We start from the raw sequence: 72,089 nt of genomic DNA on the forward strand, positions 1-72,089 counted from the left end.
TTCTGGGACAGCGAGGGCGTAATCCTTACCCATTGCGTTCCAAAGGGCACTACGGTAACAGGTGCATCCTACGAAAATGTTTTGAAGAACAAATTCCTTCCCGCACTGCAACAAAAACGTCCGGGAAGGGCTGCATGTGTGCTGTTTCACCAAGACAACGCACCCGCACATCGAGCTAACGTTACGCAACAATTTCTTCGTGATAACAACTTTGAAATGATTCCTCATGCTCCCTACTCACCTGACCTGTCTCCTAGTGACTTTTGGCTTTTTCCAACAGTGAAAGACACTCTCTGTGGCCGTACATTCACCAGCCGTGCTGCTATTGCCTCAGCGATTTTCCAGTGGTCAAAACAGACTCCTAAAGAAGCCTTCGCCGCTGCCATGGAATCATGGCGTCAGCGTTGTGAAAAATGTGTACGTCTGCAGGGCGATTACGTCGAGAAGTAACGCCAGTTTCATCGATTTCGGGTGAGTAGTTAATTAGAAAAAAAATCGGAGGCCTTAGAACTTAAATGCACCTCGTAATATGGGACGCTGAACGCTGGCCGTTAGTCTTTTCCAACTATTGTACTTACATCTGCATAGTCTTCCTTCCGTTCCAATATGTATGGCACAGTCAGGTGCCTTGGAAACTGAATGCTTTCATCTGCACGACCTAGCTTTTCGCCAGCCAGTCACTGCTATGTGGGCAGCCTGCAAGCGACGCCTTCCCACCTACCACTCGATATTAATACGGTGGATGGACTGCGCAAAACCAGCGATCCAGAGGGCACTGATGAGAAATGGAAAGGACTTGGTCGAATGGCATCGCAGCACCATCAACGTCTGCTATGCGATCCTCTGATATTTGGATGGCCCGCCACCAACCCCAGATAACTAGATGAAATGCCAAAGAACTTAGACGAGGATAATTGCACTGGCACGCCTCAAATTTCAAGGGATGGTGATTAGCACGTGACACCATGAGCAAGCGGAATTGGAAATTCCATTCATGTATCACATAGTGTCCTATGAAGACAGTGTCATCGGCAGCTCATCGACACTCTGGTCATGCCACATGACCTGTGGGTCACCAATCATATCGATATCCTTAACGCTTTCATCGAACGCTGCCGACGCACTGACAGTGAAGAGGATGCCGACGCCAGAGTGGATGACTCCGCCTTGCAGTACGTCATGCACACTCTCACCCATGCAGGGGCTGATACCTCAACACTGGTGGTCACACGAAATAAAGTCGACGGCACAATCAATATGGCTGCAGTCAACAGATCGCCCGGCACCGGCAGTTTAACGATTTCGTTCACCGAGTCTTCTGAGGCGTCTTGGCATCGAGGTGGACGACTATGTTCCAGGAGTTGATGACATCTGTCCAGGCAGTCCCGCCAGCTTCTGTTGAGAGCATCATCGCCCTGATCCACAAACAATCCCGCGGTTCGACGGCCCAATCTATCGACCGTTCACTCTGCTCAATGAAGACTATAAGAATTTCGCCCAATTCCTGGCAATGCAGCACCGAATGATACTCCCTCACATTCTTTTCCTGGAGCAAACGATACCTGGGGGACAGATCAGCATACAGACTGCCACAGGTGAATGCCGCAACTTTTTTGCGACGGCGACAACTTGCAGACTATGCGCATTGGTCGTCGCTACAGGTTACAACAGCGCCCTCGACGAAATGAACCACTGTTTTCCTGTTTTTGGCGGCAGCCTGCATGGGTATCCCACCTCCCTTCATCGACATCCTCCAGCGCCTTTACAGTGGTGCCAGCTCCCGAGTCCAAGTCAATCCACGTTTGGCAGGGCCCGTTCACATCTGTCACTGAATTCAGCATGGGTACTCCTCCCTACCCTCCTATACGCTGGTGCCCCAGAACCACTCTTCATGGGCCTGTCGACTTCTCTGGGCTCATCCTTCGCCAGCACATATTTCGTGCCACGCACAACGACGTCCGTCAGAACCTCCTGCACCACCAGGACACCCTTCAACGCAATGAGTTCCTTAATAGTTATGTGGCATAAAAATGGGTCGACGTCGCACAAGGGGTCCCTGTACCTACGGCATTTGGGCGCAGCCTCCAAGCGGCCCTTGGCTATTATTTTATGGCTGGATCCATGTTTAATATCCTTCATGAGATTCGTACACTACCCCCGTGGGATGGTGCCCTCGGACTCGTCAACAGCTTGATGCGAAGTCTGGTCTTGGATATGAGTGCTATGAGGAAACGTTGGACTGGATGGGGCATGTCCCTAACACGCAGTTTGCTTGTTAGCGCCACCAGTCTCACATTTCGGCTTTCTTCGTCTAATACAGTTAGGCACAAACCGGCCTCCCAGAAACGGGTCCATCCAGGACCAAGGATTTTTACACACCACTAGTGCACCACTTTCCCCGTAACATACTGGAAACCAAAAATCTTTCCGTATGGTGGCCAATAGTGTGGAGTACCATCCACTAGCCTTCCGTTCCTACTGACATGCGGGCTATCTGGTATGACAATCAACAGGAAATTTGCCACGAAACAGCAAGTGGACAACATTGGTTTGTCAGATTCCCCTTTCTCCTTTGCCAGCAACTAGACACTGATGGCCACCATCTGACCTGCGCCTGTTTGAACGACGTCTGGGCGATTCGCGGAGCAAATGACAGCCGCTGCTTACGACTGCCATCTGATGCAACTGAACCGCAGATATTTCTACATCTGCAGGACACATGTGTTTCCGCCGTGAAATATCGTGCCATTACGTAGGTAAAGGGCAGTTACCTTTCTGGTGAGGAGTCAAAATCCCTCCTCGACCTTTGAAACTATTTACAAACAGGCCATGCAGCGTTCGAATGCACATCATGTTACCAACTTTGATTTGCCAGCCATCTTCGAGAGGCCTTTGTTAAACCCCAACTTAGTTGGGAAGTAGCGGGAGGTGAGGGCACTTACCCACATCCGCCTGTGTCTGAGATTCAGCCCCCGATGATCGATTCCAATCCGACCTGCGTGGATTGGAGAGCCCGCCGTTAGTTCGCGTTCCTTTTTTTCTGTTTATTTCCAGTCTTCTTTTCTTTTTTTGCTGCATAGCTGACATATCCACCCATAATTTCGTAATAATAGTAAAAATAATAACAAATTAAGAAAAATAAAAAATAAAAAATTTAAAAAAAATATTGCACTTCAGTTGGTTCTCATGCCTTCCACTTTCGTATGTACGGTGGCGTTTTGATCCCTGCTCACTCTCCCCCCACCCTACGAGCCACAGTCTATCCATTTCATTAAAAAATAATAAAATAAATCGGATAAGGCATTAGCCTACCAAAATTCTGGTGGGAGTTCGAATACTGCTCGTGACTTTTTTTTCATTCGCTATTCTTTCTGTGTATCTGATAATAATATGATAATGGGAACACTTTCGCTTCCTCTGTTTGAAGTGAAACTTCGGGAGGTATGATTACAAATCAGATACGTATACACACTGGTGTAAAAAAATGGCAACACCACAAAGGAGTTACATAATCCAAAGTTCGTAAGCCTGGTGTCTATTGAAATATCGCGCCAGTCGCATTACTGTGGCGCCAGGAGTGCGTCTATGAGGATGGTAACCAGGTTTGCTTTAAATACACGCTATAACGGTGAGTGTTAGTTTCCTTCGAGATTGGACTAGTCAAGAACGCCTTTAAGGCACCAAAGACGCCTTTACAACACCCAGCTGAGTTTGAACGAGGTCGTGTAATAGGGCTACGAGAAGTTGAATGTTCCTTCTGTGATATTTCAGAAATACTTTGTATGAATGTAGCCACTGTAGCCGCGCGGGATTGGCCGAGCGGTCTGGGGCACCGCAGTCCTGGACTGTGCGGCTGGTCCCGGCGGAGGTTCGAGTCCTCCCTCGGGCATGGGTGTGTGTGTTTGTCCTTAGGATAATTTAGGTTAAGTAGTGTGTAAGCTTAGGGACTGGTGACCTTAGCAGTTAAGTCCCGTAAGATTTCACAAAAATTTGAACATTTTGTAGCCACTGTACATGACTGCTGGCAGCGGTGGTGACAATACACAGTCACAAGAAGACCGGGTCCCGGACGGCCACGTGGCAGTTTCGAGATGAAAGACCATCGTGTTCAGAGTATGGCTGTGGCACATCGTGCTGCATCTGCAGCAGCAATTATAGCAGCAATTGGCACCACAGTGACGCAACGAACTGTTACAAATAGGTTACTTCAAGAACAGCTCCAAGACAGGTGCACCAAAGCGTGTTTTCCACTGGCCCAAAACCACCGCCATTTGCGAGAGCTCATTGGAGGGCAGGGTGGAAGTACTTTACTGTTTTTTTATGGCAGCTGGTTCTTCCTCGGCGTCAGTGATAGCCGTGTGTTGGACAGAAGGGGGCCAATTGATGGCCTGGTACCAACCTGTTTGTGAGCTAGACACACCGGACCTACACCTGAGGTTGCGCTCTAGGGTGTGATTGCGTATGACAGCAGGATCACCCTCGTGGTTATCCCACGCACCTTCACTGCAAATTCCTACGTTACTCTGGCGATTCGACCTGTTGTGCTGCCATTCGTCAACAGCATTCTAGGGATTTTTTTTAACAGGAATACGTTAGCCCACATATCGATGTTGTAATCCACCGCGCTCTACAGAGTGTCGATTTGTTGCCATGGCCTGCACGATCACTATATCTATCCCCAGTCAACCATATATGGGATATCATCAATTGATAACTCCAGCGTCGTCCACAAATAGCATCAATCGTCGCTGTATTGACCAACCAAGTGCAACAGGCTTTTGTGGCGGCTCCCAAACCCAAGTTTCTCGGAGGTACTTTTGGGGCAGCCACCACAAACTGTATAAAGCGTGGTTAGTGACCAGGATGTAGCTATGTCTGTTGGCCGAAAAATAATTGATGGCAAGAATTGCGCCATCTAGAATGAAGAGCTAACTTATCTTTATTTCTGACGAAACGTGCACCAGCAATACAAGTCCGAGTAATATCCAACAGTAATCCGTGTAATGAGGCTAGTCGAATACAATAGCAAACATCACACTGCAATGGCTCCGCTATAAACTCCACGAAAGGCTAGCAGTAGACAATCGACAATAGACTGTCCAGCGCTCCTCCTTATATGCAAAAGGCAGAGGGCGCTGCGGACCCGAGCTCAGCCCATAGAGTAAATATCTCTGGAGTGAGCATTCACATGCGCAGAACAGATTTTGTGTTGTCAACACACATTGCCGGCCTGGTCACGTGTTCTCGGGACGTCGTGTGTTTGTCCGTACAGCGCCCTGTATATTTCGAATGTCACTACATCCCTAGTACAGACGGATTCTTTTCGTACGTGTCGTGGATTATTTATATATGTTGCGCAGACACTTTAACAGTATCCATTTGATACCGGGGATAAACCAGCTACGTAACTTTTAAGGGCAAGTGATACTACATTCTGCTTCTTTGCGATAGGTGTCACAGTTCAGATGCACTCGATTTTTTGGCAGTTTTCGGTATGATACGGCACTTTATAATATTACAGAGCCTGGCGTACATTTTTGCACTGATAGTCCTGCAAAACGATTTGACAGTACGCTAGTACTTTTGCAAGTCTCCGAAAAACACCGAATTTGCCACACGTTAGCGATTATATCCCTGCTAATTCGTCCTCTTTTTCCTGCTATTTCTGCGTACTTATTTTCTCGTTTTTGCGACCTAAAGCACAATTTTTCTTACTGGTGACACTTTGAAGTATTTATTTAACGCATTTTACGTACTTGCTCCCAGTTTATTAAATAAATAGTAGACGGAGTAATCTGTATACATAATCGACAAGTCACTGATAAATGCATGGAGGATAGTATTTGCTGAAACAACTAACCATTTCCGTTCCTGTTCCACTAGCAAATTTACGAGAGGAAGCGATTCTTTGTAAGCTTTTGTACGAGCAGTAGTATCTATTATATAGTCATAAAATCGTAGAAAAATAAGTCTACAGAACGAAGCCTTAATTACAATGCGTCTCGAAATTTTCAACATATACAGTGCCTCTTACTAATATGATCACTATAATTAGAGCTAAATGGTATGTACCCATGAAAAGTTACTATCCCTCCTTTCACATATTTTTCTTTGCATCCGTAGCAACAACAGTAATTCACAATCGCTATTACACTATCAACAAACCGTGAAACACAACAAAAACTCTTGATATTATAAACTTCAAACGCTGCGGAAAGCACACACGCACAGCGAAATCCCGAGAAGACGTGACAATCCTGGTTTAATGTTGACAACATGCGCAGAAAGCAATGCTCACTCCAGAGATATTTACTCTATCGCTCAGCCATGGTGCGACCTCTTCCGTCGGCGGTAACGCTCTGAGACGCCGACGGCCGCGACAGGAACTGTGGCCAGCGATGTCACGGTCAGGGTGCACGTGCGCCAGTTGGTTGGTTGGTTGGTTGGGTCCGTGGATACAACACAGGCATGAAACTCCAGCCCACAATCCGACATCCGGCACCTACACAGCACAATGCATGTATGTTTGCATGCTTGTAGTCAACATTCTGGCGGTTATACCGGTTATTATTGTACCAGCATTTCACATTTTCAAAGGCTTATCTCGCGCTTACATTAAGCTGTGATGATGCAATGTTAATCACGTAATATGTTACCTAGACGAAAATATTCCCGAAATTTCATTACTTTACGTTAACTACTTTTTGGGTGTTGATATTTTTTCAGTGAGTGTATCATGTATTGTAGTTAATTTCATATAAAATAAATATAAAAATGAAAATGTCTGTAGAGCACTTGCTCGCAAAAAGGATACGTCCCGAGTTAGAGTCTCTGTACAACACACAGTTTCAATCTCCCTCAAAGTTTCGTATCAGCGCACATTGCGCTGCAGAGTGAAAATTTCTTTCCCGATAGAGTCCATGATTGTTGTAAACTGTTGTTTGGGAAGACTATCGTTGGTGTTTTCTATGCTGAGACAAAATTCATACGGAAATCCTTGATCCACAGGCGTGTACCCACCATTTGTAACGTATCATGTTGATTGCCAGTATTCACAACAGAAAAGTGGATTACTTGTTTTACCAACAACGGTGCAGTATTGTAGCTATCATCTCTATCTTCCCTAATGATGAAGTAGCCCTGGAGTGGAAACGGTCCGTTAGATTTTAACCGTGTTTCGGTTATGCCATTGCTGTACACGTTAGTTTCGAGCAGAGAAGTTCGAAGGCTGTTTGTGTTTGCCTTGAGCGCTCTTCCGTATCTTTTGTTATTTTATAGGCTACCCTGAGGTGCAAGGAGGGTGGATTCGTATCCGTATCGAATCGTTTTTAGTACTGGAATGGACCCTTAGTAGCCTGTTGGTGCGACATATCATTCATGACAGCCACGATTAGACTTTAAATGTTGTTAACGAGATAGATCCCAACATTACTCTCTTGTCTGAATATGGGGAGTGAGGTGGGTGGCGGTTGGACTCTGTGACAACTGACACAACAAATACTGTGCAGCTTGGGCCATCCCACAGGCCTCTCTCCTCAATGGGCATCCACAGTAAGCACATCTTGTGTTACTTTTGCAGTTTTTGCTGTGAAGTTCAGATCTCCAGCAATTATAGCACAATTATAGCTCTTCATACAGACTGACGAGCCATCGGCCACTGTATGTAATCCTGCAGAGAGGGAGACGGGCAGAGTGAAGCAGTGCTGGGTCTGGTTTTGATGCCTATCTGCATACCGGAGAGGGAAGCCGCAGGCGGCGGCCACCGGGCTTACGCAAGCGGCGCCGCCCGCCGATCGCATTCCTGGGCGCGCCGCGGCTCCAGATGACCCTCTCCAGCGCGTGGGCTCGGCCCGTCCTCGCCGGCAGGCTGGAGAGCGGGGCGCAGTCTTCGACGGCCGCCTCCATTAAGTCAACAGCAGGCCGAAGCGAGCAGCGGCGCGCCTGTCCTCTTCTTGTCGCGGAGGAGCGCCAGCTTTCATCGTCTGAGCGGTCAAGGCGAAGAGTGCGATTTCACTGTGCGGCATACATGGAAGGAAATGGAAAGTGTTACACCATGAATACCTTGAGTGGACGCTACCAAACTGGTACACAAATATTTTCATGTCTTGTTGCACAAGAAATACAAAAGAAGTTTTACATCACCTCGGTTCCGAGAGTTCCGGAACTTGGGATAGATATCAACATAAACGTCATTTCCGCCCTTTTTATTGCTCTTGGAAACCACACATTGCACGTTGTACCACCATACAGCGAGACGTGCAGAGGTGGTGGTCCAGACTGCTGAACACACCGATACCTCTAATACCCATCAGCACGTCCTCTAGCATTGATGCATGCCTGTATTCGTCGTGGCATACTGTCCACAAGTTCATCTAGGCACTGTCGGTCCAGATTGTCCTACTCCTCAAAGGCAATTCGCCGTAGATCCCTCGGAATGGTTGGTGCGTCACGTCGTCCCTTTTCAATCTATCCCAGGCCTCTCTGGAGAACATGCTGGCCACTCTAGTCGAGCGATGTCGTTATCCTGATGGAAGTGTTTCACAATATGTGTATGATGGGGGAACAAATTGTCCTCCATGAAGACGAATGCCTCGCCAATATGCTGCCGATATGGTTGCCGTATCGATCGGAGGATGGGATTCAGGTATCGTACAGCCGTTTCGGCGCCTTCCATGACCGCCAGCGGAGTTCGTCGGCCCCACATAATGGCACCCCAAATCAGCAGGGAACCTCCACCTTGCTACAATCGCTGGGCAGTGTATCTAAGGCGTTCAGCCTGACCGGGTTGCCTCCAAACACGTCTCCGACGATTGCCCGGTTCAAGGCACATGTGACACTCATCAGTGAAGAGAACGTGAACGGTCCGTTCGCCGTGTTGTTGGGCCCATCTGTACCGCGCTGCATGGTGTCGTTATTGCAAAGATCGACTGCGAATGGAGGTGGTGAGTGAATTTGCGCATCATGCAGGCTATTGAGCACGACGTCCTGTGGTTGCGCGGAAAGCATCATTCAACATGGTGTCGTTGCTGTCAGGATTCTCCGAGCCATAATCCATAGGTAGCGGTCATCCACTGCAGTAGTAGCCCTTGGCCTGTCTGTGTGTGTATCCTCCATGTCTGAACAACATCGCTTTGGTTCACTCCGAAACGCCTGAATGCGTCCCTTGTTGAGAGCCCTTCCTGGCACAAAGTAAAAACGCGGATGCGATCGAACCGTGGTATTGACCATCTAGTAGGCATGGTTGAACTACAGGCAACACGAGCCGTGTTTACCTCCTTCCTGGTGGAAAGACTGGAATTGATAGGCTGTCGCCCCCCCTCCCCCCCCCCCCCCCCCCCTGTCTAATAGGTGCTGCTGGTGCATGATTGTTTACATCTTTGGCCGGGTTTAGTGACATCTCTGAACAGTCAAAGGGACTGTGTTTGTGATACAATATCCACAGTCAAAGTCTATCTTCAGGAGTTCTGCTAATCGGGGTGATGCAAAACTTTTTTTGTGTATAACGATGCAGGTAAAGAATTAGAATGGTAAGAAGCTGACAAAGCTATTATATAGGCTCCAGTGGTGGGATAGAAGCTGCTGGTATCAAACTAATTTTCTATAGGCCTTTGCGAAACTATGGAGTAAGATACACACAGTATTTAGGAGATGAAGACTCTAGTGCTTTCAAGAATGTAGTTGAAAGTCAGCCTTATGGAAAAAACTGTAGTACTGGAAAAACTGGAGCGCTTAGGCCATATTGAGAAGAGGATGGGTGGACGACTCAGAATTGTTGCAGACAATAAAGCTACTGGAGGTTGGGAAGCCACTGGGAGGCGAAAAAAGACTAACAAAGAAGAGAACTGACAACCTGAAAATCTATTATGGTCTGAAACTGTAAATAACCTCACGGATTTGGACAGTATGAGGAAGGCAGTATGGGCCATTTGGTTTCATTACCTGTCGACAGTCACTACACCTCAACATGGCCTACGTTCTAATGAATGGTGAAAATTTCTGAAAGGCAAGGAAAGTGGGGAAACTTACAGCCATAAAAATAACCTTCCTAATGAGGTTTCAGTGGTCATTAAACGAAATTTTCGAGCTCTGGCTTCACCAGAACTGCTATAGAAATGGCTGTATGTCAAAATGCTGAACCAAAAAGAAATGCTCTTATTTGGAAGAGATGTCCAAAGGCTGCGTTTGTTTTCAATTTGGTAGATTTCTGCTTTGGTAGCTTCAGCGGTGTTTAGTGATGAGTATGTGGCAAGACTTCACATCCTCAGCAAGCTGAGCTTTACGCCTGGAGTCTTCTCTGAGCAGATACTGCGGATCATTGATGAGCAACGAATCGCGAATGCCGAGACTTCAGTACAGAATATAGAAAAAATTGCTAGGCAAGGGAGCAGAGGAGCTAAAAGAGCTCCATAGGATGATGAGGGAGGACGGGAATACGTATATAGGCGATTTCAGCTAAGATAAAAATCTTAAAACATTTCATCCAAAATTTAAAACGATTTTCCTGCAATTTAAGGTTTCCTCCTTTCAGGAACTCATATATCAGAAACTATTGGAATGGTTTTGATGAAATTTTGCACACCTATTCTCTTACATGGAAGCAAGTAGAGTTGTCAGTGCTAAGAGACAAGCAGCACTGCGTGAAATAACGGCAAAATAAATCTGGGACGTACGACGAACGTATTCGCTAGGACAGAGCGGCGAAATTAATGGCCTGCGGCTGCAGACGACCGACGCGAGTGCCTTTACTACCGCTCGGCATCGCCTGCAGCGACTCTACTGGGCTCCTGAATACATCTACTACTAGAGGAAAACCGTGGACTGGTCAGATGAGTCCCAGTTTCAGTTGGTAAGAACTGATGGTAGGGTTTGAATGAGGTGCACACTCCACGAAGCCATGGACCCAAGTTGTCAACACGGCGCTGTGCATGCTGGAGGTGCTCTGTATTGATGTGGGCTGTGTGTACACGGAAAGGGTCGAACTGAACCGGTCATTGACTGGAAATGGTTATATTTGGCTAGTGGGTGACTATTTGTAGCTATCATGGACTTCATTTTGTCAAACAATGATGGAATTTTTATGGATAACAATGTGCCATGAGATCTGGCCACAGTTGTTCTCGCTTGGTTTGAAGAACACTCTGGGCAATTTGAGCGACTGATTTGGCGCACAGATTGACCGACATGAATCCTATTGAACATTTATGGGACATGACTGAGACATCAGGTCGTCCACAAAATTATACAGCGGCAACACTTTCGAAGTTACGGACGTCTGTAGGGATACCATGGCTCAGAATCTCTGCAGGGGACTTCCAAAAACTTGTCTACATCACGTCGAGTTGCTGGACTACGCCGGGCAAACGAGGTCCGTGACAGTATTAGGATGTGTCCCATGACTATGGCCACCTCAGTATGTTTTGGCATACCTCCACGATAAGTAACAGGAAACTGTTAGAATGTCTACGTACGCACAGCGAGATTTTTTTCTATTATCCGCTCATGTCCATTACTTCTTGTTGTCGTGGTTATCATAGTTTTTATGAAGGGATGATAGTCTTCCTTGCAAAACTGGAGGAATCTTTTTAAATACGAGTATGTGTATGTACATCAGTTAATGAAAGGTTGTAAATTTTAACTTGACATGTCCAAATTTTATAACACTCTAAACACTGTTCTTCTCAGACTACATAAAAAGTCATGAGGTCAAAGTTATTACTTGTGCAAGCACATCTCTGAGATAGTTCACTTCCTACCTCCAACCCACATGACTTTAAAGATATTATTATACAGTTATTCCAGAGATTTCAAAGTTATCGGTTTAACTTATAATTCATTTTTAATTTACCGTTTCTAATGGTTTCAATAATCAATAATTATTGTAAAACGTTATTTTCAGATATAAATAATTTTAAAAAGAAACAAAAAGATATGCACCACAATTCTGAGTAAAAATGACTTGACTGCAAAGACAGCTTGGTTATTCATTTTACAGTGATACAAATGTGACTATTATGTAAATAATATCCACATTATAAATACAAATATAAAAATGTCGCTGTAAGAACAGTTTTGTTGGAACGTGCTGTTTACTAATTCAGTGTATCGCGTTCTTCAGTGCTGACTGAGTTCGTATCATTGACCAAAAAAATGGTTCAAATGACTCTGAGCACTATGGGCCTTAACTGCTGTGGTCATCAGTCCCCTAGAACTTAGAACTACTTAAACCTAACTAACCTAAGGACATCACACACATCCATGCCCGAGGCAGGATTCGAACCTGCGACCGTAGTGGTCGCGCGGTTCCAGACCGTAGTGCCTAGAAACGCTCGGCCACCCCGGCCGGCTATCATTGACCATTTTCATTACAACTGGTAGTAGTCGACGTGGGTGAAGGCATGAGAGAAGAAAAAAAAAAAAGGAACGTGACAGAACGTAAGTGATGAAGAGATTTCGAAAGAGGTGTCGTGACCGAGAAAATGAAAAGGGACGGACTGAGAGAATGTGCTTTACCACTGCACAGGACAAAAAGTGGTCGCATACGTTAACTTTTTTATCGGATGAGCATCCATGGAAATTAGTTACAGCGTGAAGCTTCGAAATGTTGATAAGGCATTCTTTGTATTAGAGTTTATCCTGTTTCGCACAATAGACATAAAGTACAGGGCTTATGTGATCTCAGATCTTCCGATTCACAACAGGTATTCGAGAATTGATCAATAAACGTGGACGTCAATATCAAGGAAATTTTGGTGTTTATTGTACAGAGGAAGGTACTAGTTAAAACACCGGCTTTCACAGGTATTGCTGATATCGAGGGAAGACAGACGACCTGCCTCACAGCATCGAGCGGACAATTCATTTTACTTTTTTAGGAACTACGAAGAGGTCTTCCTAAATTCCTTGCTAGACATGTTTCTCTGAAAGAAAGTCAGTACCTCGTGGTCTTGTAGTTAGCGTTGCTGTCTCTCCATCACGTGGCCCCTGGTTTGGTTCCCGGAACGGTCGGGAATTTTCTCGTCTCGCAAGTGGGTTGCCGATACATTCACCATCATAGACGCAAAATTCAACGAAGTGGCGTCAAACAAAAAAGGCCTGCACCAAGAGGTCATTCACCAGTTGGGGTTTTCCGGCCAAAAATTATCTTAAATCCATTTTATTTCTCAAAGAAAGAATATTGCAGAGCTGGTCCAGCAGTCATCTAAGATATGATCATAAAATGTATCTTTAACTGTGAAGCATAGTGTATACTGTTCAAAGTTAGCTTCATGTTTCGTATGTCATATTCAAGATAAACGTTGTGCTTTGAACAGCGTTAATTAAACAAAAGACATGAGAGACAATTAAAAATCTCGGCTACACAGTTTCCTTTACAGGCTTGTAACCGACTACTTATTCCTATGCAAGAATTTCTCTGTAGTTCAGATGGATTTTTTGAGGAGAAAGAAGGTTAAACCATATGTGTTTTCAGTCATCCTTTTTCTTCCCAAAAGTTTTATAGCTGTGGTTGTCACTCCTTTTTATGCCAATTTTAGATACGCAAGACGGAAGTGCATATCATTTAAGCCTCGAGTATTGTTTTTTGGGAATATCTCTATTGCTCACGATCTGCAATGTACACTTAACAACAAATTTCATCAGTGAATGAATCTACTTTGGGATTGTGGTTCATATTCCCAACTGCTTAAACCGGTGCCCGGAAGATGAAAGTATGTGATCCTCACATATAATTCTAATTATTTTCATTTGCGCAATGAATGCTTTTTGCCAAGATGGGTGGAGGCGATAAGAGCTACAATAGAATATTGTCCCTTAGGACATCAGTGAATAAAAATTTCTAGAATGTTTATATCGCTGATTCCTACACACACAGAGTTATCCATTATTCTTACGGCAAAAATAGATTAACGCAAACTTCGTGACAGGTTAAGCAGCTTAATGATAGGATTTCCTACACTTACTTCTACTTTTTCTTACCAACTTCGTCCTGTTGGAGCACTATGACAACCGAGACACAAAACAACAAAAACCTATTTGCAACGTTATTTTATAATCACAATAATAGTCTAAATCAGAAGCAAATTTAAGAGACGTGAAACGACGAGAATCTAAATCCTTTATTACCCCTGTGAGATGATATATTTTATATACAGAGTTCGGTACTTTTAAGTTATTCGTGGACTTCAGAGATGCAGTTATCTGAATATCAAAATTAAATGTTTAAAGTATTTTTTACTGCTCGGGTTCGATTATTTTCTGGAAAGATATACAAAGATTCACGCCCGCAGAATGACGTGCGTTTAAAAACTTTTTAGCTGTTATCATACGGAATATTGGCTTTTGATTAATACAGCTGAGTTCAGAAATGAACCATTTAATATGTGAGAAATGACTACAAAAGGAGGAGTTTCAGTAAAAGTATTAAGTCACTCATGTATCTATGTTGCTTATTGTAGATAGCTACCCAATTCGCTACCTACTTGGTTGCTGGTCAACGGAACGACATAGATCAGCGAAGTAGAGTCCCAGCGAAATTTTCCACCTGTGTCGTCCCCTTTCTTTCTGCTGAAACTCCGCCAGTACGCAGTTGAATGCGAGAGAACTTTGTGTGTACGGCAACATTCTGCGTTATTGTAAGGGGGGATCACGAAGGGCCGAAGAAAACTTTGTTCCTAATAAAACTTTCTCAGAGAAGGGAAACATTTCAGGAAGTTTCCGAATAAGAGCATTTGGAAACGAAAACTCCGACTTGTAATTTACGAAATGACTCAAGTCTTGCTGAAGTTTTGCAGCAGTTCTTAACAGAAAAGTGAACTGCTTGTGAAAGATCTCGCGAAGTGATGTACGAGAAAGAAAAATACACTTTTTCACACGTCCACTTTCGCGCAACCATAAAACTTCAATTCAGCAGAAGACAATACTTGTTTTCACTCGCAGCAAAATTTTCCTGTTATATTCTTAACCAGTTTTAGAAACAGTAGAGGCGAGTGATGTGATAACAGTGTGACTATTCTGTACGGCTTGAATAATTTTTCTTGCGGTATGTTACTGCTACCTGAAAAGCAGTGAGACTGAAAGCAACAGCTACATTAGTAATCTTCGTAGGAGTAGTAACTAATATTTTTTGTTCTGGATTCATCTTATCGTTCTTCGAAAGTGTTTGTTGTTGGATTTTTTGAAGAAGCAACCAAGACACGTCGAGGTGCGATCGAACAAAAGAAATATTATCGTTTAACATCCCAAGGATGAGGATGCCGTTAACATAAGCTTGGAAATGGGAATGATAGGGAAATAAGTTGGCAGCATACGTTTTCCAAAAGACATATCTCTAAATATTAGCGTGAAAGCGTAATTGATGTTCAACAAATTTCTCCATTACCAGTAGATACAAGAGCGACGTTGAGCATCACGTGTAAGAACTACGGAAGTTCACTTGCCAAAAAGAGTCGGTCACTAGTGTATTGTTTCCTGTTACACACATCGCCAGCCATTTTAATTGCAATACCGTAAGGGCAACACGCAGAAACATGAAACTGGTAAGAATTGTACAACGTGCTTGTCCATGCAAATGAATAGCATTTTAGCTCAACGGCACAGGTAGGACCGACGCTACACACATTCTGTAAATAAGAAAAGATTCCACAGCATGTTTCCTAATTAGAAATCCCCCCTGAATGTTGACTGTTCGTGAGAAGGTCGTGTTGAGCTCGTATAAGAAGGAGAAACATTTACCTTCGCCTATCGGACTTGGACACAGGCAGGATGGTGTCCTGACGAGGCTGGAGTTTTCTCGTTCCGTCAGTATCGCTGTTCACCCTGGTCAGGATCCCACGAAGTGCCATGCGAACATGGAGTCAGGGGCTCAGCAAGGCCATACTCAACGCCATGCAGGACGTCAACGACCCCATGTGATTCGCTCGGCCGTACAATGTCACACAGCCCCATCACGTACAGACAGCGCTCAACTAGGATCTTAAATGTGCAACTTGTCACCTACACAATAACTGCAGCCACTCCAGTCTCAGAAAATGGGCGCGTATACAGCAAGACAAGTATCCGCAAGGACAGTGCAATAACGCCTTGAGTACCATGTAGGGAAACGCGTCGATTTTTTTTTTTTAGATGTAATAAGTCTTACAGTCGCATCGATGTTATGCCGAAGTATAGAAAAACACATCAGTATTTCCAATAAATCCCTCCTTTTTGCAACTGTTTACGATTGTGGTTTCCACAAGCCTGAAACTGAGAGGAAGCAGCGACTTTCATCAGGACCAACACATGTTGTCATGAATTACAAAGACAGCTACAACAGAAACGCAGTTGTATAAAAGTCACAATATTTCTTTTCAATGCTTTGCAAAATCAAAATTTAACTCAGTATCATACCTTTAAATCAGTTCCTTCGTTCACTCAGAACTTACGCAACCTGTGAAAATAATCTCTCAGATGGAGCAAATGTTCCTACCATTGAGTATTTAATCGCGATTTTACACAATTTTGGAAATTGCGTGTATTCTTCTCAGATTTACAAGGGATTTCTATTTATTTCGTCTTCAACAGTTCTCTGTTAAATTGGACGTTCGTCAGAAAGGCCGACTTCAGACTTACTACTCTTCGTAATAATTTATAATGGCCAGTCGATAACGAAAGTCTCTTCATTTTTGCACTGAGGAAGGTGGTTGGGCGTACATTTAAACATCGATTTTAGCGGCCACGACCTAGTACCCGTCACTGATAAAATCAAAGTTATCGTAGTAGTTAGAGAATCTATTGGAGTTCTGCCTGGTAAACGACGCTGACGACTAATTATGTCTCATCAGTCACAAGGATTGGTCGACCACTGCTTTGCATGCACCTTAGTAACAACACAAGTTGTCTACAACAGTTTTTGTCAGGCTAAGAATTCGTCCAGCGAGCGACTGAGTAGTTTTACTCATGGTTTTATATTTAGGAGCTACTGTCTTCATTAGGTTCTTAAAGCTTTCATTCTCAATAACTGAATATGGGTAGTTTCTTTAAAAGTCAGATTTAACAAACAGTTGTTTCGTTGTCTTCATATCAGATAGGGAATGAAAAAAGATATACTGAAAACAATGCTATGCTTTTGAGATGCTCATGAGGCGGGGTCGGTCGTCTGCATTCTCTGTTCCACTCAGTTGAAAGTCCACCTACCTCGGTATGCTTCTTTCCGACGTCCCTTCGCTCTGTAGTAGTAGATACGTGCTAAGCAGTGTACAGCAGCGTTGGTGAAACCGCTACATAATACCTACCACACACAGGCCGCGTAACTCGAGTTGAAAGTCTGTTCCTGAAAGTTCATTTCTAAAAAATCGGTCGTTCAGAGGATGCGGTCTATTTGCAGAAAGCATTTGAAATTAGACTGAATCTGAAACTTCCTGGCAGATTAAAACTGTGTGCCCGACCGAGACTCGAGACCTTTGCCTTTCGCGGGCAAGTGCTCTACCATCTGAGCTACCGAAGCACGACTCACGCCCGCTCCTAACAGCTTTACTTCTGCCAGTATCTCGTCTCCTACCTTCCAAACTTTACAGAAGCTCTCCTGCGAACCATGCAGAACTAGCACTCCTGAAAGAAAAGATACTGCGGAGACATGGCTTAACAACAGCCTGCGGGATGTTTCCAGAATGAAAGGCAAAGGTCCCGAGTTCGAGTCTCGGTCGGGCACACAGTTTTAATCTGCCAGGAAGTTTCATATCAGCGCACACTCCGCTGCAGAGTGAAAATCTCATTCTAGATTGAATCTGTATTTTATTCATATGGAAACACATGAAATGGCTATCAAGTCCGTATTTAATAGGGTAATACTCTATTATTCAAAGTTCACTGTCTGTACAACATAGTTTCACTCGAAAAGCAGCCAGAATTTTTGCAAGTCCGACCCGATTAATTTTCACGTTCTACCAGGTACCGACCCGCAATAATTCGAGAGTTAAACATTCGGTCATTTCAGAGGTCTTCTTCGGCAGAAGTGCTCGCCAAAGTATTCCGTACAGAGCACGGAACATGCCACGCCTAATCGTTACTATGAGCAGAAAGTCCACACGGTCATCACTTTAAAACTATTTAATTTAGAAACACCGAACTATCACTAAAATATTCGTAACTCCAGTCGCTTCAGTCACGAGGTATTCGAGCCGCAATTAACTCACTATTTCTTCATTTTTCAGAGTATTTTTACGGAGCTATCTAACAAGGTGTTATCTGTAGGCCGATTAGCAAGCGTCTATCTCGAACTGTTCTACTCATTTCCCACTCCACTACATTCGCGCGGGAACACCTTAATTCTGATTGGCTGTTGATCTAAACGACCAATCAGAATGTTCCTTCCAGATTATTCTCGTGGCAAAACTTGCCTAATCCAATCAATAATCTGTTAGTAATTAACGTCATTAAAACTTCAATTTCTAGTATATTGTTTAATCAAAATAAGCGAAGTATGAATTATTCCACAAATTGATAATTAAACTTATTCCGTCTCTAAATTTCATTCTGGCTGCTTTTATACAAAAGCCAGCTCATACCGACATACGTTATCTGAATCATGGTTGCACCATAACTTTTCCACGGTCTATTTGTACAAGGTTTTATGAAAAATGACACATTAAGTTTTAACTTATGTTCCACATACACTTTCTCAATCATTCTCACGCAGTCACACAACAAAATATAATCAGATAATAATTTTGACCTATTTTTGTGTTACGTAATGCACAGTGACTACAGTGCTACAAAAAAAACTTCTAATTGACTTTTATGCACTGGTAACTTTGTAATAGCTTCAACTGATAACGAAAGTCAATCTGTATTTATTCCTGACTTGGTTAAAAAAAGATCGCAGGTTCGAATCCTGCCTCGGGCATGGATGTGTGTGATGTCCTTAGGTTGGTTAGGTTTAAGTAGTTCTAAGTTCTAGGGGCCTGATGACCTCAGATGTTTAAGTCCCGTAGTACTCAGAGCCTTTTGAATCATTTCATCCCTAGGTTTACACACTACGTAATCTCACTTAACCTAACACACGCTAAGGACAACAGTCACACCCATTCCCGAGGGAGGACTCCAACCTCACACACGGGGAGCCGTGACCTCAGACGACGCGGCTATCCGCGCGGCATGAAACAAGAGACAGGACAGCCAGAGAAGAGCAGGATAACAGCACCACTGAACTGAATGGAGAGCTATAAATGATGAGTGACACGTAGTAAGTATATTAAATAATCATTTCTTAAATACAGTAGAAAACGAGAACAATTTGATAGAGCACTGAATGACGTAAGTCCAACCGTGCACAGGCAGGGTGACGACTCCAGGGAGCGACCAAATGGTGTAAATTGCCCTGAAGATGGCCCCATCGCGGTTTGAAACCGGTTGGCGACAAACAAGATAATGCGATTATGATTGTCATTTTGAATAATTGATGACAAAAAGTAGCACGAAATTTCTATACATTTTGAATACGTGGCCTATATTAATAAATACGTGCCCATAATAACAAATAACGTTCCAAGATGTTTTATGGACGTACTCTAACGAGACGTAACTATAATATAAGGTAAAACTTTCATAGTACTGCTACAAGGATGTAGAATAAAATGCTTTATAAATGTAATACCTATCGTTTATTGAGTCAGGAGCAGTTTGTGTTTGCTTTGATTATACAAACTACAGGGAATTATCCTTAAACCATGCGTTTCATACAGACGTGATTGTGTCTCTCAGTCACAGTGACCCTACACGGTATCAGAATAAATCCAGTTTATATCTTTACAGACACATAAACAAGATTAATTCTAGTATCATCATCAAGAAATTTAGTAATTTTAAAATATTCCATCGATATTAAACACAGGAACACCTACAGATAGACAGCTACCTTAACGAATTATGATGGCCTCTTACTGTAGCACATCAGAACGAACAGTTGAGAATGGCACGAATGCCGAAACAAGTTTGTCGTGTATCTTTGGAAAAACAAGAAATAAAATATTTGCAGCTAATCTTGTAAAAGTGTAAAGAAGGTGTCATATTATGATCACATGTAAGGTGCAGGCCCAAATAGCAAGAAGTTATTTAATATAACGTCAAGAGAAACTATGGTGAAGATTTTGCAATATCTACGTCTGGAAGTTAAAATGGTGAAAACTAATTGAAAGCATTCGTTACAACAAACAGTGTCTAACGTGCAAAATCATCACGACACAGACGTGCTTAAATGTGAAAGCAAAATTTGAACTTTTTAAGCGCATAAGAGACATTGGAGCTAAAATATGGGCAAAACAAGAAATTAATGAAAAACTAAATGATAAAGACAAACTGAACCAAGATCAACGCAAAGCTCATCTAAAATTAAGTGAAATCCCAACTCCTTTAACGTTTGACTACGTTACTAAATTCATAGACAGATATCTGACATACCAGAAGATATATACGTACAATTCACGAAAAGAAATTAGATAACTTAATGAAAGAACGATTGTGCACACGTGGACCAAAGCTGGAAATTATTTCATCATTTTAATTCAACATACGAGCAAAAATACCAATATATCGTTCACAACCGAAGTAATATATTTACTAAATAAAAGCCTAAAATATAACTTTGAATCACTATTTCAGAACGCATCTATACAACGTACAGTAACAGAGACGCAGTGAGTTATAGAAACAGCGTCTGGGAGACGGATGTCCTTTTCCTAATTAGAGGTGTAACCATTTCGAAACTACATCAAATGAGCGATTATCCGCCTCAGAAAGTTCCAATGGTCATTTGGCTCGCTTGTGCTCAAGTTCGCTAGTAAATTTCCACGTGGCACAGTCTTCATCTCTTCTTTTACCACTCCTTCATCTATTCACGTTTCCTCTTTTTCTTTCCAAAGGCCGGAAAAGCAACAGGTGTCGACATTCACCATGTTTGCACATCCGAGATTTGACATGAAATTTGCACAATATCGGGTGACTTTCTATAGTAAGTTGTACAATGTTGTTAACAGTCTATGGCCCGCTTTTGGACGTTAGTAATATATAATACCGATCAGGCAAATTATTTTTGACTAAAATTTCGGATGTCCAGAATTTGTAGGTTCTGGATGTTATGAGTAGCAACGGTGTTCCAATTTCTTACAGTTTGTGGACGTGACCAGGGAATTGCTAAGCATAAACTTCCAAATGCAAGTCTCCCGGATACGTCAGTCCGTAGTCTTTCAGGAAGAGGAATGGCCGTAAAATATTGTTTATCACGGTACATCTCTTATGCTGAATTCCTGGAAGCGCTGCATGAATGTACCACTGGAAAGTGTGAAATTCTCGTCTCTCAAACTCACCTGTAAACGCACCTGAAAATCCAGCAGGAATTTGAAGCAGTCCGTCAAGCAGGTGCGAGCTTTTCGGTGAAGGGCCGAGTGAACACGGCGCGCACTTGTAACGGAAACACTGGGGACGGACAAATTGAGCTGAAACCCGCGGCGACCTCTGACCTTCCGGCGACACGGACTCGCCGTGTGAGGGCGTGTAGCGAATCCCCCGGGGAAGTCTCACCGCCCGGCGGGCGCCGACACGCTCCGTGTTATTCCAGGCGGAACAACACGAACTGCAGACTGCAGGGCCGGCCTTTGTCGCGGCTGGGCAAGGTGTAGGCGGGCGGCGAGTGTCGGCACTGCAGAGTCGCGGAGGGGCCGCGGAAAATGCACAGCGCGATCACTAAAGCCGCCTTAAGAAAGGCACAGGGTGAAGAGAAAAACTCAAACAGGGGAAAATGTCCAGTGCACATCTGCTTAAAGATCTCTCTTTCTTTCCTGGCAACCTTCACGGATCGTTTCATTACTGCCGCCAGCGTTGCGTCTGGTGACTGGTGTGCGGACATTTGCCACGCCGGACATTTGCCACAGCGGAAATTTGCCACGATTTTACCTGCTCCGAAGGGCTGGGTCCCTTGTCTCCCCCCCCCCCCCCCCTCCTCCTCCTCCTCCTCCTCCTCCTCCTCCTCCTCCTCCTCCTCCTCCCCCTCACTCGCCGCCCGACCCGCAGTAAAGGTACTTACTGAGCCTTTCCGCTGGTGTTCTTAACATACGACCAGAATCTCTATGGATTTTTCGCCACATTTCTAGAGAGAGTTTCGTTGTGGAAACTATTAAATGCATCTCGCATTGAAATCCGCACCAAATTTGGAGCCACAGTAAAACTTCGCCAATCTTGGAGATTTTGAGCTCGTCTAAATTATACGTGCCTTTTTCGGCGCTCCTGCAGCAGCTTTCTGTCGTGTTTGTGTACCATGTGGGATCAGTTCCGTCTGATATTAATTTATTTGGTATGAATCTCTCGAGTGCAGTTGGTACTATTTCTTTGAACTTAAGCCACATATGGTCTTCACTTACATAGTTTGGAAGGATTGGAGACTGTCTCGTAAAAAGACGTCAACCGATTTTTTTATAAATATATATATTTCGCGTTTAGTTTTGGTGAATTTCTTTGTTACGGAATTGAGCCTCGCTACGGCTGTGTGTTCACTAATCCCTGTACCTGTCGTGATGCTCAGGATTATTTGTGGCTAAGAGGTCAAGTGTGTTTTCGTAACCATTTACAATTTGAACGGCCTCGTGAACTAATTGTTCAAAATAATTTTTAAAAAAGTATTTGGAACAATTATGGAAGTTGTTTTCTATCTACAGTAAGGTCTGAAAATGTATTTTTGTCAACATACTGAAGGTAGACTGAAGTCACTGCCAACTATAATTGTATGAGTAGGGTACCTATTTGCGATGAGACTCAAGTTTTCTTTGAAATGTTCAGCAACTGTTTCATCTGAGACCGGGGGTCGGTAAAAGGAGCAAGTTATTAATTTATTCTGTTTGTCGAATTAACCTCTGTCCATACTAAGTCACAGGAACTACCTGCTTCAATGTCGCTTGTGAGCTGGAACACACATTACATTATTTTTCCTTAAGTTGTGCTTCTTGTTTCTGTTGTAGTGGAGATCATTACAATTTCGCCTTTTCCCTCCAAAACATAGGATGCTTTCTCTGTGACCCTGTTAATACCAGAGCTAAACAATGTAGAACAACAACGTACGTTACTAGCATAGCATTCTGTGTTACTTCATTTCCTTATTTCTAACATTTTAAAATTGTACGTCGACTTTAGATGACATGCCAATCATAGATGTTCTTATCTCTGTTTATGAACGTACTTTGTCATGTTTTGAACATTGCACTTTATTAACTAATGTTTCGCAGGAAGGGATATCGGATTTTAGAGAGTAAATTAATATGGAGTATGTCGTTCTTCTTTTCAAACATTCACATACCAATTTCTTATCTCCTTATTGTCTTTTGGGCATGCAGTTGTAGTAGTTAAAGTAGCCACAAATGCAGCGATCAAAAAGAAATGATTAGCGTACATTCGCATTCTCTTTACAGCATTCCTTTCTTGTTGCTCCCATGGCGATGGACTGTTTCTATCGCAATCAGTAAGCGTGGAAGGAAGCTACCGTACAGACAGAGCGATCTATATTTATACTTGGCAGAACTAATTACATACTGACATAATCGTCGGAATTGCTTTCGTTTCCCAAAAGATATAAATATTTCGATTTCGAAAAAGAAGCTCTGTATTTCGCCAAGATGTCGAAGAAGAAGGCCCCTTACGTACTGGTTTTATCGAGTAAGATGTGGAGACGGCGGTTTGAAAGCGGACAGAAGACGTACGAGGAAGGGCGTCCCTTACCTGAGGGATCGCTACCTGGCGAAGGGGCAAGTGTGGCGAAGGTCCGGCGTGGCAAATGTCCGGCATTCCTGGAGACTATGAGCATACCGGCGTGCTTGACCGGAGCGTGCAACTTAACTGGCTGTTTGGTACTAGACACAGATCAATAGTGGCTGGATAAAGAGCTAGCTACTGTTCAGCATAAAAGCTTTTAGAGAGTGTGCCATATGTGCACCTTGCATGCCTGTTACAGTTTTTGTCAAGTAGCACCAGAAAAATACTGAGACGTAATACTTCAGTATAACTAGCTGAATCAGTACAGGTTGGTCGTACACTGTTTCTTTTAAGCGCAAAAAAGGGGCTAAATAATAGTGTAGCCCTGCTTGTACTAGCCCGACAACAGAATCAAATAAATAAACAAATAGATAAACAAAATTAAGGATAAATATACGAGAGCGATCCCACAGGATAAACACCTTGTCTGCTAGGAGATTTTTTAAGATTTTGACCATATGTTTATTTCATAACAAGGGCATAAATATGTGTGAATGGTGACTTCTCATAAAACTAAGAAATAGTTGAACTATAATTTAAAGTAGCAAAGTGAAATCTGCTAGGAAGTTTCATATCAGCGCACACTCCCCTGCACAGTGAAAATCTTATTCTGGAAACATCCCCCAGGCTGTGGCTAAGCCATTCTCCGCAATATCCTTTCTTTCAGGAGTGCTAGTTCTGCAAGGTTCGCAGGAGAGCTTCGGTAAAGTTTGGAAGGTAGGAGACGAGGTACTGGCAGAAGTACAGCTGTGAGGACGGGGCGTGAGTCGTGCTTGGGTAGCTCAGTTGGTAGAGCACTTGCCCGCGAAAGGCTAAGGTCCCGAGTTCGAGTCTCGGTCCGGCACACAGTTTTAATCTGCCATCAAGTTTCATATCAGCGAACACTCTGCTGCAGAGTGAAAATCTCATTCTGGAGAGTGAAATCTACTTACAAATTGCAAACAGAGAATTTACAGACATTACAGGGTGGGAAATGGTTTTTTGTATAACATGGATATTCATGTAAAAGATATCGTCAAAAGTACCATGGACCTTGCCGTTGGTGGGGAGGCTTGCTTGCCTCAGCGATACAGATAGCCGTACCGTAGGTACAACCACAACGGAGGGGTATCTGTGAGAGGCCAGACAAACGTGTGGTTCCTGGAGAGGGGCAGCAGCCTTTTCAGTAGTTGCAGGGGCAACAGTCTGGATGATTGACTGATCTGGCCTTGTAACAATAACCAAAACGGCCTTGCTGTGCTGGTACTGCGAACGGCTGAAAGCAAGGGGAAACTACAGCCGTAATTTTTCCCGAGGGCATGCAGCTTTACTCTTGGGTAAAATATTCCGGAGGTAAAATAGTCCCCCATTCGGATCTCCGGGCGGGGACTACTCAAGAGGATGTCGTTATCAGGAGAAAGAAAACTGGCGTTCTACGGATCGGAGCGTGGAATGTCAGATCCCTTAATCGGACAGGTAGGTTAGAAATTTTAAAAAGGGAAATGGATAGGTTAAAGTTAGATATAGTGGGAATTAGTGAAGTTCGGTGGCAGGAGGAACAAGACTTCTGGTCAGGTGACTACAGGGTTATAAACACAAAATCAAATAGAGGTAATGCGGGAGTAGGTTTAATAATGAATAGGAAAATAGGAATGCGGGTAAGCTACTACAAACAGCATAGTGAACGCTTTATTGTGGCCAAGATAGATACAAAGCCCACACCTACTACAGTAGTACAAGTTTATATGCCAACTAGCTCTGCAGATGATGAAGAAATTGAAGAAATGTATGATGAAATAAAAGAAATTATTCAGATAGTGAAGGGAGACGAAAATTTAATAGTCATGGGTGACTGGAATTCGAGTGTAGGAAAAGGGAGAGAAGGAAACGTAATAGGTGAATATGGATTGGGGCTAAGAAATGAAAGAGGAAGCCGCCTGGTAGAATTTTGCACAGAGCACAACATAATCATAGCTAACACTTGGTTTAAGAATCATGAAAGAAGGTTGTGTACATGGAAGAACCCTGGAGATACTAAAAGGTATCAGATAGATTATATAATGGTAAGATAGAGATTTAGGAACCAGGTTTTAAATTGTAAGACATTTCCAGGGGCAGGTGTGGACTCTGACCACAATCTATTGGTTATGACCTGTAGATTAAAACTGAAGAAATTGCAAAAAGGTGGGAATTTAAGGAGATGGGACCTGGATAAACTGACTAAACCAGAGGTTGTAGAGAGTTTGAGGGAGAGCATAAGGGAACAATTGACAGGAATGGGGGAAAGAAATACAGTAGAAAAAGAATGGGTAGCTTTGAGGGATGAAGTAGTGAAGGCAGCAGAGGATCAAGTAGGTAAAAAGACGAGGGCTAGTAGAAATCCTTGGGTAACAGAGGAAATATTGAATTTAATTGATGAAAGGAGAAAATATAAAAACGCAGTAAATGAATCAGGCAAAAAGGAATACAAACATCTCAAAAATGAGATCGACAGGAAGTGCAAAATGGCTAAGCAGGGATGGGTAGAGGACAAATGTAAGGATGTGGAGGCTTATCTCACTAGGGGTAAGATAGATACTGCCTACAGGAAAATTAAAGAGATCTTTGGAGATAAGAGAACGACTTGTATGAATATCAAGAGCTCAGATGGAAACCCAGTTCTAAGCAAAGAAGGGAAAGCAGAAAGGTGGAAGGAGTATATAGAGGGTCTATACAAGGGCGATGTACTTGAGGACAATTTTATGGAAATGGAAGAGGATGTAGATGAAGATGAAATGGGAGATACGATACTGCGTGAAGAGTTTAACAGAGCACTGAAAGACCTGAGTCGAAACAAGGCCCCCGGAGTAGACAACATTCCATTGGAACTACTGACGGCCTTGGGAGAGCCAGTCCTGACAAAACTCTACCATCTAGAGAGCAAGATGTATGAAACAGGTGAAATACCCTCAGACTTCAAGAAGAATATAATAATTCCAATCCCAAAGAAGGCAGGTGTTGACAGATGTGAAAATTACCGAACTATCAGTTTAATAAGTCACAGCTGCAAAATACTAACACGAATTCTTTACAGACGAATGGAAAAACTAGTTGAAGCCAACCTCGGGGAAGATCAGTTTGGATTCCGTAGAAACACTGGAACACGTGAGGCAATACTGACCTTACGACTTATCTTAGAAGAAAGATTAAGGAAAGGCAAACCTACGTTTTTAGCATTTGTAGACTTAGAGAAAGCTTTTGACAATGTTGACTGGAATACTCTCTTTCAAATTCTAAAGGTGGCAGGGGTAAAATACAGGGAGCGAAAGGCTATTTATAATATGTACAGAAACCAGATGGCAGTTATAAGAGTCGAGGGACATGAAAGGGAAGCAGTGGTTGGGAAGGGAGTAAGACAGGGTAATAGCCTCTCCCCGATGTTGTTCAATCTGTATATTGAGCAAGCAGTAAAGGAAACAAAAGAAAAATTCGGAGTTGGTATTAAAATCCATGGAGAAGAAATAAAAACTTTGAGGTTCGCCGATGACATTGTAATTCTGTCAGAGACAGCAAAGGACTTGGAAGAGCAGTTGAATGGAATGGGCAGTGTCTTGAAAGGAGGATATAAGATGAACATCAAGAAAAGCAAAACGAGGATAATGGAATGTAGTCAAATTAAGTCGGGTGATGCTGAGGGAATTAGATTAGGAAATGAGACACTTAAAGTAGTAAAGGAGTTTTGCTATTTGGGGAGCAAAATAACTGATGATGGTCGAAGTAGAAAGGATATAAAATGTAGACTTGCAATGGCAAGGAAAGCGTTTCTGAAGAAGAGAAATTTGTTAACATCGAGTATAGATTTAAGTGTCAGGAAGTCCTTTCCGAAAGTATTGTATGGAGTGTAGCCATGTATGGAAGTGAAACATGGACGATAAATAGTTTGGACAAGAAGAGAATAGAAGCTTTCGAAATGTGGTGCTACAGAAGAATGCTGAAGATTAGATGGGTAGATCACATAACTAATGAGGAAGTATTGAATAGGATTGGGGAGAAGAGAAGTTTGTGGCACAACTTGACTAGAAGAAGGGATCGGTTGGTAGGACATGTCCTGAGGCATCAAGGGATCACCAATTTAGTGTTGGAGGGCAGCGTGGAGGGTAAAAATCGTAGAGGGAGACCAAGAGATGAATACACTAAGCAGATTCAGAAGGATGTAGGTTGCAGTAGGTACTGGGAGATGAAGAAGCTTGCACAGGATAGAGTAGCATGGAGAGCTGCATCAAACCAGTCTCAGGACTGAAGACCACAACGGCAACAATAACATTTTCGTGAACAGAACCTTGTGTATCAAACGTGTTGCTCACATTGGTAGAAGATGCAACCTGTACTGTATCTAGTCAAATTCCTTCTGACGTGTTGTTATTTGCGGGAGGATGCTGTGGCATTTCAACTATCTGTACTGTTCTGTTACTTCGTCCTGACGTATTAGGTTGAGAATGATATCGACTGTCTGGTTCATTCATGATAATCTGTGGTTGTGGATGATTCTGCTGCTGACAAAATCTACTGTTATTAAATGTGCGTTGAAATCTGTGCTCATTGCATTGACGTCTGTCATGATAGTTACTACTATACGGCATATACGAGTTGAAATAATGGGTTTTCTATATGTACTGGTTTCCTTGTTGCTGAGTGTTACTACTCGGCGGAGCCGATGCTGTATGTGTAGGCGGCGTAACATTAAAGCTTGGCTGACCTTGGAAATTGCGTTGTTGGTTAGGTATGCTAACTGGCTGCTTTTGTTGCTGTTGTGGGGAAAAGCTTCGATTGTTGCCAAAATCTGTCTGCGGTTGCTGATAATTTTGTACATACTGATGATTAAAATTGTGTCTGTCATTAAAGTTGTGCTGGTAATTCTTGTCATTTCGGGACCGTCTATCTCCTTTGCTATTAAAATAGCGTGGCTGGCTGTAATTGCCATATACCTGTTGGCCTTGTTTATGTTGTGGAAGATTTTTATTTATGATTGAATAATCTGACTGCTGGACTTCCAAAAGCTGTAATAAATCTCTAAATGCCGAAATATTTTCTTTCTGTTGTCCAGTTATGAGCGATACACTTAACGATCATGGTAATTTCTAAATACATAGCTGGATTAGTGCTGACTCGCTGTATGGTTCGCATAAAAATTGGTTTTGCTGTACCATATGTTCTAAAAATTGAGTGACAGTAGAAAAATTTGAGTTTTCATAATTCGGTAAGCTAATTAACTGACCCTTGATAACGCGCTGTGTCGTTTTCGACCAATACGCTGACAGAAAAGCATTTTGAAATTCTTCTACTGAGTAACACTGTGTTGCGACTGGTCTCATTCGAGTTGCCGGTTCGCCTTCCAAAAAGCTGGAAATAAATTCTAGCTTGTGTGTTACAGGCCAAGTTGGTGGAAATGTAAAAGTAAATTGTTGTATCCAGTCCAAGGGGTGTATTTGTGTTCTGTCATTCTTAAATATCTTAAATTTCCTAAAGAATAAAAATTTCTTGTATTCAAAATTATCGTCTCTAGATGTTTGAGCAAGATCAGTGTTGTATAAGAATCTGTTTTTCTGTGTCTGTTCAGAATCTAAGTCACGTACTCTCCGCAATCTACCTAAGTTGTGTTGGCTGTGGGAGTGTGACAAATGTTCAGAATGTGGCGTATGCTGTGAGATGTTAGAGGCTGAAACATTTTTCATTTCTGTCACCTCATGCTGTAAAGACGACATTCTTTGATGTATGTATTATTAGATGTACTTAACTCACTGATTGTTTGCTCCATATTTTGAAATTCGGGTGTCCGATTGATGGAAACTGGTGACGTATTGTCTGATTTAGTGTCATTACTGTTTTCAACAACGTCAACTCTACTGGATAATTCATCAAATTTTTCAGTTAGTGCTTTTACCTGATTGTCATTTCTGGTGTCACAAACGTCAATTTGTTTTTGCATTTTACGTGTAGTTTTATTTAATTTCAGATCGGTAAGTTTGTCTTGTAATTCTGTGTTCAATTGTTTGAGTGTGTTAATTTCATCCGATACTGCAGCAATGTTTGTGTCATACATACACTCCTGGAAATTGAAATAAGAACACCGTGAATTCATTGTCCCAGGAAGGGGAAACTTTATTGACACATTCCTGGGGTCAGATACATCACATGATCACACTGACAGAACCACAGGCACATAGACACAGGCAACAGAGCATGCACAATGTCGGCACTAGTACAGTGTATATCCACCTTTCGCAGCAATGCAGGCTGCTATTCTCCCATGGAGACGATCGTAGGGATGCTGGATGTAGTCCTGTGGAACGGCTTGCCATGCCATTTCCACCTGGCGCCTCAGTTGGACCAGCGTTCGTGCTGGACGTGCAGACCGCGTGAGACGACGCTTCATCCAGTCCCAAACATGCTCAATGGGGGACAGATCCGGAGATCTTGCTGGCCAGGGTAGTTGACTTACACCTTCTAGAGCACGTTGGGTGGCACGGGATACATGCGGACGTGCATTGTCCTGTTGGAACAGCAAGTTCCCTTGCCGGTCTAGGAATGGTAGAACGATGGGTTCGATGACGGTTTGGATGTACCGTGCATTATTCAGTGTCCCCTCGACGATCACCAGTGGTGTACGGCCAGTGTAGGAGATCGCTCTCCACACCATGATGCCGGGTGTTGGCCCTGTGTGCCTCGGTCGTATGCAGTCCTGATTGTGGCGCTCATCTGCACGGCGCCAAACACGCATACGACCATCATTGGCACCAAGGCAGAAGCGACTCTCATCGCTGAAGACGACACGTCTCCATTCGTCCCTCCATTCACGCCTGTCGCGACACCACTGGAGGCGGGCTGCACGATGTTGGGGCGTGAGCGGAAGACGGCCTAACGGTGTGCGGGACCGTAGCCCAGCTTCATGGAGACGGTTGCGAATGGTCCTCGCCGATACCCCAGGAGCAACAGTGTCCCTAATTTGCTGGGAAGTGGCGGTGCGGTCCCCTACGGCACTGCGTAGGATCCTACGGTCTTGGCGTGCATCCGTGCGTCGCTGCGGTCCGGTCCCAGGTCGACGGGCACGTGCACCTTCCGCCGACCACTGGGGACAACATCGATGTACTGTGGAGACCTCACGCCCCACGTGTTGAGCAATTCGGCGATACGTCCACCCGGCCTCCCGCATGCCCACTATACGCCCTCGCTCAAAGTCCGTCAACTGCACATACGGTTCACGTCCACGCTGTCGCGGCATGCTACCAGTGTTAAAGACTGCGATGGAGCTCCGTATGCCACGGCAAACTGGCCGACACTGACGGCGGCGGTGCACAAATGCTGCGCAGCTAGCGCCATTCGACGGCCAACACCGCGGTTCCTGGTGTGTCCGCTGTGCCGTGCGTGTGATCATTGCTTGTACAGCCCTCTCGCAGTGTCCGGAGCAAGTATGGTGGGTCTGACACACCGGTGTCAATGTGTTCTTTTTTCCATTTCCAGGAGTGTATGTTTTTGCATTCGCGAACGACTTACGCTTATCTTCCTGTCTCCGTATAGTAATTGTTTACTTTGTTCTGTTCATGTATGATTTTGCGGTAACGCGTTTTGCAATTTTGTAGGTGGTAATTAAAACGTACATCAATTTGGGTGTTCTATTCTTCAAATTTCTCTTCAACTTTCGCATCCAAAGCGCGAGAAAGTTCTGCTGATATTGCTTTAAGCTCATCGTGTAACCGTGTTGTGTTTTCTGAACATTGTTTAGCGACGGTGTTGATTTCATCTCTAAGTAATTTTATTGTGGCTTCGTGTGTGTTACGTATTTCTTGTGCACCAGATCTGATTTCTTCACCACTATTCCTGGCACAGGCCTTAATTTTCTCACAGAATTGTTTTTTAGTTTCATTACATTGCTCGGCAACAGCTGTAATATGTTCAGTAAGCTGTTCAATAGAGGTGTCTAGTTTTTCATTAATCTGTTTGTAATTTTCATTGGTTTGTTTGATCGACCTCTCGTGTTTTTCATCCGACTGATCAAGGCGCTTTTTGAGTTGTTTATAATTGTTGTCTTGTTTTTCATTGACTGTTTGAAATTCTCGTAGGATTGTTTGAAATTTTCATTAAGCTGTAGCAATACTGCCACAACTTGATGAATATCAGAATTAGCGACTCTGTTTATTGTACTATGTGATAGAGTATCTGCATTCAGTACGTGTTCTGCAACCATTTGGTCATTGTCTGATCCATGAAAAGGTTTCCTAATTGGTTGTGCACTGTTGGTCACTAAATCTAAGGTTGAAGAATTAGAACTGTGAGGCTGAATATCTCTAGTATTATCAGTTAAACTACTCAAATCGGCGTTTTCATTCATTGCACTTCGCGATGTAGTGTTTGCAGTTTTTCGTGGCATTTTTTAAGTCAAAGGTGGGCACAAAATCAAACAAAGACAAAGCGGACACAAAATGGAGCAAGTACAATGACAACAAAGAGTAATAAATTGCCAATGATCTGTGAAAAAATTACAAATTAGCAAATGTGTTGCGCCAGATTCAAACTACACTTAACACTAGATAAGTAAGAGCAGATATATAGCTGACTAGTTCTCCGAAAATTCTCAAAAATTCGATCCTGGCAGGGTTGCAGAGTGTAACCTTCCTCTATATAAAAATTTCCTGTATAAAATTGACTGAGAATTGAATCATAAATTTTGGACGTAAGCAGCGCTACGTCATGGCCCTTTGAAATCATCCTGAATAAACTGAAAAATTTTTACCTCATAATGGTGTCGCCAGATAACGCTGTCTATATATCTGATCCTAAATGGCACAGCTTATTGCACTGCTGGCCTATCTACTACTACTGAACAACATTTGTCTGAGATTTGCATTATCAGAAAAAAAACTGGCTTTGCTTGTTGACACAGCTGCATAGCTCGTCCTCTATTATTAAACAACACATGACTATGATTTGGGAAAATTTGTAAAGTATTTAAATTCAAGTAAATGACTGGTAAAAGTTATGTTCTGAAAACCGTATTATTGAAAACATATCTGTAAACCATTACATAAAGAATTGAACATTACAAGTCTGACTTAATTAGTGCTTACAAATCACAAAAAGACTGAAACAAATTCATTAACATCTCAGACAACAAATTTAAGGACGCACATGGCGATGAAGAATAATAAAGTTTACCTTACATTACATGGCAATGAACTGCGCTGCACCAGAGGCGACTGCTGTTGCTCTTACATGGGTAGCAGCTGTACTGTAGCGGTGAGCCATTACTTCTCCATAACAGCGAACTATTGCGACTGCTCTGCAGGAACGAGTGATTATTAATGCTGCCGACACTGCTCTGACCTGCGATTCTATTGCAGCAGAGATGATTTATATCGCAGGCAGCGCGTGAGCAATACATCGAAATTACATTTGCATCAGTAGGGTAGTGGACAGTAAACCTCTTTCATAATGAACCCCTTACAAGCTGTCTCTAAACTAGTTTCTTATAAATAAAAGGCAACATAATTTTGAAATTTTTGCTCAAACTGGATAAAGATTAAGCGTTAGAACCATTGCGTCACATTTGAGAACCATAGAAACATTTTAGAAATAGTTGTTATACGTCGTTACATCACGTACAGCTTTGGTTCTTTGTGTTTGCAACTGCCGCTTGTGCCACCATTTCGAAAAGAGTCCAAGGGAGCATCTACAGCCTCATTCAAGTCGTGTGATTTTATTTCCTCTCCTTTCAGTTTGTGGTGGCGTAAGTCGGTACTCTGCCAGACGGGCAAGAAGCAGTGCTCTGCGAAGCGAAGATATTTTCCCTCTTTTATTCCGCGACCTCATATTTCATCTCTCAAGGAAGCGTTCTGTCGTGAAAGTTGATGCGAAAAAACCCGTAGGCCTCCAAACTCTAGTACCATGTGTGTGTGTGTGTGTGTGTGTGTGTGTGTGTGTGTGTGTGTGTAGCTTAGCTTCTTGAGACAGCACGAAGAATTTTCGCCGCATTTGTGGCGGGATAGAGCCAGCCAGCGAGGTATAATATAGCGCCATAAATTCCGCTTTTCCTGTTAAAATTCAAGTGGCCGGAGCTGCGACTCGTTTCTGAAAATAACTTTTCCTATTTCTTGCCGTACAACGTCTGACTCTTAAAGCACCGCGAACAATGTTGGAACAAATACTCCTGTCTCTTTTGTCGCTTCTTCTTCGTCCTTCTGCATTGTAAATCTGCACTGCAACTTCAGCTCTTCCTGGAAAGGTGTGAGGCAGTACCACAATAACTGAATTTATGTAAATTTACATTTAAATTAATTTATCTGTTGCAATTTGGATTAATATATAGCTAAAATTAAAAACCTTGGACGAAAAAACACGATTAATAGGATTCCTGTTTCCATCAACCAGTCGGCATTTGAGCTAGCATAAATAAAAGAAATAAATAAATAAAACTGCTTACTTACTAACTGGGTCTCCTACAGTAACCGCAGTCGTTCTTTGAAAATTTAAAATCCATTTCTTTCAATCAGGCTGTCATTGTTTGTGAAATGAATAGGTTATTCCAATTTCAATTGTTCTGTCATTTAGAAATTCACGAGTTCATATGCGCAAGCGTATGGCATTAAAAAATCGTACAAGATGTCACTACAAAGAAAAGATAGGGAGAGAATAGCCAAAGAATATCGACATCTCGAATGATGCAGACAACAATTAGAGACGAACACGGTAACAGCACGCATACAATCAGACACTGAATCTCTGCCAACACGAAATTCATTTATTTATGTCGAGAACGCAAATTTTAGAAACGCAAAGGATCACGTTAGAGTCAGATTATTTTAAGGTTTATTTCGTATGGATATGTGAAAATCGCACCCAGTGAAAATCGCACTCAGCCAGTAATGTGTAAAATTCGCACCCAGTTTTGCTGGAAGCTACCTGCTCAAGGGCACAGCCTACCTATGCCCCGGGAGTTATCTTTTACCGGAAACGCTCCCTGTGCGGCGCGGCCTACCTGCATTCGGGAAGTCCTCGCCCACTCAAGTTACTCACCGGTTTAGCTGTCAGTGTGAGTCTTTCAGAGTGTTCAGATCGTTCATGGATTTCTCGTTGGTTGTGTCGTTTCCCCAATGTTACACACCTGTAGCTGCTTCTGTATTCTTGGAGCAGTGGTTCGTGTAATTCATTAGACGAACCTAATCTCCAAGAACTAAATAACGCTGTTTCACGTGAGTTGACACAGCAAGGCTGAGGAAGAAGAATCGAGGCTGACAGTGAAAGGCCTACACATACAGACAAGGACTGAGACGGATATGGCCTGGACATTGACGCGTTGCAGTGGTGTTGCTGGCAACACTATTGCAGCCACACATTTCTGGAAAATAAGGCCTTCTACTCTCCTACCTGCCGAGCGGCGATTCCACCTGCCGCGTGGAGATCGGACGGAGAGGTTAGGGGACCTTCCCTCGACCTTTTCTGGGTGCGAATTTTACTGGGTGCGAATTTCAGGACACTATTTCTTACAGACACTGTAATTGTTCGAAGGGCGATTCTTTGAGGACTTCACAAAGTCCCTTGTTTGTTGTTGTTGTGGTCTTCAGTCCTGAGACTGGTTTGATGCAGCTCTCCATGCTACTCTATCCTGTGCAAGCTTCTTCATCTCCCAGTACCTACTGCAACCTACATCCTTCTGAATCTGCTTAGTGTATTCATCTGTTGGTCTCCCCCTACGATTTATACCCTCCTCGCTGCCCTCCAATACTAAATTGGTGATCCCTTGATGCCTCAGAACATGTCCTACCAACCGATCCCTTCTTCTAGTCAAGTTGTGCCACAAACTCCTCTTCTCCCCAATCCTATTCAATACTTCCTCATTAGTTATGTGATCTACCCATCTAATCTTCAGCATTCTTCTGTAGCACCACATTTCGAAAGCTTCTATTCTCTTCTTGTCCAAACTATTTACCGTCCATGTTTCACATCCATACATGGCTACACTCCATACAAATACTTTCAGAAATGACTTCCTGACACTTAAATGTACACTCGATGTTAACAAATTTCTCTTCTTCAGAAACGCTTTCCTTGCCATTGCCAGTCTACATTTTATATCCTCTCTACTTCGACCATCATCAGTTATTTTGCTCCCCAAATAGCAAAACTCCTTTACTACTTTAAGTGTCTCATTTCCTAATCTAATACCCTCAACATCACCCGATTTTAATTCGACTGCATTCCATTATCCTCGTTTTGCTTTTGTTGATGTTCATCTTATATCCTCCCTTCAAGACACCATCCATTCCGTTCAACTGCTCTTGCAAGTCCTTTGCTGTCTCTGACAGAATTACAATGTCATCGGCAAACCTCAAAGTTTTTATTTCTTCTCCATGGATTTTAATACCTACCCGAACTTTTCTTGTTATTGTTTCTTGTTTATTCAATACAAAAATATGTGGCAAATTTTCAGACGCAGTACCAAGCGGTAAGATGTACGTAGACTACTGCCATATTTTAGAACACTGGAAGTGAGCCTAGATACTGTCGCTCTTATTACGTGTTCTAAAATAACAGAGAAAACGAAGGAAACCAACATTACTCAAAATATAACGGCAGTCGTTGTAATGAAGGTGAACAAATCTGCCAGTGAGTAATAACATATAATACTCTTCGTGGTTTTTTGTCATAAAATGAACCATTAAACATGTGAACATGAGTGTTTCTAAGTTTCATTAAACTGCACCGTCACTGATTGCCAAGACCGTGCCGTTATATTGACAGCAAAAATGAGGTTATAAAATTCTAGGTCCACACAAACAAACGGTCTATGTGGTAATGCTGATTCGACAGCATCTAACACTTTCTTGGGCGACAAGAGAGAGCGCTGTGTTGGGCTGCCCGACTCACATGTCTCCTCCAGTTGACTCATACGTTGTGCGTGCAGCCGATCCTCTTCTTTCAGCCATCAGCTACGTCGCCTTCACCGTTTAATTCTTCTCCGAGGACTGTATCAGGTTAACCAATTCTCTATTCTTGAAGTAAATCATGCACTCGTAGAACCTTTTCAGTTCAACAACAATATATTTTGAACTCTCATCCCCAAAGTAACAATTATTCTGTACAAGTTCCAGCAAGCCAACTGGTTCCAAGATAAATGTCAGAATCGACAAAACACCCATACAATTACATACGTGCTGCCTCATGCAGAGCTAAGACATGAAGTAAGAGTCTCTATACAATACACGCTTAATCTGTCTCTGTAACAATCCTCATGACACCACAAACCACGGAACATTATACAAACACTCTTTGACTTTTTGGTATAAATTCCAAGGCGCTGCTGGTAGCCACTGTCGGGGCCGCTCGGCTGACGGAGCTCCTGACTTCTCGTGACAGCTGTCCTTTCTGCACACACAGACATGTGTGGCGCAGTGAAAAGGCTCTCTCATCCTCGTCATTAAAATATCGAGTGTTCAAGACGGTGGAGAGCCAAGTGTTTCTAGAACTTACCCCGAAATTTTCGAAGCACTACAAGCATAATGGACCGAAAAAAAACATTATTTAAGCAAATGTCAATGCCTACCCTTCCAATAGGCCATAGCGTACCAGCGTTATTTTAAGCAGCAACGAATCTGTATTACAAATATAAAAAATAGACATAGAATGATACAGGAAATCACGGTTAAGTGTTAGGCGTAAGTAATATTGTTAACTTTTTCGAGATCGTACATTTGTTGTTATATAGCTGGACTGTCACCAATAAAGATAGAGGCCTGGTACAGTAACATCAACAAATAAAAAATACAAACAACTAATAAGGTAAACAAAAAGAAAAATTAAAGTTCAGTACTCAGGTTTGTCAACCACTCGATCGCTTTGGAAACCTACTGTTGCAGATCACCCAGGAGTCCAGCGAAAACACGCAAGATACAGTTCTATATAGAATGTGCCACTGTAAGCATAACCTCGCTGCAGTCACACACACTGCGTATACTGCAAGTATGGTATACAATTCATTGAGCTGTTAGCATGCGTTAAGTAAAATTTGACTGCAAAGTATGCGCGTCTTGTAAGAACAAATTGTAATGACAGTCCGCACTAAACACAATAGTATATAACAAAAACTATCTGACAGGATAATGTTAATTAATCTTAGCATTGAGGCAAACTGTGATTTAGTACTTCGCTTCAAAAGTGTGAACTACGTACTTCAATAACCAAGGCGATTGTCAATTTCAGGGTGCAGCTGATGAGCCTAACTTGCAGGAACAATAGAATTCTGTCCAGTATAGCTTTGTATGTTAAAATGTGGTCAGCGTATTCCTTATTTCAAGTACCAAAATATTACCTCAGAGCAGTGTACATTGTTTCTTTTTTAAATTATCGATCTAGAAAAGCCGTTGGATTCAAGACATTAGTTTCCAATGGGGATTGTTACTAGAAACGCTGTTTCAATTAAAGTTATAAAACTCCAGCCATTTTTTTTAATTACATTTTTCTACTTTTACACTGGCTTGTTTACAGTGCAGCCATAAAGGCTTGTCACGAGACTTTATTTTGACAGCATGGATCGGTAGCTTACTCCTAATGGATACGGTACCGTAGTAACAAAATTTCTAACTGTGCGCCTAAATGATACGGGAAATATCAAACTCCTCTCTATTCGACGTAATCAAGTCAGTGAAGCATAAACTTCATGAGAATGGCCTCTTGAAATCATAAACAGTCTGTATTGAAAACTGAATTTATAATATTTTAAGTTCATAAAGAAAGGTTCGTGAGATATTTTCAAATTCTATCATTTGAAAGTCATAAAACGGTCGTTGAGTGCACCTACGTTCCTAATGGAAGGTAATCTGATGGTTCCTGAGATAACTAAAGACATCTAAAACACATTAGCACTTACGAGATTTCCTAATTTTGTAGCTTTTCTCTATTGACATTGGATCAAATTGGATGCGTAACAGAGTTAATGAACTGTCTGCCGCTGATCACCAATTAGCTGGATCTTCTGTTCCCTCGACCGTGGTGGCATCAATTTGATTCTGGTCTAGGAGGTGTTTCAATTATTGATAAATACTTATTGATATAGGGCCAAAGGGAATGATATGTACTAGCAAACTGACAGATATAGTAAATAATTCAGGTGTATTCAACATAAAGCGCATGAAATGGGAAGTAGCCTGTTAAATTGTACAAGTGACCCCTCCAATCACAATTAAATAAATAACCTGGCAGGGCAGCGTCTTGTTGCAGTTCAAGACGAAAAAATGAAATTGCGCTGAACGTAGAAAATGAAATATGAACAAATCATCCAGCCCACGGGGAATCATAACTCTCTTGGCAAATGCCTTTCCGAGATTGATATCTGAAATCCTCCTGTGTGATACAGAAAAGGGAGAGAGTGAGTCAGTAATTAAATGACTGCAAACTAAGGAGTCTCATGGATATGATGGAGTGCCTAGCAGCCATATTTGTAATTTTTCCTTTAGGAATGTCCAGTTAAAAAAAAAGGGAGAAAGCGATAATGTAGACAATTTTAGACCTATTTCTATGTGATCAGTGTTTGCTAAAGTAACTGGAAAGGCTTTGTATCTACAGAAAATTGATAATTTCATATCACACGATTTGCTATCAAATGTACATTTCGGCTTTAGAAGTCGTTTAACAACTGAAAATGCTATATTCTCTTTTGTCTGTGAGCTACTGGATGGGTTAAACAAGAAGTCCGGAAAACTAGGGGTATTTTTTTAAATTTAACTAAGGCGACTGATTGTGTTGCTCCAGGAGTTGGACCATTACGGAATATGGGGAGTAGCTCGCAATTGGTTCACCTCATACTTCAGCAACAGACAGTAAAAGGCAGTTTTGGTGTGGGTACTGCGTGGGGTACGGTCAAATGGTGGATGCGCCAGGGATCAGTGTTGGGACCACTCCTATTCCATATATATATATATATATATATATATATATATATATATATATATATATATATATATATACGGTTGTTATTAGGTTTTTTAGCATTTTTATGTTTTTATGTGAGTGAGGAGCTGGCCCACTGCACAACCCCGAACCCGGAGGACCAGGTAATTTTTACTCAACGTTTTCTTCCTTTAGCCTTTGATAAGCCAATATCATACTACAAGGCAGCAGTTGCTAGTTTTGGTCCACCCCGGGTATTTTACTTCCCCGGTACCCACCATGGTGGGCATTCCCCTATCCGCCACCTGGGGAGGCGCCCGATGGGAGACCAGCAAACTCCACACGGATATATATATATATATAGCATTACGGGTAACTCTAAACTATTTCTGTTTGCTGATGACACTAGCTTGGTAGTAAAGGATGTTGTGTGCAACATTGGCTCGGTTTCAAATAATGCAGTTCATGACGCTAAATCACACTAAGACTCAGTTTTTACAGTTTTATTTCACAGAATGTGCATATGATCAGTGAAACTGAACAGTTCAAATTTGTAGGTGTTCAAATGGATAGTTAACTGTCGTCAAGAGCACGTTCAGGATATTATTCAAAGACTTCATGCTGCCATTTTTACTATTCGAACAGTATTTGAAGTAAGTGATCGTTCGACACAAAAATTAGTCTACTATACGTATTTTCATTCGCTTATGTCGTATGGTATTATATTTTGGGGTAACTCTTCCCATTCTAAAACGATATTTTTGACTGAGAAACGGGGAGTTCGGGCAATAAGTGGTGTAGGTTTGCGAACCTCTTGTCGACCGCTGTTCACAAATCTGGGTATTTTGACATTGACCTCTCAATATACATATTCCTTAATGTCATTTCTTGTTAACAATAGCAGCTTATTCCCAAGAATAAGCAGCTTACACTCAGTTAATAATCGGCAGAAATCAAACCTGGATTTGGATTGGACTTCCTTAACTCTTGTGCAGGAAGGTGTGCAGTATACTGCTGCATCCATTTTCAACAATCTGTCACAAGAATTCAAAAATCTTAACAGAAATTCACGCGCTTTCAAATCGAAACTGAAGAGTTTCCTCTTAGGTCGCTCCTTGTATTCTGTTGAGGATTTCCTTGAAAAATTAAGCTGATTCTTGTTATGTTGTTGATTCTGCTTACTTAAACTTATGGCTTGACTTTTTTCTGGTTCATAAAGATTTTATTTTTATCTGTTATTACTTTTACGTTGTAATTTCATGTACTGACAGTTCTATGACCTTGGATATTTGCTCCTCAGTTTGGTCATTCGGAACTTGACGCGTAAATAACATAGAAAAATCATCATCCAAAACCTTCACACACCGAGTATTCCGTGACTGGACACTGCGCACCACGCAGCCACCTGTTGAGAGTGAAGAGACTTCTCCATCGCAAAATGCAGATTCTCAGTCTCCCAAATGTGCCAATTTTGCTTGTTGACCAGTCCATCCAAATGAAAGTGAGCTTCGTCGCTAAACCAAACGTGCAGTTTCAGCGTCCTAACGCAAACCGTTCAGAAGTTATGACGATTTTATTTCTTGTAGTTCAACAATAGTCACCCTGTGAGTACTAGATGTGAGCTGAGCATGAACATAGCTATCACGCGTTTCACAGATCCTTGTTACTTCCTTGCCTCATTTCCATCACAGCAAGAGGTCAGATCGTAACGTGGCATAAGTATTATCAACACTGCGGGAGATCTCCCCCCCCCCCCCCCAATACCATTCCATTTGCCATTCGAAGCTGTATTGGTATTGGATTGTGGCAGATAAATGTACTGGATTGACATGATTTCGTCGTATTCGACAGTTTTCAGATTCCTTCACTATACTGGAAGTTTTTGCCGTTTTCTGGATAAACATAATTAGCAAATACTCTCAAAACTGCTTGTTATAGGGCGTAATTTGTAAGTGTGGCATATCAGGGAAAGGATCAACTTCCCGTTGGAACTGTTACCCAAACGAAATATGATCGAAAGCAAAATTATGTATTTTGGTGTACCAAACTACAGGATGATTTCCTGTGGCCTCCAACTTTCCTCATACTGCAGGCCCTGTGGGCATGCTAAATCTGTTCCTGTAATTAACTAAGTGATGACAAATATATTCCATTTGCTTACTAACGTTCCCCTGTACATTAAAGTGCAAATAAAGTCACATTTCCGATCTTAAAGTGTTATTTTCCCTAGCGGGTCTGTCTTCTGTAGCATCCTCCTCCTTCGTAATTCATTTAAAAGGCCTCTAGAAACAGACTATTTGTTGTTTATTAAATGTTTGACAACCCCATTCTTAATACTGAATGGAAGACAACCAGCAAAAGCTAAGTTTATTGTCATGTAAGGTTAACATGATTAAATTAACACAACTGTTTATGAAAACATCACTCCTCGAAAACATAAACAAAAATACGTACTGTGAAGTATTACCTCAGGTGAACTGGTTAAGGAACACATTCTCTGTCATGGTAAGTATTGCAACCCCCTTCTTGCTATCAGTGCAACGCAATGTTTAAAAATGTTCGACAAACTCTCAGGCATTTAACCCTCAAATAAGTCAACACACGTTCGGTGATCAGTCAGTGACCCTAGGACACGGCCACCGGATACTATTGTGCAACTGGAAATACTTCCAACTTATGTATGGTACACACATTGTCGTTTACATAAATTTTTCCAGGGGTTGGGGGCAAGACTCTAGAATTACGATTGTTTTTGTATAAATGAGTTGGTCAGTTTCGAGACATGTGCTGTAAGGATTAAAGCAAATGAGTGACATAAGAAATATATCACAGAGAACTGATGGTTATCCATTCTGTATTCCAATTAACAGGGGCGGGATGGAAGAGCTAAAGAACTTTATTGGCTCCTCTTAGTGGCGGCTATGTGTATGCTGTTTTACGTCAGCACAACTTGAACTCTGAGACACTCTGAAGTCTAAAGCATTAAAAGTGTTCAAGCTTTTGGTAAGCATTGTCTTGTTCGAGTCATGTTTCTTTTATTTTGAGTTTTACAGGTTAGTGACCTCAAGCGCCATAGTTCTGCTCCATAGACACTGTCAGACGTTAAGTTGTTGGTGTTAAGCCTCGACCTCATCGGAGAGTGAGATTCGGAGAAAGCAGGAAGGAAATTCTTTCCCCCTCCTCTTGAGACGAGACTTAAGAGTGGGAATGTTATCTGGCTGCCATACAATGATTCCATTTTAGGCATGCATGCGAAGACAGCCAGCAGCTATGGCATAAATTGCACACGAAAGTAACAGGATTATGTGAAAGCATATCAGAGTTGTTTATGTTCCAACACACTCGTTGTGCTATTTATTTTGCAGTAGATATACACAACACGAGTTCGCAGCGCTAGTTAGATCACTAGAGTTAGCAGCAGTTGTAAACGTAAGACACGGCAGTCGAAGTGAAATGTACCGGGATAGGTCAGTAACAAGTAGGGAGACGAGGCTCTACTGAATAAAGCAACTTAAAAACGTTGTGCCACTCCTCGCTGGAAACATTTTTTTAAAAGAACCTAACTTCATAACTCTGGAGGGAAGTGGGGTTAGGACCTCCTCACCCATCCCACCTCTCCACATCTACGACCCTGGTAATGACCAGTGACATCCGAGCCTCCCAGATCTGGAGTTAGACTTAAATGGTGCCAACTATGCGAAGACGGGAGGCCTGGTATCCTTGCGCGCCGGGGTAGCGGTAGCTTTAAATTGAAAGTAACGGCTCGGAACCTCTACAGAATTTCACCATTTTGCAAATTTTTAGCAATGATTAGTCCGCGGACCTGAAAATTTCTCTTTCCCTAACGAGTGGAGAGCCCTGTCCGGCCAAGCCATCTGTGGTCTCAGATTGCCGGGAGAAAAGTGGTTTAATATCGTTTATTCATTAATTAATTTTATCGACTTTCGAATTAATAATTTGACAAAACCGTGACTGATATCAGTGGATTCGTAATTTTACAGGCAATCCCAATCTGGGATTGGAAATGTAAATTAAACTTAATTAGCATCACTATCTTTGTCGGGAGACTGGACAACACTGTAGCAGTGGCTTCTCCAAGCCCGTTGTATGTAAGGGGAGAATCACTAAGTTAACATCTTACGCGAGTAAACCCTTGGTTTCATTCAATAAGATTGCCTTGGAATATTAGATTTTCTTCCTCTCACACAATGGGAAATCTATAAATGACATTCGTTGTGCGGCGCGGCACGTTTCTTTTTTTACCGCCCTGCCAATGTCCAGCAATGTTCATTTGTCTAGCTAAAAGCTGTAGTAGAAAATACTAGACCACTACTGTCTATTGCAGGTCGCTACATACATAGAACTGTCCGGTAAACGGGATGTGGCTAGTACTGAAATAAAAGTCTTAACTTGGCAATGTAAATTTTCAGGTGTACTTTTACAATAAAGATCACAGTTAATACTGCCAAGTCCGTACTAAGTGGAAAAACAATGTAAAGTTCACACGCACACACCACAATCACACCTGTCGCCAGTTTATGGTATTTACACCCGTTACCGAAGTTAATAGAGTTCACCGGTTCGTTTAGTTATGAAAATGCTCGCTCAGATGTTGTGCACTCTGCTCTACACGTAATACCTGTTCCAGTCTTAGATCGCACAACACGCAACGCGGTTTTAACTAACAGTCAAAAGCAATAATTTTGATATTCCGTCCGAAATTCCACACGACTTCCACTATACTGTTCACTTAAATACGCTTTGTACTACTTCGCGAACTCGTAATTAGCATTTTTCCGCGATTTTATAGTACTTTCGTCGGAGCTGCTTTCAATGAGATGTTACTACACTCCTGGATATTGAAATAAGAACACCGTGAATTCATTGTCCCAGGAAGGGGAAACTTTATTGACACATTCCTGGGGTCAGATACATCACATGATCACACTGACAGAACCACAGGCACATAGACACAGGCAACAGAGCATGCACAATGTTGGCACTAGTACAGTGTATATCCACCTTTCGCAGCAATGCAGGCTGCTATTCTCCCATGGAGACGATCGTAGAGATGCTGGATGTAGTCCTGTGGAACGGCTTGCCATGCCATTTCCACCTGGCGCCTCAGTTGGACCAGCGTTCGTGCTGGACGTGCAGACCGCGTGAGACGACGCTTCATCCAGTCCCAAACATGCTCAATGGGGGACAGATCCGGAGATCTTGCTGGCCAGGGTAGTTGACTTACTCCTAGAGCACGTTGGGTGGCATGGGATACATGCGGACGTGCATTGTCCTGTTGGAACAGCAAGTTCCCTTGCCGGTCTAGGAATGGTAGAACGATGGGTTCGATGACGGTTTGGATGTACCGTGCACTATTCAGTGTCCCCTCGACGATCACCAGTGGTGTACGGCCAGTGCAGGAGATCGCTCCCCACACCATGATGCCGGGTGTTGGCCCTGTGTGCCTCGGTCGTATGCAGTCCTGATTGTGGCGCTCACCCGCACGGAGCCAAACACGCATACGACCATCATTGGCACCAAGGCAGAAGCGACTCTCATCGCTGAAGCCGACACGTCTCCATTCGTCCCTCCAGTCACGCCTGTCGCGACACCACTGGAGGCGGGCTGCACGATGTTGGGGCGTGAGCGGAAGACGGCCTAACGGTGTGCGGGACCGTAGCCCAGCTTCATGGAGACGGTTGCGAATGGTCCTCGCCGATACCCCAGGAGCAACAGTGTCCCTAATTTGCTGGGAAGTGGCGGTGCGGTCCCCTACGGCACTGCGTAGGATCCTACGGTCTTGGCGTGCATCCGTGCGTCGCTGCGGTCCGGTCCCAGGTCGACGGGCACGTGCACCTTCCGCCGACCACTGGCGACAACATCGATGTACTGTGGAGACCTCACGCCTCACGTGTTGAGCAATTCGGCGGTACGTCCACCCGGCCTCCCGCATGCCCACTATACGCCCTCGCTCAAAGTCCGTCAACTGCACATACGGTTCACGTCCACGCTGTCGCGGCATGCTACCAGTGTTAAAGACTGCGATGGAGCTCCGTATGCCACGGCAAACTGGCTGACACTGACGGCGGCGGTGCACAAATGCTGCGCAGCTAGCGCCATTCGACGGCCAACACCGCGGTTCCTGGTGTGTCCGCTGTGCCGTGCGTGTGATCATTGCTTGTACAGCCCTCTCGCAGTGTCCGGAGCAAGTATGGTGGGTCTGACACGCCGGTGTCAATGTGTTCTTTTTTCCATTTCCAGGAGTGTAGTTCGAACCCTCAGCCCCGACTTCTCTAGATGACACCAAAGGCTTTGTTCCCAGCATAGATTGGCGCGAGCCTGCATTTTTCTGATTGGCTGATATCACAAACAGCAAATCAGGTTGCAGTATTACCCCGCGCTACCCCGCGATTTACTTCAATAACCAATCATAGTAAAACATTTCTTTCTATGGCAATTTCTAAATAAATAAATTTAGAAATAGGGTCATATATAAAATTACTCCTTCCGAAATTACCGATTAATTTGTGTTCTACTCACGATTTATTAGTACCATAAACTGACTGCACATTTAATTATAGTTAATCCCCTGTATAGTTTAACAGGTACTTCGTGAATAAACAAAACAATTTTCATTTACTTCTGTTCTTCTTCACTCGTACAACACTCACACTGCTAATTACTACACACATAAAACAATTATAATTGTGCAAATACATTAAATATTAATCAAACATAACTTTACAACATTGTTTTGACTACGACTGCTAGCACTGTCCGTCAACTGCTGACCTCTGCCGCCTACTAGTACAACTACGTGCAGCTCTGTTGCTCAGGTCCATGTCAGCTGGTGACATCTGTCGATGACTCATGCCTATAACGGTATCGTCCTAACAAGTGACAGGAGCGATGTGAAGGCGCTACGCCTTAGTTGGTCATATCTAAAATAGTCTTTTTCTCTGAAAGGGATGAAGAATACTGCTGCCAAAATCTTTGATCGCTTACTCGTTATTAAATGTCTGACAGGTAGCAACAGAACGATTTCAAAGTCAACTGAGCAAGTTCCTTCTGAGCACCTTCAGCTTTGCCATAAAAGTATTTTTGTTCAGAAGCTTGCACCGATAAGCCAAAACATTATGATCACTGCCCACAGTGACGTTGGATGGCGTCTGGTGGCGTTTCGGGCACGTGACATGGCAACAAAAGTATGTAAGAGGAGCACACATGGACGGGGGATCACTCTAACGAAGGTATGGGCTGCAGACGGGGAAATCAACCGAGACGAGTGTCTTTGACAAAGGGGAAATTATTATTAAGCAGAGCCTGTGAACGAGTATCTCGAAAACGGCGAAGCAGGTCGAATGTTCACGTGCTGCTGCCGTGAGCACCTACGGAAAGAGGTAGAAGGACAGTGGAACTACCACTAGACACTAAGTGGTTGGACGTCCACGACTCTTCACACGACTGCTGTTCGGAGGCTTGTCTAATCGGTTAAGTAGGATAGATGGTGATCACTAACATCTCTGCAGGAAGAGCACAATGCTGATGCACGCAGATGTGTTTCGGAACATACCGTTGATCGTACATTTTTGAACATGGAGCTCCGCAGCAGACCACCCCCACGTGTTAACATGTTGGCCCAAAGAAATCGTGAATTCCGACTGCAGTGGGCGCGGGACCATCGGGATTCGACAGTCGATCAATGGAAACGTATCGGCTCTTCAGCTGAATCACGTTTTTGCTGCACCAGGTCGAAACTCCGGCATTGAGTGAACAGCGCCTCGAAACGTGCTGGACGCCACGGGCACAGGCTGGTAGGAACAGTATTATGCTATGGGAGACACTCTCCTGACCTTGCATGGGACCTTTGGCAGTAATAGGAGATACGATGACTGCTATGAGCCACCTGCATCCCTTCATGTTTGATATCTTCCCCGACAGCTATGCCATCCTTCAGCAGTATAACTGTCCGTATCTCGGAGCCAGAGCCTTGCTACAGTGGTTTAAGGAGCATTATAGCAAACTCACGTTGATGTCTTGGTGACCAATTCGCCTGATGTAAGTCTTGTGGAATCCATGTGGGTCGGTATCGAACGCCATCATTGCGTACGTAAATCAGCAGCCCAGTTATTTAAGCGAATTACGTGACCTATGTGTAAACATCTAATGCCACGTACATCCACGAACCTACCAACAAACAGTCGGATCCCTAGTCCTAGCTGTAATAGTGTTACATGCATATGGTTTTAAACAGTATATATATTTCTGTAGTCCGAATTTATCTTTAGATAGTCAGAATCCAGACGAATTTAAATACTGGCATAATAAAGTAAATAGGAAAAACGAGGTGGCGAGAAATATATTGAAGAATAGCAGGATATAATATATTAAATTGAACTGCCAATTCAGAGTCTCAGAAAATGTGGATTGTACACTGAAGAGCCAAATAAGCTGCAACATCTGCCTAATGTGTAGAGCCCACGCGAGCACGCAGAAGTGCCTCAACACGACGTGGCATGGACTCGACTAATGTCAGAAGTACTGCTGGAGCGAATTGACACCATTAATTCTACAGGGCTGTCCCTAAATCCGTAAGAGTACGAGGGAGTGGAGATCTCTTTTGAATAGCACGTTGCAAGGCATCGCATATATGCTCAATAATGTTCGTGTCTGGTGATTCTGGTGGCCAGCGGAAGTGTTTAATCTCAGAAGAGTGTTCCTGGAGCACTTATTGACATGCGGGATGTCGCATTGCCCTGCTGGAATTGCCTAAGTCCATCGGAATACACAATGGACATGAACGGATGCAGGTGATCAGACAGGATGCTTACGTACGTGTCACCTGTCGGAGTTGTATCTAGACGTATCAGGGGTCCCATATCACTCCAACTGCACACGCCCCACACCATTACAGAGCCTCCACCAGGTTGAGCAGCCCCCTGCTCACATGCAGGGTCTACGGATTCATGAGGTTGTCTCCATACCCGTACACACCCGTCCGCTGGATTCAATTTGAAACGAGACTCGTCCGACCAGGGAACACGTTCCCAGTCATCAACAGTCCCTTGTCGATGTTGACGCGTCCAGGCGAGGCGTAAAGCTTTCCCTCGCGCAGTCATCAAGGGTACACGAGTGGGCCTTCGACTCCAAAAACCCATATCGATGATGTTTCGTTGAATGGTTCGTGCGGCGACTATAACATCACGTTCAAACTCACTTAAAATCTTGATAACCTGCCATTGTAGCAGCAGTAACCGATCTAACAACTGCGCTAGACAAGTGTTGCCTAATACAGGCGTTGCCGACCGCAGCGCCGTATTCTGCCTGTTTACAAATTTCTGTATTTGAATACGCATGCCTATGCCAGTTTCTTTGGCGTGTCAGTGCGTATATAGTTAAGGCAAGGAGATCGTATGATTACAGAACGAAATCGTGTCCCATATTAATGGAATTTATTACAATTTGCAGTTGCAAAAAATTAACATGAACTTAACCATAAGATCTGATTGAGAACCAGTGGTGGCAACTGGACAGGCTGAATGGTTGATTGATTTGAATGATGCTAAAGTCATGTCAAAGACCTGAATACAATTCAATATGATCAACTAAGTCACGCATACTACATCAGAAAATGAAATGAATGCGCACTCGAACTCTCCTTGAAATAACAAGATTATAAGTATCTACTCGCTCCTGTCATGCATACACATAACGTCTGAGTCTCTCCGTCCGTTTGTCTAAACTTGTGTAACCTCACCAAACTCTGAAGGTCGATGAGGAGAAGCCATGACTGCTTTTAAGTGCTTCTGGAAGGAGCCTGCTTGCGCCAGTTCCCATGGGTTCCTCCTTGGCAACTCTCAAGGAAAAAGTCTGTAATCGGAGCTCCATGGTGGAGAAGTGAATTCTGCTCAGTCTCGAGAGTAAAGTCACCCTTTCAAAGCCACTGTGTGTGGCAACAGTGACCGCTTGGCCGACCCTATCTGCCCGCAGTGACAGAGTGTGGACTGACAGGTAGAGGTCGGTGCTAGCAGGTAATAGCTCGCCGTGAAACAGGCGCATCCGCACATGGACCCGACTGCGAACAGATCGCGGCAAACCAGCCCATCAGTGGAGGGCGGGATTTCGGCCATTTGGTATGCATGTGTATAGGGGGCCCCCAGACAGAAAAGCTTAGTAAATGTGTGCATTAAGTGATGATATTAAAGGGCATTGTATTAATTAGGCACATTTCTGTGGCAATGAACTGTATAAAGTTAAGTAAATCTTTTTATCATTATTGTAAAAAATTGAAATAAGATTTCGTACGTTAAAGTTCCTACGAATCATCTCCCAGAGCAATCAAAAAACCCACAAGTCATAACAGGAACGACAGGGGCAAAAGCTTGGCCGTCATCAGGCTAATGGCTTCCTCATATGTTTGGTAAAATACAATAGTTTCTCTAATAACAAATTTTCACATACTACGGAACAGCTCAGACTTAGCCGGCCGCGGTGGTCTCGCGGTTCTAGGCGCGCAGTCCGGAACCGCGCGACTGCTACGGTCGCAGGTTCGAATCCTGCCTCGGGCATGGATGTGTGTATTGTCCTTAGGTTAGTTAGGTTTAAGTAGTTCTAAGTTCTAGGGGACTGATGACCACAGCTGTTAAGTCCCATAGTGCTCAGAGCCATTTGAACCATTTTTTTTTTTTTTTTTTTTGAGCTCAGATTTGACGTGCTGGTTTTTTATATATTCTTAATTATAGAGCAATAGAATAAATGGGCAGTTCCAAATCTAACCATACACCGAGGTAACAAAAGTCAAGGGATACCTCGTTATATTGTGTCAGATACCCTTTTTCTTGCCGGCTGGGGTGGCCGAGCGGTTGTAGGTGCTACAGTCTGAAACCGCGCGATCGCTACGGTCGCAGGTTCGAATTCTGCCTCGGGCATGGATGTGTGTGATGTCCTTAGGTTAGCTAGGTTTAAGTAGTTCTAAGTTCTAGGGGACTGGTGACCTCAGAAGTTAAGTCCCATAGTGCTCAGAGCCATTTGAACCAACCCTTTTTCCTCGCGTAATGCAACAACTTGACTGAGCATGCACTCAACAAGTCATTGGAAGACTCCTGCAGAAACATTGAGCCCTGCAACCTCTATAGCCGTACGTAGTTGCGAATGTGTTGCTGATGCAGATACTGTGCACGAACTGGTCTCTCGATAACGTCCCATAAATGTTCGACGGGATCCGTCTCGAGTGATTTGGGTGACCAAATCATTCGTTCAAAATGTTCAGAGTGTCCGTGACATGGTGCATTGCCATCCATAAGAATTCCACCGTTGTTTGGAAACATGAAGTACATGAATGGCTGAAAATGGTCTCCTAGTAGTCTATCATAACTATTTCTAGTCAATGATCTGTACAGTTGGACCAGAGGACCCTGTTCATTGCATGTAAACACAACCCACGCCGTTATAGAGCAACCACCAGCTTGCTCGTGCCTTGTTGACAACTTGAATCCACGATATATTAATAATTTTTACTTATGGACCGTCTGACAGCAACTGAATAAAACACACACACACACAAACGCACACACAAATGCATATACGAACAGACCACAGATACTTCAATAGTTACACTCATAAGTTTGGCAATAACATTCGATCTTTGGCAAAAACATTTGACAGTCGGCAACAGAAACCAAAACATTGCTTTAAAACAAGCATTCAGTGCATAGTGTTGTGGAATGGGGAAAAAAACCACAAATTGGCGTTCATAAGAAGAAGAACAACACCAAAAATGCAACAGGAGCGTAATATGTAGGAAACTGTCCACGCAACCTGTAAGTACAGTTCAAAACATTACTACTTAATAGGAAATACCAACCACCAGAGCTGTTTATAACCTATAGGCACAATGACAAAAATGTGAATAAAATAGCTAACATATGTACATATTCCACGCCACTGATGATGCCTTGCAGAAAATAAAGGCGAAACGCGTATGGCACTAAAATTGTGTTTTATTCAGTTGCTGTCAGACGGTCCATAAGTAAAAATTATTAATATACCGTAATATTACACGCAACTGAGGAAGACAGGACTATAAAAGTTGAATCCACGACTTTATGGGGCGTCATTCGAGCCCTACCATTAGCCCTTAGCGACCGAAATCGAGACTCATCTGATCATTCCACGGTTTTCTAGTCGTCTAGGGTCCAACCGATATGGTCACGAGCTCAGGATAGGCGCCACAGGTGATATGCTGTTAGCAAAGCACTCGCGTCGGTCGCCTTCTGCTATAGCCCATTAGCACCAAATTTCGCCCCATTGTCCTAACGAATACGTTCGTATCACGTCCCACAATGATACGTGCGGTTATTTCACATTTTACTACTTGTCTGTTAGCACTGACAACTCTGAGCAAATGCCGTTGCTGTAGATCATTAGGTGAAGGCCATCGGCCACTGCGCTATCTGCGGTGAGAGGCAGTGCCTGAAATCTGGTAATTTCGGCACACCCTTGCCGTTGTGGATCTCGGAATATTGAATTCCCTATTGATTTCCGAAATGGAACGTCCCATACGTATAGCCCCAACTACTATTGCATGTCCAGGGTCTATTAATTTCCGACGGGCGCTCATAATGACGTCGGAAACCTTTTGTCGTGAATCATCTGACAAGGGAACCTCCCCATCGCACCCCCCCTCAGATTTAGTTATAAGTTGGCACAGAGATAGGCCTTGAAAAACTGAACACAGATCAATCGAGAAAACAGGAAGAAGTTGTGTGGAAATATGAAAAAAATAAGCAAAATATACAAACTGAGTAGTGCATGCGCAACGTAGGCACTATCAAGGAGAATGTCAGCTTACGAGCGCCGTGGTCCCGTGGTTAGCGTGAGCAGCTGCGGAGCGAGAGGACCTTCGTTCAAATCTTCTCTCGAGTGAAAAATTTAATTTTTTATTTTCAGATAATTATCAAAGTTCAGGCACTCACACATAATCAACTTCGCTCTCCAAAATTCCAGAACATGTTCAGATTTGCTTGGACATATGCAGGATTTGATGGTCTACGCACGGAAACATTTGAAAACGTAAGAAAACATATGTTTTGATAGAGCACAGGGAAAACTGTGCGACTGTGAAACTGTTGCATTCATTTGTTGCAGTTTATGTGACAAACTTAATGTTTTCATCACTTTTTCGGGAGTGATTATCACATCCACAAGAAAATCTAAATCGGGCAAGGTAGAAGAATCTTTTCACCCATTCGCCAAGTGTGCAAGTTAGGTGGGTCGACAACATATTCCTGTCATGTGACGCACATGCCGTCACCAGTGTCGTAAAGAATATATCAGACATGTTTTCCTGTGGAGGAATCGGTTGACCTATGACCTTGTGATCAAATGTTTTCGTTTCCTATTGGAGAGGCACGTCCTTTTGTCTACTAATCGCACGGTTTTGCGGTGCGGTCGCAAAACACTGACACTAAACTTATTACAGTGAACAGAGACGTCAATGAATGAACGGACAGATCGTAACTTCGCGAAAATAAAGAAAGTAATATTTTCACTCGAGGGAGGACTCGTACCAAGGACCTCTCGTTCCGCAGTTGCTCACTCTAACCACGGGACCACGGCGCCCCTCAGCTTAGATTGTCCTTGATGTTGCCTATCTCGCACATGGACTACTCAGTTTGTATATTTTGCCTATTTTTTCATAGTTCCACACAACTTCTTCCTGGTTTCTTGATTGATCTGTGTTTAGTTTTTCAAGGCCTATCCACTGTGTCAATTTATAACTAAATCTGAGGGGGGTGCGATGGGGAGGTTCCCTTGTGAGTACAAATGACTACTCCGCCGGTGCACTGGGCTTTTATACCTTGTGTACGTGATTCTGCTGCCGTATTGCTTTGTTCCTACCTCTCTGTATACAATCACCATTACATAGGAATTGATCAGTCTGTTCAGATATCGACAACACACTACATAAACGAAAAGTATTGCTGTTCCATTATAGTTGCTGTGACTTGAAATGGCCACTTAACGAAACTGTGCGTATGCAAATAAGTACACATTACTGCAGCTTTTGGTGGCTCCGTGATGCTATTCTTTAACTACATTTACGCTTTGTAGCTATGTTTAGAGAAAATAAATTGGGATATTTAAATGAATAGATTCACTATGAGTTATTTCTTAAAACCATCACCATACCTGACGTGCTGATTTCTAGAACGATCTACTAATACCTTTCTAAAAATGTAATTAATTTGGATGCATGTAATCACTTGTTGTATCGGAGTGTTAACATTCCTGTTGACCCGTTCATAAGACGAATTTTGCTGTAACTTGCATATTTTCAGTCCAGTTTATGTGTTTGCTTGTAGGCAATAGTGTGTCGGGCAGAGCCTAGATGAAAGTATATGTACTAAGGCTTTCCTCACACAAGCCACGTATGTTTGTAGGATTCAGCTTTCTTATTTGCGCCTACTGAACTCTGTGCTTGCAAAGCACAATTGAGGTGTGTTAAATATGACTGATTAGTGTAGGTGAATGTGATGAATGCATGCCAAGTGTAGTGTCTGCGGTGCTGTTGATGATGAAGATGAGGGGAAATACTGAAACATTATGCCAGTATGTAGCCTTCTCCTCTCAAATAGTATCAAGGGAGCCATAGAGCCTAGGGTTCCCGCCCGATGTATCGTGATAAACCTTGTCACACACCTTCACTCCATTAACCACTGCGGAGTGAACTGTGATTTGACTCAGGTAACTGTTCAAATTCTGTTGACCAGGAGCTTGAAGCTGTCAGCTTTCGTCCCCTTGCTGGCCGAACGGTACAGGTGAAAATTTCTTGTGGCACTCGGATAGCAGCTGCCTACTTACGAGTTGCCTTCGGCAGCGGAGATGGCTGAGCCTGCTAAAGAAAATACAAATGTTGGGACCGTGTGGCCTTCTTTGTGACTGTCTTTAGTTAAAGTTTTCCACTTGCTCAATAAATATGAAATCGAAAGACCAAATCTGTTACGTGACATATGGCAGTGTGGTACGGCCATCAGTCTTTCTTGTTACTTTTTTATGAGATAGCGGACGTTAATTACAGTTACAGAGAGAAATCGCAGATAACACGGTTACGTGTAAGGAAGTGTTACCCGATATTTAAATGCGTGTGACGTACGCGAGAAGGGGTCAGGCGTCGGTATCATTCAACTACGATGTTGCTCTTCCCACTTATTATGCCGCAGGTGGAAATGCAATTTTCGGGGAGAAACGCTGTGTCTTTTCTATCTTTATTCTCATGCCTCCTTATAACTGACATTCAAAACAGAGCCAGAATGTTTTTTTTGTTTTTGTTTTTCGTCTTGTCGTTTACGAAAATCATGTGGGGAGAAATTACGATTGTAATCCAATCTCTTGTATTTCCCAGAGGAGGTACCATGCTAAATTAGTTGCAAGAATCCCCTCTCTCCCTGTTACTGTGTACATCGTAGTATGGGCATTTCTTTTCTTTTCATTGTTTTCCAGTTTTCCATTTCCTGCTCTCTAAGTCACCTGGGAAATCAGGGATTTACCCACCCAATACATCTAAACACTTCTTTTCCTCTTCTTTACCACCACATCTCTATCTCTCTAAGTGTGTGTGTGTGTGTGTGTGTGTGTGTGTGTGTGTGTGTGTGTGTGCATTTATCGTCCAGTTCTATTAGTGCCCCACATACGTTAACGATATTTTGGCACAGCTGGAGATCACAGCATCTAAAACGCAGTACTCAGTCTGGCTTGCGGATCTGTAGTAGGCAACTCGCATGTTTTTATTTATTTATTTATTTCTAAGCTCTCTCTAGTACCGTGGGACTATTCCTGATGTCGTTAGAATGTCCTATCATCCTGTCCCCTCTTCTTCTCACTATTTTTCATAGTCCTTTTTTTTCCCCGATTCTACGGAGAACCTCTTCATTCTGTTTCATATTTGTCCACTTAATTGTCAATATTCTTCTACGACACCGCGTCTCAAACGCTTCGAAGTTTTCTTGCGATTTTCCTGCAGTCAATGATTCCCTACTATACAACGAAGTGTTCCAAACTTACATTCTCAGCAATTTCTTCGTCAGATTAAGGTCGATGTACGATACTAACAGGCCTCTCTTGGCCACGAATACCTTCATTGTCTGTGCCAGTCTGCTTTTTATGTGCTTCTTGCTTCGTCCGCCGCGTGTTATTTTGCTTCCAAGGTATCAACATCGTCTACTCCGTGTTCCCCAATTACAATGTCCAGTGACTCACGCGAATGCGCGGATCGATAGTACGCGGATCGATCGTATACAGCATGTTTCCGTAACAGCGTGCAGAACTTTTAAGAGCACATAGAGAGCTTCGCTGAACAATTTGAGGTAGGGAACCTGGGGTCGGAGAAACCAGCTTAAGCAGATAATAGGAATAAAATCAAGTTACTGTGTACTTTTTATTTACAATAGTTAACAGCAAATACTATCACTGACACAATGAACGTACCACTTGAGCTGTATCTTACGAATGTGCTCGGAATGACGGCCATCAACCTCAATGCAAGCATGACATCGGTGGACAAGATGCTGATGCACCCTGACACATATCCCTGGTGTGTTTCGAATCACATCACAGGCAGCTACAATTCCGGCAACTAATTCCATCTCCCTATCCACTGGTGTCTCATACACAAGTGACTTTAGATATCCACATAGGAAATAATCAAGGGGATTCACGTTAGGTGTCCTCCCAGGCCATGGAGTAGGAGCTCCCCCCTCCCCCTTAAACACTACGAGCAGGAAATACTGTGGCGATACTATTCCATCATACAGTACTGTTCGTCTCTGAATAACACTGACAAGGGAATGGTCAGACTTGTCATGCCAAAACATGTATTGCTTTTTTAGCACTGTTATTTAACTGTGCAAAAGGTCCGTATGCAAAATTGTAGCTGCTGACATGAACTGGAAGTCACCTAAAAAAAAGGTCACGAACATGGCATGGCTGTGTTTCCTGCTTGGCGCTTGCAGTGACGGCTGGCCGCACCTGGAAATGGCGCGTCGCGAGCGTTGTGCGCGTGCGCGGCAAGTGGGGCCGACTTGTCGCGGCGTTCACTAAAGAGGAATATCGCTGGCGTGCATCTCCTTTTAATTTCTGGTACGTATTTCGAAACATACCGTCCTGAAACTGGTTAGAGATGTGAAAGATGTTCTGTACGTGTTCATCTATACTCCGCAAGCCACTTCACGGTGAACATTCAATCTCCCCTCACAGGTGATGGCGAACCCCGTAAATGTTTTGCTGCTTGCCGTGGAGATATACCACAGACGCCAAATGAAGCAATGAACAGAAAACACGCGTGAAGACTATGTATTGTGCGACATGGTTGTTAAACTTCTAGGCGAGCATGTAAATGGCGCAGACATGTGGCTAGAAACAACTGAAACACTCGATATTGCAGTCTGTGAATCTACAAACGGCGAAGATACCGACGAAAGTTGCACTCATGGAGACTCTTCGAGTGATAGTGCCACGTACCGTCATCAATTATCTCCGAAAGTAACACCAGCAATTGCAATTACCTTATCAGACAAAGAAAAAGCGGTGACGTATTGGATGAACGAAAGTGGTAAGAAACGCCTACGTGTCAGTACTATTCAAAATAAGTATCGCTTTGTCCGTTCTGAATGTGAATTATATAGAAGGAAAAGGAAGTCGCTGGACGACGAAAGAGTCGGCTGGAAATCGCGACGGAGATAAATGCGCGAATTTTTGAGCTATTTACCGATGCCAGACAACAGTCATTTAGTGTAAGCGATACAACTTTGCGTGATCGGACGTTAGAGATTGCCAACGCGATAGGCGCTAAAGAATTTACAGCTTCTCAAAGTTGGAGTAGTCGCTTCAAAAGATCACATAAAATTGTGGCAAGAAAAATAACAAAATTTGTGTCGAGAAACAGATCGTAAAATGAAGTGACACAAATCGAAATGATAGAAGCTTTTCTTACGAATGCAAAGAATGAGATCGCTAGTTTTAGTGAATCGTACGTGTACAATGCAGATCAGTCAGGTTTTCAAAAAGAAATGCGTGCGAAAAGAACACTGTCATTCAAAGGGGAAAAACATATTGAGGTGATTGCGCAGTCCACGACTACACTCACTCATTCAACACTATAATGCCCATAATTAGTCTGGATGGTTCATTACTGCCTAAAATATTTGTGTGTCTTCAAGAACCAACTGGACGTTTTGGACCACGTGTCAAAAGAACAATGTTCTACGCAAACAATCTTCTGGTAGACGCATCGAAGTCTGGAAAAATGGGAAATGAAAACGTTACACTTTTCATGAGTCATGCTTTTCTTCCGTTCTGCGGGAACAAATCTCTTCTCCTTATAGATTCGTGGTCAGGTCATAAAAGGTCTGATTAATTAAAAACTGTATTTCCAGCCCACCCTGACACAGAAGTAGAGATACTTCAGATTCCACCCGGCACCACGAACGTAATTCAACCTTTAGACAGAGAATTTTTCCGTCAGTGGAAGGCATGTTACAGAAAACTATCAGAGAAAATTATTGTTCAAATGGTTCAAATGGCTCTGAGCACTAAGGGACTTAACATCTGAGGTCATCAGTCCCCTAGAACTTAGAACTACCTAAACCTAACTAACCTAAGGACATCACACACATCCATGCGCAAGGCAGGATTCGATCCTGCGACCGTAGGAGTCACGCGAAAATTATTGTGTGCAGATCACTGCAATTTCCTGTCTGTCACCGTGACAATATTCTCAAGCTGCAATCAGTAGTACATTATCAATTTTCCTCCCCACGGTTTCAGAATTTGATTAAATATGCGTGGCATTCCTCGAAATATACTGATAGTATGCCTGATTCATTCGTAACACCAGCCCAGTTTTGTCTACGGACATCTAACAACGTCTGTGATTCGCAGGGTTGTCATATGTCGTCTTTGCTTGTATGTTCTTGGTGCACAAAAAATCAATGTTTTGAACATTGTATCAATATTTCACATTTTTGTGGTAATTACAAGAAATAAAATTTGGACCTGTTCTAAACCGTATATTTATTTGTATCTATTTCATAGCTATTTGGAAAGAATGTTGTAGATACCACATCAGCCATATTTGTCAACGAATGTTTAATTATCATACGATCGCTTTCACTGGGGGAATCAGCTCTCTCGCTGCTGTGGCAAGACAGCGGCGTGTAGCTAACGCCACCTTGTCCCTAGATGGCGTTGGTATAACGTAGCGAGAGAGGTCAGGGTTGTACAAGAGGCAGTTATAAGCGCGGAAACCATGCGACAATAATGTCTTACTTCATAAAATTGTTTACAGACTTCCACATCATGTCAGCAGCTAAAATTCTGCATGCAGACTTCTTGCAATGTTAACCCACAGTGGTAAAAAAAGCAACACAGGTTTCGACATGGCAAGTCTGACCATTCGCTTGTGAGTAATGACTGAGTCTGATTTTATTCATAGCACGGTCTGTCATGGGACAATGTAAATACGATACAACAGAACCACCTTATGGACAAGTAAAGTAAAGAAGCCTTGCATCATGATTTCCTGGTAATCAGCTCTTTGTTTCCTTGCAGGAAATAAAGAATGTACATGTAAATAAACAGCACAGTACGTATGAAGTTGTACGCATGTTCGTTGCATATAAGCTGGAAACAATAGTGCTAGACAAAGCGGTAGACAAGTTTACTTCCATATCTCCATAATCTGGCTTCTCCGACCCTGGTTCCTACCTAAAATTGTGCAGTGGAGCAATCTCTATTCTTGTTACAGTTTTACACGCTCTTACGGAAACACCCTGTGCATCAGCGTATGTTTTCTTAACTGCCGAGAACGTGTTTACCTTGCATAACGACCGAGGGAGCAGGCGCAACGCCTCCTAATGCGCACCGGTGTAGCTTGCCGAGTTAGTCGTGTGCTGGAGCGGCTCGTGATGCTATCACCGGTGATGGACTAGGCGTGGAGCAGTGCCACATTACTCTATGTTGTGGCCGAGCGAGGAAATTCTTCTTGGCGCCTTTCTACTCTCGGTCCGTTTCCTGCAGTCCAGGGCTGGCTATTAACTTGCTGAAACTCTTCGAGAGGAAGCTAGCCTTAAGGCTGCTAAATCTGGCACATGACATCGAAGTTCACGAATTAGTTATCCAGAACGATCTCAGAGGGATATAATGCAGTGAGAATTATACGTTAAACTTGTTGCTGTCATAGCTTCCGGCTCACCCGAAACTTTTTCACCATTCCTGCTTGCCTTTGTTAATGTTTTACTTGTGTGTTTATCAGCATCATCTCGAACGTTAGTGTGAGTGAAGATAGTTACCGATGTTGCCAGTATACGCCTGATCTTCATCTGAGTCAGTTATAACTGTTGAGTGCCCTCTTTAATGTGTGTGCGTGTGTGTGTGTGTGTGTGTGTGTGTGTGTGTGTGTGTGTGCGTGTGTGTTTTACCTCAGCTTAGGGCCTTATATGACCAAGGTTCTTGTAACTGTTTACTGCCCTCTTTAATGTGAATGTTGAGTCGGTTGTAACTGTTGAGTGCCCTCTTTAATGTGTGTGTGTGTGTGTGTGTGTGTGTTTTACCTCAACTTAGGGCCTTATAGGACCAAGGTTCTTGTAAGTGTTTACTGCCCTCTTTAATGTGTGTGTTGAGTCGGTTGTAACTGTTGAGTGCCCTCTTTAATGTGTGTGTGTGTGTGTGTGTGTGTGTGTTTTACCTCAGCTTAGGGTCTTATATGACCAAGGATCTTGTGTTTACTGCCCTCTTTAATGTGTGTGTTCAGTCGGTTGTAACTGTTGAGTGACCTCTTTAATGTGTGTGTGTGTGTGTGTGTGTGTGTGTGTGTGTGTGTGTGTTTTACCTCAGCTTAGGGCCTTATATGACCAAGGTTCTTGTAACTGTTTACTGCCCTCTTTAATGTGTGTGTTGAATTTTTTTTTCTTTTGGGTTATTGTAATAATATAGGGGGGAGCCAAAGCAGAGCACAGTTTTAGCAGCACTTAAGCACAGCTAGCTGTTATTTATATTCTATTCTGACCTCTTAAATGTTTTCAGAATATGTCTGGAATATTAAGCTTTGAGTTATTTAATCAAGTATAATTTGCATCTTCCTTGTTTTTTTCATAACCAAAGCTTACTAGTTGTTAAAATGGTTTTCTGCCGATGTGAATGCTCTTTTTTAATTGTTTCTGTCTCTGTATGATAGTTCTGCATCGTTTGTTGTCTTCACTAATTGTTGTTACTATTCCAAGGCTCCAGTGGGCTTTTTAAGCAACGCTCGTGAACCTATTTCAAAAGTATCTGTCTTTAATTGTATTGAAGTAACAGTTATTTAATAAAGTCAGCTAGTCATTCGAAGGCCTTATTGCTTATTATTTTTACAAATGCTATGTAACAAACTAATTAGGTACAAGTAGTTCTCTTATTAAATGAAGAGATCTAAGCTAATCAGCTGATTAGCTCCAAATCGTACATGATGTCTACACTTGTTGTTTGGCTTCTTTACACAATATTTGTAGAGGCATTATGACCACAGCAGTATGCTGCATGCATCCTATTGCTAACACTCGCAAATAGTGGGATAGTTATAACCTTCTGAAGAATGGTACTAAGTGCCTGAAACCGATTGAAAATTGAATTTCCCTTATGCGGTTGGTTGCTAATTATTTCTATGTGTACAAGTACAGTTGCTTAAGATGGATAGAATACTATACCTGTTGTGTACTCTGTGGTGTGGAAACTGCGTCATAACAACTAAGATATCTCTCTCTATCTTGTCTAACGTTTATCCTGTCTTACATGGTCAGCTGTATGATATGATTTGGCAGATTTATCTTACTTTAACTTTGTGGCCAGATGCATTTCCTTTTGGCACAATCGTCAGATCTAATAAGGGAGAGAACGTCACGTATGCCATCTGTGTGTCAGATTTTAGTGTATCGCATTTTCTAAGGCGGAGTTTGGGAATTAGCCCAGCATTTGCGTAAAAGAGTGTGGAAAACCGCCAGAAAACCATACTAATGATGGCGGGTGTACTAGCCTGACGGGTGTTGATTCGCCGCGTAGGTTGGATCCTGGACTGAGCCTCTCGCTGTCTCCCAAACTGGAGCACTGCGCGTTGGTCTGTATGGGAAGATCGTTTGAGACATCCGACCAACGAAGAGGAAATATTTTCAGGTCGCCCATCCACTTTTCGTGAGATTTCAGTTCTTCAGTATATTTAAATACACGGTCCAGTCGCAGTCATTGTCGTAATGCAGAAACATAGCTATTTATCTGACGTCCAAGAGGGCATGATCATTGGCTTTCGGGCAGAGGTGGAAGTATTACCGCAACTGCTAAATTTGTAAGCTGTTCACATTCCGCCATGATTAAAGCACACCGTGCATGGCAAAATGGCATTATGCGAAACCGGAGCCGAGGCAAGAGCGGTGCGCCACGGGCCATGGATGAAACGGGTGGATGACGGTGTAAAAGCGGTGGCTCATTTTATTTTACAAGTTACTATTCCTTGCTGTAGGGGCTGTGATTTTTGACATTTTTTTTTGTCTAAACCAGCAAGGCATAACAGAGGCCACTACTTCCACATCAAGTGGATTTGGTGTTCACCTACTCACACTGAGCCGTGAACACTTCCCAGTTTATCAGTGGGGAATAGTTGAACATGATTACTACTGTTATCGGTGCCATGCGTGCAATGGTCGTGCCAGGCGCGCGATATTGAATCTTTATACTTTAGTGGCGCGAGATCTGCACGACCTTATAGCAACCGTTATAGTTCCCCATAGTTCTGTTACACTAGGGGTGAGTTCACGAACAGAAAGAGAGAAAATGTAAGATTAACGGACTCATTTATTAAACAGTTGAGAATCGAACAATAATACAACCAAATGGGGGTGGTGGGAAGAAAGTTCAGCAACCTGCCCCAACGTACGTTCATAACACGCCACGATAGCAGGAGGAAAGGAATTTTAGTAACGATCGCCGTATTATCAAATAGAATCCCATTTAGTAAAGGAAGGGGTTGCAGGCGTGCAACGACCACCACCAGGAATTAGCCAAAGACTTAGAAGATGCTACTGTGCGTGAATCGGTCGGTAGCCTCCCGTACTAAAGCACTAAAACCTGCAAGACGCGAAACTATTCACAATGACCTATGAGGTTCCCTCTGGGCCGCTGGGCGCGAATCTACAGTGCACGTCAGCGCTCATCCTTACCGAACTTCATCTCCTGGAAGCGGCACCTCCGGTCTCTGGCACGTCGCACTATAACTGCCAGCCACTGCCCCTTTGTCCACTATCCACCCGCCGAGGGCGGTTGGCGCCCGCCCGCGGAAAACGGGCGCGCACCTGAACTGGCCAATCATAGGGCCGGAATTTCACAGGGAGGCGACCTCGCGACGTTAAAATCTAGAAGAAATAGCAGTTACAAGGTTAATAAGGCAGGTTGGGGAACTGAGAACAGGAGAAACTTTGGCCACTACTGAATGTTCAAACGACACCACGTGCTACCCTGGCGATCGGAAAAAGGATGGGAAACGGGAAGCCATCATGGCTGCTAGGAAGACTGCTGCCCTCGCCCATAAATAAAAAAAAGCGCCAAGCTCCTCTCACAGGTAAGTGTGAGACAAACTGTAAACATCGTCAAATAAATCAGGCAACCCATAGAAATTATTAATATCACCTGAATTATTATTTTACCGAGTACCAGAATGCTGGGATTACACATATGAAATACGAGCACTGAATGGTGAACGAAGTACACGCCGTCCAACAGTTTCAGAAACGTGTACGGGCGAAAGGTCGTGCAACTGTTGAAAATCTGGCCGCCCAGATGAACCAACGAGCTACAACTGAAGTCTCCTCAAAGACCGTTCAGCAAACAATGCTGTGTATGAGCCTCCGCAGCACGCGCCTGTTTCATGGACTCACCCTTATTCCTGTCCATCGACGACGAAGGGTGCTATTTTCACTCCAGTAGCACACACAACTGGACCTCCAGTGGGGCAGCGACATGTGGCCTTTTCAGATGAATCACTTTTTTCTGCTCCATCGGACACGTGACAAGTCCGGAATCGTCAAGACCAAAGGAAGAAACGTATGGATCCAGGAAATATTTTGGTGGCAGTCCCTGAGTGACAAGTCCCTGTAACAATCGTCTGAAGCGTCCAGGCCAAAGGAGGGAACGATGTGGTCTAGGAAATATTTTGGTGGCAGTCCCTGAGTGACAAGTCCCTGTAACAATCGTCTGAAGCGTCCAGGCCAAAGGAGGGAACGATGTGGTCTAGGAAATATTTTGGTGGCAGTCCCTGACTGACAAGTCCCTGTAACAATCGTCTGAAGCGTCCAGGCCAAATGAGGGAACGATGTGGTCTAGGAAATATTTTGGTGGCAGTCCCTGAGTGACAAGTCCCTGTAACAATCGTCTGAAGCGTCCAGGCCAAAGGAGGGAACGATGTGGTCTAGGAAATATTTTGGTGGCAGTCCCTGAGTGACAAGTCCCTGTAACAATCGTCTGAAGCGTCCAGGCCAAAGGAGGGAACGATGTGGTCTAGGAAATATTTTGGTGGCAGTCCCTGAGTGACAAGTCCCTGTAACAATCGTCTGAAGCGTCCAGGCCAAAGGAGGGAACAATGTGGTCTAGGAAATATTTTGGTGGCAGTCCCTGAGTGACAAGTCCCTGTAACAATCGTCTGAAGCGTCCAGGCCAAAGGAGGGAACGTTATAGTCTAGGAAATGTTTCCATGGCATTCCCTGAGTGATCCTGTAATTGCGGAAGGCACAATCGATCAGCAAAAAGGACGCACTTATCCTTGGAGACTATCTCCACCTCTAGATGCAGCATATTTTTCCTCGGCCCCATGGTATGTACCAACAGGAAAATGCAACGTGAGACACAACACACAGTGCACATGCCCGGTTCTAGGAGCAACAGGATTCGTTTCGTGCACTCCCCTGGCACCAGACTCCCCAGATCTAACCCCAGTCGAGGATCTGTGGGTCCACCTCGACCAGGTGTTTGCACCACGGATCTTCTACCGAGAAACCTATTGTAGCTGGTCACGTCGGTGGAATTTTCACGACTCAAGATTCCTGTTGATGCCTTCCAGAACCTCAGTGGCTCTCTTCCTGCGCGTCTCGTGCCGCTAAAGAAGGTTCAAATGGCTCTGAGCACTATGGACTTAACATCTGAGGTCATCAGTCTCCTAGAACTTAGAACTACTTAACCTAACTAACCTAAGGACATCACACACATCCATGCCCGAGGCAGGATTCGAACCTGCGACCGTAGCAGCAGCGCGGTTCTGGACTGAAGCGCCTAGAACAGCTCGACCGCACCGGCGGGCGAGGAGATTTTGTTGAGTACAGTTCACAATCTGCCTACGGCCCATGTGTTCCACCTCTGGCTTTCACATTGTTGTTGATTTGACTAGAAGGTATTCGAGACAATCAAGTTTCATCACATGATGACTTAAATGATTGTAACATATACCATGCTTAAACAAATCGTACAGCCGCGCGGGGTAGCCGTGCTGTCTTGGGCGCCTTGATACGGTTCGCTCGGCTACCCCCGTCGGAGGTTCGAGTCCTCCCTCGGGCATGAGTGTGTGTGTTGTCCTTAGCGTAAGTTAGTTTAAGTAGTGTGTAAGCCTAGGGACCGATAACCTTAGCAGTTTCGTCCCATAGGAACTTACCACAAATTTCAACGGTACAAATATTTCCGCTTGCCGGATACTGACCATTTGACATATGTAAAAGTTAAAAAGATTACTTCTGACACAAATCACCAGTACCATATTTTGGGAACTAAATCGCTTTCATTTTGCAGTCTCATTTAACATATCTTATTCTTTAACATAATGGGCGTTTCTTTCACTGTCAACATAATCCGTCAGTGCCCTCGAATGAACACAAATTGAAATCTTTATGTAAACTGCAAATCAAATAGGTTTCGTTTTAATTTGAAATGAGCGTCTCTGATTCGTCGTACCACAGGGCACCTTCGTATAAGACTGTGGATGGCGGAAGATGACTACGCTACAGAGCCTTGTTATAACACACTTTCGTGCAGTGGACGTTGAGACAATACTATGGTCTCTGTCTCATGGTCAACCACCCACAGACGACACACACAACTAATATTTTGTGTTTAAATGCTGATACTTAAATTTGCATCGGTGAAATATTTACAATTCTCTCCCTTTGGTGCTAGTCACATACTCAAATTAATTTTTACAGTTAACACTGTATATATGTATAGAGCAGCTAGCTTTAAATGCAGTTACATGCTACGATCAGTATTCCATCATTAGAGAGCCGGCCGGTGTGGCCGAGCGGTTCTAGGCGCTTCAGTCTGGAACCGCGCGACTGCTACGGTCGCAGGTTCGAATCCTGCCTCGGGCATGGATGTGTGTGATGTCCTTAGGTTAGTTAGGTTTAAGTAGTTCTAAGTTCTAGGGGACTGATGACCTCAGATGTTAAGTCCCATAGTGCTCAGAGCCATTTTTTTTTTTTTTGAACCATCATTAGAGAACCCATTAGTTAGATAAAAGTCTGAGTAATCTCTCATAAACGTTTCCAATTCTTTCTACACGAAAACTATTCACTATTAACCATATGATTACAACTCTTCCTCTCCTTTTTCGGTACAAGGGGCTACATTGGAAAACTGGCGGGTTAACCATTGATACTTTGTACATCCGTCAACTAGTGCATCGCCAGTTCCACTGTTCCACCAATTGCCTCGCTGTCTACATTCTAATAGGCTGCCCAAATTGTGCCACCAGTATTTTACGTGGAAATGGATCTATGTCACTGCATATTAGCACGCAAATGGCTCTAAGCACTATGGGACTTAACATCAGAGGTCATCAGTCCCCTAGAACTTAGAACTACTTAACCTAACTAACCTAAGGACATCACACACATCCATGCCCGAGGCAGGATTCGAACCTGCGACCGTAGTAGTCGCGCGGTTCCGGACTGAAGCGCCTAGAACCGCTTGGCAACCGCGACCGGCTAGCACGCAAATCATTATTTAATTATATTAACCTTGGAGATCAAAATTACATTGTCAGGTCCGCTTTCGCGCACCAGTTGAAATATGTCACTTATAATTTCACGAATGAAACTTCTGTCTAAAATCCTCTATTATAAATTTACGGAATTACACTAAAGAACCACAAAATATAAAATGATTTCAGTATTCATATGAACAATGAGTGTGGCACACCAATCTACCCTGCTGATAACATGGGGCATGGTTAAATTTTCCATATCACACATCGGTTTCGAATTCTATTAACAGTTGAAGCAATAAACTGCTGCTGTATGAAATACACAAAAATCATTGCAGAAAGAACAGTTTTTCCAGGTTGTATGGCCATGGTCCATGGAACTCTTCAATCCCTGACGTTTCGTCCGAGGCTACGTTGGACATCTTCGGAGGTGCTCCTGGTTGTGCCTTGGACGAAAGGTCAGGGATTGAAGAGTTCCATGGACCACGGCCATACAACCCAGAAAAATTCTCGGCAGCTGAAACATCCGGTCGTGAAAGCCTTCATTGTATGAAAATGAACAATATTTCAGTATTTTATCCTACGACTTTTCCAGCCTACTATATGCTGGTCCTTTGTTTTTATCTGCATACCAGTGGTGCTGGGGTCAAATGAATGTATTCTTCAATGGTTTTCATTCGTATGTTACAACATTACATTATAAACTGTTAACCAATGTAGAAAGGTTTGAAAAATTAGCAAGCTTTGCGTACAAGTAGTGTCCAATGTCCTGCTGCTCAAGTTTCTGCTGCAGATGCAGTACGATGCAGCAGTGCCAACACCGAGTACGACGGTCTTACCGCATGGACGTACTGTACGACGCACCGTCTTCTTGCGACCGTACGCTTTCGTGGTCTGCGCTGCCAGAAATCATGTACAGTGGCCACATTCCTGCAAAGTGTATCTGCAGTATCGCGTAATCGCAGAAGGAACATCCAGCTCCTCGTATCCCTATAACACGACCTCGCTCAAACTCAGCAAGTAGTTGATAATGGTGTATTTGTCACCTTAAAGGCATTCTCGACTAGCATCAACTCACCACGTCCTGTTTCAGAGGTAACTAACGCTCGCGACCGTTACAGTGTGCACTTAAAGTAAACCTGATTCGCATCCTCGTAGTAGCGCAGCTATCGCCGGACTTACGCGTCTCCTGCGAAATTGGAGGGACACAATCTTTCAGATGTAGAAACACACCTACCAATTTTCGTTTTTATCGCATAATTCCTCTTTGGTACAGCGATTCTTTTGTTCATTCTATATTATACAATACTTAAAGATGTAGAACTCTTAACATTTACAAACGCTGTAGCCGGCCGAAGTGGCCGTGCGGTTAAAGGCGCTGCAGTCTGGAACCGCAAGACCGCTACGGTCGCAGGTTCGAATCCTGCCTCGGGCATGGATGTTTGTGATGTCCTTAGGTTAGTTAGGTTTAACTAGTTCTAAGTTCTAGGGGACTAATGACCTCAGCAGTTGAGTCCCATAGTGCTCAGAGCCATTTGAACCATTTGAACAAACGCTGCACAAAACCCAGTCTCATGTCTCACAACAATAACAACAACAACAAGAACAGTAGGAAATGCCAAAAACTTGTAAGTAAGCGGTTTAAGTTTTTATATATTGGTAAAGCCACGTAGCGCTCTGTATGAAAATCACTGACTGTGCTGTGTGCAGTCTGTGGCTGCGTTTGCATTGTCGGAACTTGCTATTGTAGTGTTGGGCAGTTGGCTGTTAACAGCGTGTAGCGTTGCGCAGTTGGAGGTGAGCCGCCAGCAGTGGTGGATGTGGGGAGAGAGATGGCGGAGTTTTGAGAGCGGATGATCTGGACGTGTGTCCATCAGAGACAGTAAATTTGTAAGACTGGATGTCATGAACTGATATATATATATTATGACTTTTGAACACTATTGAGGTAAATACATTGTTTGTTCCTCATCAAAATCTTTCATTTGCTATCTATGCCTATCAGTAGTTAGTACCTTCAGTAGTTAGAATCCTTTATTTAGCTGGCAGTATTGGCGCTCGCTGTATTGCAGTAGTTATTTTGTAGGGATTATTGAAAGTCAGATTGCGTTGCGCTTAAAATATTGTGTGTCACTGTAGTGATCATCAAAATAAGTGAAGAGAGAAGTGTCTGACTACGTTCACTTTTGCTCAGCTGTTCGAAAATCGAATAATGTAAGGGGTTTATCAGCACCGTAATTCACTGATTTTTCGAAGGGGATGTTTCAAACTGTTTGTCGTGTTCTAGTGCGCTTAGTTTCATGTGATTCTAAAAACAGTGAGTAGATTGGAATATCGACCTTGCGCCCTCCCCTACAGTCACGACATCACGCTCTCCTACTGTTATCAGCCAGGCACATTTTTTGTAAAAAGGGAGGGGCGGGAAAGGGTCAGGCATTACATCCGTCACAGCAGCAATGTGCTTGCGCAGGTGGAATAGATTGGAATGTTAAACGGCCAGGCGTCCTGGCGGGACCTTTGATAACACCCGGACATACGAGACAGGCAAAGGCGCAAGACATTATCAGCGCTGGAGCTATGAGGTGGTCGAGCAGCCCCGTGTCCAGTGCTGGAGGCGTGCCGCAGGTAGAGGGAGGCCGCCCCCCCCCCCCCGCCCCCGCCCCCGCCCCCCTGCCGCTCACCTGCCACCACCGGGGGCGCCGTCACAGCCAGAGGCAGCAGCAGCCCCCACCTCCGCCACCGCCCCCGCATTAATCAGCCGCCCTTATCGCACCGCGGAGCGACTCTTTCAGGGTTAATGGAGTCCTCAGGGCCGGTAAATAGCGCCACAATAGACGCATTAGGCGAGCTCCGCAGCACCGCCGATAATAAAGGCGGCCGCGCTCCGGACAGACGGGCCACCGCGAGACGCGGCCGCGACGCCCGGCCGCGGTCCGTGTGCGCCGGCATCGATCGGCTGCGGCGCGATGCCTCCCCAACACCAACCGTGCTGCCGGAACAGCGAAACAGGCGCTCTGCTCTTCCCAGCCCACCAGTTATTTAAACAAGATTGTACAAACCGGAAGAAACCGACCTCGCGGGAGACCAGTTTGACTCTTGTCCTTATACAGGGTACCTATTATGGAACTAAATGAGCTAAAATCCTCATAACTTCTGAACTGTTTGCGTTAGGACGTTCAAACTGGGCGCTTGGCCTCGGGGCATAGTGCGGATTTTGATGTGAATATGGTTTGGCTTAGCGACGAAGCCAAATTCCACTTGGAGGGTTCGTGGATAAGCAAAATTGATGCGTTAGGGGGACTGAGAATCCGCGTTTCGTGATCGAGAAGTCTCTTCACCCTCAACGGGTGACTGTGTGTTGCGCAATGTACAGTCACGGAATAATCGGTACTGTGGTATCGATAGCTACGATGCCACTGCTTAGGTCGGCACTACGAGAGACACAGACGACAGCGCCCTCTAGCCGGTGCTGTCGAGGTCTACGATCTCCGCGACTGTTTCAGCCCATTTGATCAGGTGCAGCCAGCCAGGACACTTCGCTTCAGCATCGCACCTACGTACACAAAGTTATGCAATCGTTTATCACCTTGTTTTAGCACCAGTAAACCACATTCTAGCACTAGTGACTTGTATTACCTTTTCCTGTTCCTTACCCACGCGCCGCCTCCCAGGCGGGAAACAATAAACGTACGATATTCCCTGATGGCACGGTGACTACCGAACGGTATGTGGAGGTTTTGGAAGATCATTTCATCCCCATTATGCGAAGTAACCCTGATTTCGACAAGGTGTGGTTCATGCAAGATGGAACCCGAGCCCATCGAGGCAGGAGAGTGTTTGATGTCCTGGAAGAGCACTTTGGGGACCGGATTCTGTCTCCAGGGTACCCAGAGGCCACTGGCATGGGTCTCGATTGGCGCCATACTCTCCGGATCTGAACAAGTGCTACTCCTTCTTGTGGGGCTATATTAAAGACGAGGTATACAGCGATAACCCAAAAACTATTGAGTGGGAAACAGCCATTCAGAAGGTCATCGACAGAGCCATTTTCCGACACTTCAGCGAGCCATGCACAATTTCGCTATTCGTCTGCAGCACATTATCACCAATGATGGCAGGCACATCCAACATGTCATGACCTAATTCCGAATATTTGTAGCGATGTTTACATGTTGAATAAAGTGTGTGCACGCCGTAGTCTGTAACTAATATACGTTTTTTTTCGTATAGTTCAATAATTGTCTCCCTACCTTAATGAGTTTGGCATTTTGATTACTACTTCACAGTATATTCATTCCCTTACGAAGTTTGTTGTGAATAATCCACTACAGTTCAAAAGGAACAATAATTTACAGGATCACAATACCAGAAGGAAAAGTGACATTCGTTACTCCACATTTAGGTTGTATTTATAGTAAAAGGGAATGCAGAGCGTCGCAACAAAGTTTTTTGATGGATGGTTGGGTGCGTGGATGGGTGGATATGGGTATGGGTTGGTATGGGTGCACGACGGAAATGTCTCCAGCACCCGCGCGAAAACAGTTTGAGAAGGGTGTGGGTAAAATACACTAAAAAGGAGTATAAAACAGCACTGAAAGTAAAAGTACAAAGAAATGTGGAAAACTATGTGTGTACCACACGGAAGCACGAAACGAAGTATCATACCAAATTAAAACATTAACTAAACAGGGAGAAACTGTTAGAAGGAGATAAAACCATGTAGGAGATGGACGTGGATGGCTGACCGCAATAATAAAAAAGAGTGTGCCTGCCACTCTGCAATACACTAGAACCTCCAGCCTGAAAGCTTAGGCCAGATACATCGCAAAACTTTAAATCTTGAATCTCAGTCGTCTCATCATCAGCTAAAATACAGGACGGATCCCCAGCGATATTTGCTGTCGCCCTTGTACCACGGTATAAAATGCACTCTGTTAAAACATGGCGTACAGAGATTTGCCCGCCACAAGCGTCACAGAACGGGGGATCCTCTCGCCGTAGTAAAGAGCCGTGTGTAGAAGGTCAGTGTCCAATTCGAAGACGTGTGAGGGTCACTTCATGCCGCCTGAGTAACCGGCCGGAGGCACGCCACGGCCGGATAGTTGACTTCACCAACCGCAGCTTATTGTCCGCTACTGCCAGCCATTCCTCATCCCACAAATGCATGAGCTTGCTATGTAGTGCAGAGAAGACAGCCTGCAGGGGAATAAGCCACTGCGCCATATCCTGCCCTCTGCACGCCTCCTTGGCAACCCGATCGGCCTGTTCATTTCCACGTATCCCCCCATGGCCTGGCACCCAGCACAGTGATATCTGCTTTACCTGCCGTTGGAGAAAGTATAATTGGTTATAGCTGGGTACAAAAATATTTGATCACTTACCCAGTGAC

The sequence above is a fragment of the Schistocerca americana genome, chromosome 5 (assembly GCF_021461395.2).
Source record: "Schistocerca americana isolate TAMUIC-IGC-003095 chromosome 5, iqSchAmer2.1, whole genome shotgun sequence".
Lineage (NCBI taxonomy): Eukaryota > Metazoa > Arthropoda > Insecta > Orthoptera > Acrididae > Schistocerca > Schistocerca americana.